Consider the following 70,836-nt stretch of genomic DNA (forward strand, 5'->3'; position numbering starts at 1 on the left):
CACCACAGTCTGGACAGCGAAGAAGCGCTGCAACTCATGCCCAAACATTTGCAGTCCAAAGTGGTTTCAACACTCAAGGCTAGCCGAATTAAACAAGTGTGTTTTCTGACGAAGGAGAGCGTTGAGTTCACTAACATGCTTGCTCTCGCTCTTGCTCGTCGAATATACTCACCAGAAGACCACATCATTGAGCCCAAAACCAATGCAGAAATGTTCTTTGTAATCCGCGGCAAAGTGGTGATATCAGCTTTCGATGGTTCGAGACCAAACGAATGTCAAGAAGGCGACTTCTTTGCAGATATATGCCTCCTGTTTCCAGAGCAATATGATCAAAAAGCCGTCGCTAAAACATTCTGCGAGCTTTACGTACTTGCCAAAGCAAAATTTGACGAAGCCATCACGGAATGTTATTGCGGAAGCGAAGTAGATGTGCGTTCACGAATGGCAGAGACTCTCGAAAAATATTCAATGCAACTCCACAAAATGAAGAAATTACTGGGCCTACGCGGGGCACATGAGAACGGGAGTAGGAAAAATTCAATGGGTGGAAGCTCGCACAGTCTGATGGCGGAAAAAGTGCTTTCCCATGATCGACGACGGGGGGCAAGCTGGCGCCTGCCTGGTTCCTCATTTAGCATGTACTGGAACGCAGCTCGTCTGTTAGCTATTATCTACGTTGCATTTGAGGTACCGTATTTTGGCGTGTTTATCTCTATGAGCAGCGAGAACCACATTTTCATGGTGCACCCTGAGCTTGGATTTCGTTTCATCCTTACGCTTTTGGTTGAGGGACTGTTCGCTGTCGACCTTGTACTGCGCTCTGCGTTCTTCGCTTATATGGATCCAGATGTGATGTTTATTGTTATGCAGCCGAACCTGATCTTCGCGGTGTACAAAAAGAAAGGGTTTTACATGGATTTGTTGGCCTCTATTCCTGTTGGCCTTGTCCTTGACACAGTATCCGTTGAGGCAATGGAAGGATACTCAGCGTTTTTTCGACTGCTTAGATTATTGCGCATTCGCTGGATTCCAAGTCTTCTCCAGGATCTAAGCGACTTCTATGGCTTAAGCTCCAAACTGCATCTTGTTGTGTCTCTGGTTCTGGGTGTCTCGCTAATGCTGCATTTCGTTGGTTGCATTTGGTTTGAGATGACGTTTCTATCCCACAATGACTTAAGCGTCCCTATCAGTTCCGTCATGACGTCGGACTTTACCCGTTCGGAGTGCCTACGTGAAGCAACTCGGTTTCAGAATTGTTCCTGGGTCAAATTTGATTGCTACGCGCACATTGGGACGGTGTTTCCGCGAGAAAACACCGAGTCAATGTACCAGGAATTGTTTGCCTATTTGCGGTCCGTGTATTGGGCTATCGTAACATTGACAGCAGTTGGATACGGTGACATCGTGGCATACTCGACAGCAGAGAGCTATTTCGCAGCCTGGTGGATTTTTGTTGGTGGTATCATAAACTTTGGCGTTGTTGGCGCCATGTCGAGTACTATTTCGAATATGCTAGCAACGCATCATCATCACATGGAGAAACTAAATACGCTAAATACCATTTTGGAACGCATGGCGATATCTGAGAAGTTAAGTAGCGACATTCGCCGCTTCTACCACCACCAGTTTACTGGTCGTAAAAAGCAATATGAATCTGAATTGCTTTCACATTTGCCAGACCAGCTCTGCTACCAGATATCATCCCTGTTACACTCGGACTCCGTGAAAAGTGTGACACTTTTTGATTCAGCAAGTATTGAATTTCTCAAGGAGATAACTGGAAAATTCCGCCATCGGAGCTACCAAAACGGCGAAACCATTTGTTTTGAAGGGGACATTTGCCGCGAATTCTTTGTGCTCCTACAAGGGAGCAAGATTAACGTATTTTTTCGTTCGCGCAAAGTTCCGGTTCGCGCTCTCCACGGTGGTGATAGTTATGGGGTGGCCGAGTTTTTACTGAGACGGACTTATTGCGCTACTCTCATTGCTGCATCTCGCGTCCACGCATCTGTGATGACCCGAGAGCAGTTTGAGGTTATCCAGCGGAAATTTTCTGACGATATGAATGATATGAAAGGTGAAGCAGAAGCGCTATGCGCGCTAGAACAAAAGCGTATTCAGTGTATTGCTGGGAATTTAGAAAAGCTTAAGTTGCAGCCTCACTCTATGCAAACCCCAAACCTCTTCTACCAGCGTGAAAGTGCCATTATTCAGAACAGGGGCCACCAAACGTTTCGCAACACCGCTACCCTCCAACGTGGTTTCAAAGCGATTTGGACCGCTCTCGTTTCATTTTGGAATGTGTATAACGCCGTTTTCGTTATCTTCCGCGTATGTTTCCACTCGCACCTACATTTTTCTAGCGAGACGGGCACTGCGATTCTGATTGCAGACCTCAGCTGCGACGTTTGCTTCGCTGTGGACATCTACCTGCAGCTTTACTACTTTGTCAACGCTGAAGTTGGCATTGAAAATCTTTTGGAGCGGAAAGAAATCAATAACCACTATTTCCACAGTTCAGCTTTCAAATGGGATCTTGTTGCATCCTTGCCGATTTATACTCCGTTTCAAAGTGGATCCTTGGTCGCGAGCCTCTGTCGACTACCTAGACTTGTTCGCTGCATTGATTTATGGGAATACTTGGACGAAATTATCGTGCAAATACAACAGCACTTCGCGACTCACAATGTATCGGCGTATCTTAGCCCCGTCAAGTTGATGATAATCCTCGGGTTGGTGGCACACTATGTTGGTTGCATATTTTTCATGATCTCAGAGCACGAATGTGACCATGTTGAGAAGTGCTGGATGGCGGATGACCATCTTTTGCACGAATACCATCACTCGGTACCGATGCTTTACGCAAAGACTTTCTACTGGGCCATTACAACGCTACTACTGGTGGGATCACGTGAAAGCGTCCCTCGTGACACAATAGGAACGCTGTGGACAAGCTTCACGTGCTTATGCTGCACATTCATCATAGGCCACATTGTGGGCGAGATTTCGGAACTCATCCTCGAACTCGGCAAGGAAACAAAGCAGTACAAAAGCCGTATCGCCAACTTCGGAAATTTCGCCAAGGTGCATGACCTCCCGACAAGCCTACGGGAGCGGGTCGGCTTCTTTTTTCGTGGGCACTTCGAGCATACTAAAGGTAGTGATCTGCAAAAGACATTCAAGGATCTGTCGGCTAATCTTCGGTTGAAACTCCTGTTGGAGATTTACGGCCGCGCGATTGCGAAGCTACCTATCTGTCGATTTCTAACCTCATCACAGGTAAACAACCTTGTGTTGCGATTAAGGCCCGAGTATTTCATCCCAGGCGACAATATTCTGGAAGAAGGGACCTATGGCAACCGACTGTACACCCTACGCAAAGGCTTGGCCGCCGCATACTGGACAAAGTCGGTATCCAGCATCGCTGTTCTTATGGAAGGCGCGTTCTTTGGAGAAATTGCCTTCTTTCTCCCGAACCAACGCCGACTCGCGACTGTGCGATCGACTACATTCTGTGAAGTATTGTTTGTGTCGAAACATGACTGGCAAGAGTTGTGGACGACTACCAGCAACGCTTCCGACAACCAGATCCAGAAGCACGCGCTGCATGCGATTCTTGGATGGGTTAGCAGCCGGCTACAGCGGTACCAACATGCAAGTTTACGTATCGCGGAGCGTGCAAGGCGGTTGCTTGCTTTAAGTGCTGATCCGATCGTTGCTGCATCGAAAACGGACACTGTATCCTCGATAGCTATGAGAAACAAAATCATTAGCGGGATAATTCGAACGAGGACACTACCACGCAAACCGTCGAAAACAGATCTACGGCGATTGTACGCATCCCCTGAAGCACAGCTTCTCGAGAAGAAGACCGAGTATCTTCTTCTGAAGACAGACAAGTGCGTGAAAAACTTCAGCCCAGACATTTCCAAGATGAATTACCGCAATTCGTCAATTCTCGACACCGTGCGCAGCTCGATGATGATGTCGATTCGCACCTCTGCCCGTATCTCTTCACGGAATCGAGATGGCATCACCTCTGGTGGGATGTGGCACAGCTCAAATGCGGATGCATCGCTATTGAATGGCGACAACAAGAAACTTGCAGACATCCGACTTCTCCAATTCATGGTGGACCTCAATCCTCTTAATAAGCACATACGCGAAAACCTGGGTGACACTGGCATACGTGCCGTTGAGGAAGAGTGCTGGGCTCGTTGCAGACAATTAGCAGAGGCGCAGCATGTAGTTAGCAAGCTACTTGAATTGCTGCTTCCATCAGAATCTGGCGGGGTTACTCGTCGATGCCGGGTTAAAACCCCTTCTGGAAGGCGTCGAGTAAGACGATCGTGGCTAGGTAAGAATTCTCCTCAGAGCGCTGGTGTCGAGGCTCTCGATATGGCGTCACCCACTACTTTGCATCCATCCGTAGGGCGTGATGCCAAACATCGAACAGAAGTAACGAATCTCGCGGTGCTTTCTGAGAGCGCTAGCGCTCGCCGACGGAGATTATCTGTCGCTGCGTCTCCAGAACAGCGCCACGCCGTAGCGTCATCAAAAACAGAGCTAGTAGCTGTTCTTATGCGGATGACACGGTGCCACTCACTGCCAGTGATTGAAACAGGGTTTTTCGGGGACAACCATTCTCGACTGGCCACGAGGAATATCGGTCCAACCATTGATTTCGATATTATCCAGCGCTGTCAAAGACCGCAGTACGTCACGCAACTCATCTGGTACCATCGATATCGAAAATGGAGACAAGGCTACCGCTCTGCAATCGTTGTGCCCCAGATGAAGGGACCAACGTTAGCCATTTCGCCTCGGACTCAGTCCAATAAAAACAAGGGGGGACATGCATTGTCACTGGAAGGTGATATGCAGATCCCCGGGTTCCGTCGCCTCGGCCCTCCACGAATTGCTGCCATGGGGTCGAGCTTGCAGCTGCCAAGTCAGAGCGCGCTTCTATCTGCAACGACAGATCTTGACTCCAAGCAATTCATTCGACGAGTCAAGGAAGTGGGGAAAGCCTGGGATTTAGTCATGCTCATGGTGTCCATCTACCACCTTATCGTCACCCCATTCAAATTGACCTTCGCCATCGCTCTCGTGGAGATGCCTCTAGACGCCCTTCGTAGATGGTCGGTCCTGGAAATCTTTATGGATATATTCTGCGTTGGCGATCTGGTCTATGAACTGCGTCATGCTTTCGTGATGGAGCAAGGAGTGATCTCTGCGGCTACAAATGTGTCGAAAAATCACCTTCGCCGGATTTTTGCTACGAACCCGGAGCTCCGAGCGTACATCCTGGCGATGCTTCCCCTGGAACTACTTCTTATCTCGGGAAAAATTCGCATGCCATTTTCTTACTCTCTTGAGCTGTCAATTGACGCTTCGTGGTGGGCCACGCGCTGGTTGCTACGCATGAATCGCATGCTGCTTATTCGACGAATGGACCACCTTTCCGAGCAAGTTTTACAATACGTGATCCTCGACTTGAAATTTTCAGTAAGCGAATCCATTCTTTACTTTGCGCGAGGCTTGTCGTCGTATCTGGCGACGGGGCATATCCTCGCATGCATTTGGTTTAGCATCAGCGAGATTGGATTCCACTACTATGGCACATCGTGGTTGTCCACCTCCGGTATGCTAACATACATCGCCGAAGGGGAGGCAGTTCTTGAGCAAACTGGTCGCATGCTTAGTGCCGGCTCGTCTACGTTTTATCTAGCGAGCATCTCTCTTGCGCGCAAGTATCTTCGGTCTCTACTCTTTTCGATGGAGTGCATTTCAACGCTTTTCTACGGCGACATCCTGTCGATGAACCCCCTCGAGCTGATCGCGGAGATTGCAATCACCCTCTGGAGTATCTACATTTACGGGGCGCTGGTCGGTGCGCAAGCGGAATTGTTAGATTCTCGAGCTCGTCGGGAAGCCGCATTTGAACAAAATTTGGGGGAATTACAGCACTATGCGGTCCACAACGGGGTTCCGAAGGCGCTAAAGCGGCAAATCAAAACATACTACGCGCGTCTGTGGCGTCGTTGTCGGGGTGAACATGAGTTTGCCGCGGTGTCGGGTGTCTCTCGCGCGCTCTACGAAGACATTATTTTGACTACACTTCGCAACTTCGTCGCGCAGGTCCGGTCCTTTCGAGCGCTCGACGAACACTTTTTGCGCGCGCTGCTCGTGTGCTTGCAGTACGTCGTGTGCTCTGAGAATGAAGAGGTGTTTGTCATCGGTGATGTGGACCGGAGCATGTACTTCATTGCCCATGGCCGCATCTTAATCAAGACTGGTTCTAGCGAGATTGCACGCGAACGAGGAGACCACTTTGGCGAGTTAGCGCTTCTCTATGGGATATCACGGTTGGAAACGGCTGTGGCTCTCACAGTAAGTGAGCTATATAGACTGGATCACGAGCCATACGAACAATTACTCCTCGAATTTCCCGAGTACCGCACTCGCAACAAACTCGCGTGGACTACAGTAGCTGAAGCGGACCCGCTAGGGTCTCTCACACCGCAAGTTTCTCAAACGACTCTCGCGTTGCGACCAAGTATCGCGAAAGTGACCACTACAACTGCGGCAAATGTGGACGCTCGGTTGCAATACTCGTTCGTTTACAGGGCGACCATGGAAATGCTTGCGAATCTGCTTACTCTGCATCCACTAGAAGCCAAGGATCTTATCCTAAAGTGTCGAGACGGGGCCCGGAAGCATTTATTGCGGTCTGCGGCGCAACATAACGAGGGAATGGCGTCGGGCCGTTCAGGACAAGTGGCGAGGGTCACCTTGCCAAACGGAAAACCTCGGCCCATCTTCGAAAGGCGTCGAGCTCTAAGAGCTCAGCAGCAATAAGTCTCGAAGTCCGTGTCCAGGACTTTAACACCATATCGAAACAATAAATAACACACGATTCGGTACTGATTGATCTGTTTTTGATGGGCTAGGTCACGCTACTTAGCGCAACCCCACGCCTGCTTCACAGCCACAACGTCCGCGAAGTCTATCTAACTAGATTGCGTTGTAGTGTGGTCGGCCACCACATGCCCTCATTACTTCTGATACATTTGACTTTTCGCCACGCCGAGACACTAGTTGGCTGCTGGTGTGATTGAGGGCAGTCATTGCCTGGCTAGTGTTTTTTTTTCATGAATACGAGTTTCATTGTATTTTTCGTTCTTTCCTCGAGGTGCATTGTTACGCCTAGATAAGACTTGGGCACTGCTAATCTACGTAAACTACAGGTCAACCCGAAAGTTTTTTTTTTTCTCGACAAATCTGCCACTGCCATCTCGATATGATACAGCTGAACTTGGCGCATTTGGGTTACCTCGACCTCCGGTCGTTCGACTACAAGGTTCAGGACGAGTAGACGGAGGGTGGCCTCCCTTCGGATGCCATGGAAGACTCTTGTCGCCGACTAGGAAAATAACGGAGTGAAAGCGGTGGCTTTGCAAAAGCAAAAGTGAGAAAAAATGTGGATCGACCAAACAACGTGTGCTTGAGAAGAATAGCCGTCGCCGTGAGATTGCGCGTAGAGGTTTTATCGTAAAAAGCAGTTTCATGGTGAAGTTGGAATTGCTGGTAACGACTACTCTTATCGGGATCTATTACCCGTTTAACCGTCACAGGACTGGCAGCTCATTGCCATATATTTTCGCTTGCTATTAGCTTTGACCGCGCATAGTGATCGCCAAGGCGCCAGCGCAAGCAAGGCAAGCTCGTCGTTCGCCATGCCGAATTGTTGGGCAGGAATGACATGCCGTCCACATTATTTGACGGGAACTCTCGAGTTCTGTAAATTACAATAGCAAATATACTTTGGCCGCTGTTTGGTAATTCGTGCTTGAGTACAATTTACTGACAAATGAAATGCGTGTTAAATCGTATGTACGCCAAAGCACAATAAAATGTAACAGCGCTGTTCTATGAATTGTACTCCATGTCTATTAGCACTTTTCGTGGGAATCTGCTGGATGCCCGTTTCGCGGTGGGACTACGTGCGACCAGGCTTTCAACAAGAACCGCGAAGATCGAGTAACGTATCCACGAAATGCACGAGATGCTCCATCATGAGACTGTGCTTCCGGCAAATAGTCCGCATAAGTATTCGCGCACATGAAGAGGTATGATAGTTGGTTTTTGTTATTGTGAATACCTGATTAGCGATCGTATTAGCTGAGTGCCACAGAGACCCTCGATTCAAACACAAAATATGGAAACCCACTGCAACGACAACAGCAATATCTAGAGCAGTCAGGCCAATAATGGAGCGATTCCCGTAGGAGTCTGTGCCGGTATAAGTCCCAGATCCAGCAATAGGCATTCACAGAAACAGCGCTTTAGCCAATCAGAAGCCCGTCTCCCCTAATGCCAATATTTCTCGATCAAAATGTGAGACTTAGGTCTCGAAAGTGCAACGAATTGGGTGGAGAATAAAATTATCTGACCGATAACCTGGACAATTTTGGTTCATCGTACGGTACGCGCGAGCTAACACGTCCGTATTACTGACATAGTTCCTTGTGCAGACCATACGCATGTCCAGTCTTATTTACTAATAGAGTATCAGTTTCCAGCAGTGCTCTCTCGAAGTGTGGTTGGTAAAAAGTGAAGGCGAATTTCCCACTTAGTATTGAAATGCAGTTCTGTTTTAGGTCCGATTACTGTATAATATCCGTTTGGGGCAGTAGTGCGGTGGGAGAAACAACTAAACCACCTATTTCCTGTTGTTATTAAAGAAAAGATGAGAACAGTACTATACTACAGCAAGAATCTATCGTTATGCTGTGCCGTCTACAAATGAAAATCCAGGGCAAAGCACGGCTTTGTTAGAGTTTGCCTGTGATCGCTACCACGCCGCGTAGGCAACGAGAAATAAACAAATCGAGACAGGGCGTAACTTTGCTTCATCTGTTCATATTTAGGCCACGAAATTTCAGAGCTTCTCTTCGTGCGGCGCACGACTTTGTCTTCATGAACGGAGGCGACCACACCTCATCTTCACGAGGGCCTGAACGCGGAAAAAATCCGCGGATGCCGCTCGAGTGATCAGATAAATTACCTGTCACAGGTATTATGCTGGAGTACAAGTTATTTGAAATAATAGGTTTTTTAACTTAATAAAAACTGGATGGGTCAAACACACCAGCATAATTTGATTAGAGCACAGGTAATTCGACATCACAGTCCCCTCAAGCCCGAATCGACTTCAGCAGGTATTTTGATAGGAGAATAATGGCACCTGAGTGGCATCCGCCTAAGGACTCTGGATAAAATCCAGAGAATTATGTCAAGTTAATATAATACCGTCCAAATTGGTAATTACCATATAATTTTGAAAAATACGTAATAATAAAAATGTCAATAAAATATATGTATCGATTAAGAAAAATGCAAAACAAAAGCATATTATTATACAGTAAACATAGTTCAAAATTGTTACGAGCAGTATACAGTTAATAGCGGATTTAATTTGTTTGTTAACAAGTAATTTAGAATAAGAAAATAAAAATATAAAAATATACGCACGATGTTTAAAAACGTTTTCAAAAACGATATTATAGTATTCATTAGTAGAATTTTTTTCCATTTTGATAATCCCGGCTTTCATCTCGTACGCCAATGCGTGGTGTGGCACGAACCACCACATCATTTTGCTGTTTGCGTTGGAGTTCTAACTGATGCTTGCCTCCTCACTTCAGATTCTGTTGGGAGATTCCCATCTTTCAGTAGGAATTCCCGAAAATAGGGCTCAGGAGCTCTCTTTGAATGTATAACTTAATAACAAACGTAACCCTCTTAAGGGCAATTTTTTTTAAAAATGATTTTGGTTTTGCCTTCTTGTAAAAACACATTTAATGTATTACCTGTGACTTGTTAGTACTATTAGAATTGAAAAATTTGGTATGCTAAAATACTCTTTTAATTTATGATATCGCAATAGTATTTGCTTGTATTGTATTTTTGTGTTTTATCCATACATTTTAATTATAATTTATATACGAAGATTTTCTACTATTATGGTTGCGTTTCATTCATGTCACTAACGTAAATACTGTACATGTGTATAGTGATAGTTTTAAAACATAAAAGTAACAATGTATTTTACGAGAGAGTCTAGTATTAGTTCTGTCGATACAATAAATTTTACCGGCGATTATAGTATTAGTACTGTTGTGTTCTTGTAATATAAATTGATAATTGTAATACTACTACGGTATGATTAGAACATGTCCGATGGAGAAGGTCGAGTGCGAGGGGCCGTTTTGAATGGACCCAAGTTGGGGGTACTATCAAGCCCTGCGAACTGCTGTGCTTGTTTTGAAGCCGATCGGCCTTAGCATTGAGTGATAGTACTGACGATCCTAATAATGAGAAGGATTATAAAGAGCCCAGTTTTCGGAAACAAGATGGGTCGGTGATGCGATTTGGGCGGGTGGGTGGGTTGAACCCACAGGGTTTTATTACGCTTCATTTTAAGCTTGAGTTTTGTATACACGTTAATTGGAAGGCACAGCTACCAATTAACGTCTATGTTCCTGTACACAAGTAGCACACGGAAGTGGTCCCTTTTCAAATACTGACTGTGAGGAGCAGCAGGAAGACAAGTCGTCGTTGTATTCGGTTTCGTGTAGAAGTGAGAAGCTGTCGGAGCGTTATCGGACTGATTTGAGTGGGACTATTGGCCGGGTGCCCAAGCTCTGTGAAAGTATCCTTCGTGAGTGTAACACGTGGCCAGAGGAGCAAGTGGCGAGTTGTCGCGCCTTGCGCGAAAAGGAACAGGCGGAGAAGAACGAACGATCTCGTAGTGTCCCCCAAGGAAGCGGTTGAGAAGTGCAAAGCTTTTCGTACCTCGGTATAAAGGGGATCTGGAAGCTCGACCGTGAGTCCAAATTGGTGCTGGAAATCCCTACTCGCCTGCGAGAAATTGAGGCAACAGTTTTTGATGTTTACACGCACAACCAAGATGCCAATGTTACCAAGTTGCTCAGTATGTGCGCAACATCCATCAAAGCGAATTCCTTGCTAGCTGTTGGCCAGCAAGCCGACAGGCGTCTAACTCCACCAACCTGGTCGGAGTTGCCACGCGAGTGTGGACGTCATTCCTGGCGCAAACGCTAGATTCACTATCCAAGCAACTGCTGTTCAGAATAGCCTTGGAGCAGCACGGTTGGTTGGCTTCATACGCAGAAACCAACCGCTGCTGATCTTGATAGCAGCACCAAACCAATGGTACAACAGTGATTTGATGATCTACGCGAGACGCTCCTGGCGAAAAGCGGGCTGCTTTTGAAAGTCAACACAAGAATTCGCAGAGGGACAATTTTAAGTAACGGAGCGAAGAAGATTGAGGCTCCAACCACTACGTACCACGATGTTATCAAGGTGCAATTGAACGATCGAGTAGCCTTCGGACGGAGCGCTTGGGCGGCCATTTACTAAATAGCTACGATGCACGCGTTGCGATTTTTACGATCAAGACGCGGTCGGCCATACAGATATGCACTGGAGAGGAGCAAATATTGGTGCACTTTCCAGCTGATAAACATCACGCGCAAGTGAACCGGTTACTTCCACTTTTGGAAAGATTTCCTCGCTTGTGATTTCAACTAACGGGGTCGAAGCATGGTCATGGTTCGGTTGGAGTTTACAAATTTGACGAAACATTCAAACGGATGGATTGCGTCAGAGTTATTGACTTGGGTGTGCGCTCAACGTTAACTGCTCCATTCCAGGATGCGTTCTTACTGGACAAGCAAGTGTACGTTTCAGATTCGAGGAGCAGTGCACAAGGTATCGACATCCAATGTGACCAAACTTCGATTGCCGCAGACATCTACAGCAATACTGGTACAATCGCCTTTCGCATCCGTCTTATGGGATTCTCAGACAATCTTGCGATTGGGACAGTTTTATTCAGTGCGACCTCTGACGGAACTTACGAGACAAACTGTCTTTCTCTCAACGATTGCCGCAATCTACCCTTTGTCCAACTAGAAGAGGACATTCCTCCAGGCGCTCATTACCTTTCTACATGTTCAAGCAAACGCGCTGACAGTGCTGCGGGATGGAGTGGACCAATCTTTCGGTGTACCAGAAGTGGAGCAAGTCGCGGTCGAAATTTGCTAAAGCGATTCGATTTGGGGTTTTATCGCCGCTTTTGTCAGCATGGGAAGGCCACGTCGTCGTCATCACGTCCATGGGGAAGCAGTCTACTGGTAAAAGCTACTTTCTCAACCATTTAATCCTCGTTGGCTACCGCAGGAAACCGTTGCACAGATGGTGCGTGGATGACGCTTCGAATAATGAGCGATGTTTTGCTTGTTCTCGGCTTCAAGGTCTGGGGTCATTCGAACGAACAGACCCAGAAGAAGTTTTTCTGGCTGTGCTGAATGCTTCGCTATCCATGTTCCTAATATTCCGAATGGAAATGCGGATCGACAAAGAGATTAATAAGCTTTTCACCAAGTTTCATAAGAGTATGACTTTTGAAGAAAGACAAACGTCTTATTCGAGGAGTATTTTACACGTGTGTGAAGGATGTTAGCCCGTGCGATGGTCATAATGTCCTCTCAGAGTTCACCGGAAAACTAGAAATCTGCTGAAGACCACTTCCGAGCGAAACTTCCTCGCCAACATGTACTCGGGCAAAGTGAGTATCAATTGTTCGCCTCCGCTCGGAACTTATGGTTATCATGAGTGTGCGAGATGGCAAACTGTAAGGAGCCGTGCCGTAACGCAAACCATTTTCAGGTTTGTGAGCTTTTGAGGTTGGGTATGGTCGTGTCAGTGACCTGGGTGTGGCGGATCTCGCGGAGCACCTTGGTGGAACAGTCAAAGAAGCCAATTCGATTGATGACCTTGGGGACACGTTCCGATCAATCTCCATGTCGTTGGGAGCTCGAGCAGGTTGATTTGCAGTAACAGCGTTTGAAGTGAAGCGCAGCAAGAGAGGGTCATGTCAGGATGAGGATTGGTGTCGATGAAGTGCGTGAAAACATGAAAGTTATCCGAGAAGATACAGCGAAGGGGCAGAGGGCTGGAGTAAGAACAATGCAGCTTTTATTATTTGATCCCCCACGAAAACGTTCTGATTTCATTTCGTCCCTACCGCTGATGGTACTCCACTTAGCGAAACTACATGTTCGTTATGGACTACGACGATGCTAAGCAGGCGTAGTAAACTTGATTCTCAGTCTATTCGTTAAGTAAGAACTTCGTAGAAATGGAGTGTATTCGACGAACGATTTCGGGGTGCATAGCCGGTATAGCAAGTGGGGAGCTCGAACGCCTTTCGAGTGTTCTCAGGTATTCGCTTTTGTGCTCTTCAGACGGTGTTGACAGTTCCGCCACTGCCGCTTCCAGTTGCTCTATGCTGTCGCTAAGTTTCTCATGAGCTTCCTCGCGAGGTGTCGGTGACCCACTACGCGAATGGAAACTGCGCACCACATCATCGACAGGTTCCGCACGCGCGGTAATGAGGCCCAACGCTGCTTTGAGCTGTCGACGAGCCCCATCCCGGCTTTTGAGATACAGGTCTCTGGCTTCCAGCGTGTCAACCTTGCTCAATTTCGATAACAATTCCATCGCCGAGCGGTAGATGTACGAGTGTGGCAACTGAGCGTCAATGCGCTCGGCATTGACTGCGATTTCCTCCAAATTCATCAGCGTTGGAACTCCGTTCAAGCTCAACGACGGACCTTTCAGGTTAGATAAACGATCCGTCCCAGCCTTTCCGTATTGCCGGAAGCACCGCAGAGCTTCTTCGACAATCGAGCGGTCTCGGACAGAACCAGACGAGAACGTTGTCCAAGCTAGCTTGTTACGAGCACGGTATTCTGGATATTCGAGAAGTAGGCGCTCGTAGGGTTCATGGTCAAGACGGTACAGCTCCGTCACGCAGAGCGCGACACATGTCTCTAGCCGTGAGATGCCGTAGAGCAATGCTAGCTCGCCAAAGAACTCCCCGCGTTCACGAGTAGACTCGCTCGACCCCATCTTCACGACCACTCGGCCGTGTGCAATGAAGTACATGCTACGGTCCATGTCGCCGATCACAAACACCTCCTCGTTCTCAGAGCACACCACATACTGCAAACAGACAAGTAGCGCTCGCATGAATTGGTCATCGAGCACCCGGAAGGCTCTAACCTGCACGGCAAAGCTACGCAACGTCGTCAAAACTACGTCTTCATACAGTGCCCGCGAAACCTTTTCCACCGCAGCAAACTCAGCCTCGCCTTTGCGGCGACGCCACAGGCGCGCGTAGTACGCCTTAAGCTGTCGCTTGATCCCCTTGGGTACCTCATTCTGGACCAGGTAGTTCTGCAACTCGCCTAACGTCTGCTCAAACGCAGCCTCGCGGCGAGCTCGGGTATCTAGCAGTTCACCTTGAGCCCCCACGAGTGCACCGTAAATGTAGATACTCCATAGGGTGATTGCAATTTCAGCGATCAGCTCGAGCGGATTCATGGATAAAATGTCACCATAAAACAGCGTCGATATGCACTCCATCGAGAAGAGTAGTGACCGGAGATACTTGCGTCCAAGTGAAATGTCATCCAAATTGAAACTTGTGGACACCTCGCTAAGCCTTCGCTCTGCTTCCCCTTCCTCGGAAGTTCCAGAACCTATATACGTCAGCATGCCCGATGTTGAGAGCCACGAGGTGCCATAGTGATCGTAACCCAGATCACTTGTTACAAACCAAATGCAAGCCAGCAAATGACCCATGGTGAGGTAAGACGACAGTCCCCTCAAGAAATAGAGGAAACCCTCGTTTAGCGGTATTTTTCGTTCGTATATAACGAACTGGAGAAGTTGTTCTGTTAGCGAGTCAATCCTACTGACAAGCAGAACACGATTCATTCGCAACAACCAACGAGTTGACCACCACGAAGCTTCAGTTGATTCGACCGACGAAACGAACAGCGGAGGGACTCGCACATCTGCTGCAAATAACAATATCTCTAACGGAATCATTGCCAGTATGTCGCTACGCAAGGCTGGGTCTGAGAGAAAGGCTCGACGAAAACCTGTTTGTCGAGTCTTTGTCAAATTGGTGATGTCGCCTTGTTGTGCAGTAGAACTCGACCGGACTTTATAAACCACGTCGGCGACGCACAAAACATCCAGAAAGATCTCGAACGCTGACCATCTACGGAGAATACCGCCGGGTAGCTCTGCAAGTCCATGCGAAAAGCACACCTTAAATGGTGTGATCATCAAGTGATACATTGCAATCAGAAACATGATGAGATCCCAGGCATTTCCCACCTGCTTGACCGTCTTGATGAACTTCTTTGCTTTAAGCTCTCGAGTGGCAGCACGGAGAGCTTGTTGACTGGAGAGCTGAAGCCGCGACCCCACCGCAGCAGATCGAGGATTTCTACTTCCAATCACGGTCTCGCGCGTGGAAGGTGTCCGCGGAATGGCATCATTTAGATGACGACGACTGATGGCCAAAAGGGTTGTACTCGGCTGTTGTTCCGGTAGAACAGAAGACCGGCTGCGGTCTCTCCACAGCCGATACCGGTTGAACAGCATGAGCTGTGTAGAGTACTCTGGGCGTTGGCAACGCTGTAGGATTTCAAAATCAATACCTGCCTGGGTGCTGCTCATCGCCAAGTGACCGTCATCCTCGCGCCGCATTTTTTCAAAAAAGGCGCGACCAAAGTTGGGCAGTGAACGGCAGCGAATCATGCGGCCCAGTCTTTTTGCCTGCTCCGATGGGACTGAAGTTGGCTGTTGCTGTTGCTGTTGCTGTTGCTGTCCCTGTTGGACGTTTACTTGCTGCAAAACTGAAAACCGACGACCGCGCGTCGCACCTCCACTCTCCCTCGATATCCGAGCGCCAAGCGCTGGCGCAGCTGCAATAGCTAGAGCCTTCCACTTTCTTACGGCTTCTGGTGCAGCCGAGCGCTTATTAATCAGCGTAACCATCACTTGATGGTGCACTTCTCGCTTCCGGCTGGCATGCTCATCGTAGCGAAATGATCGAGCTCGAAGTAGTTTATTTCGAGCTGGATTAATCTTGACCTGTCGATCCAAACCAGAACCGCCCCCTACCACTGCCGACGTGTGCATGAATGCCGTTTCCGTTGGAGCAAGCTCCGTCAGTAGTTTGCTGACACCGTACTGCGCTGATGCAAGAAGCTTGAACCGCGCCCAGCACTCGGTCTCCATGCTGCGAAGGTGGTCGTCGGATAGACAGTCACGCAGGTGCTTGTTTACTGGGCTGGTGTCGACCATGAACTGGAGGATACGAATGTCAAGAAAGGAGCTGCTGCTACTATGAACCAATGGGGCTACGGTATCACCAATCATGCTGCGGTACATTCCGCTCGAGTTACCTCTTCCTTTGCTCGAATGCGTGACATTGTTACGAAGACTTCGACTAGAGATCACTGAAGATGATCGTCGGGAAACTTGCAGGGCAGCAATAGCGGGGTGAAACTTCTTGGCGCACTTTTCGGTTTTCGCTTGGATATACTTGGTTTTTTTCTCCAGAAGCTGTATTTCGGACGCGATGGAAGCTCGCCTTGTTTCTGAAGGGACAACCAGACCTGGCGCAACTGGTTTTGCAGGGTGCGGTGCGGCAAGAACCCCACCACTATCATGACCATGGGTTAGTAGCACCGCCGAAAGCCGTGTTTTTGCTTTCACTGCTCCAGTAGCTGCTGCAGCCGTCGTGTGAAATCGAGGAGGCGATCGTCGAGCCGCAAGCAGCACCTTGGATTTATTGGCAGCACGCAGACTAGCTCGTTGATAGCGAAAGAGTCTAGCGTGAACCCAGTCGAGTATCGCGTGCAACGAGTGCCTTTGAACCTGGGTGTCTGACTGGTCTCCACTGGTCGTCCACAATTCTTGCCAATCGTGCTTAATAATGTAAAGGACTTCGCAAGAAGTTGTCGCCCTAACTGTTGCTAATCTTCTTTGAGCTGCGAGGAAGAAAGCGACTTCGCCAAATACCGCGCCTTCCATAAGTACGGCCACACTTGTTACAGAGCTTGTCCAAAACACAGCAGCCAATCCCTTCCGCAGGATGCAAAGTCGACTCCCAAAGGTGCCTTCGACCAAGATATTATCCCCGGGAATGAAAAGCTCGGACTGCAGTCGGAGCGCCAGATTATTAACCTGGGACGGTGTCAGAAAGCGGCTAAATGGAAGGAGCGCAATAGCGTGGCCATAAATTTCAAGCATAAACTTCAGTTGAAGATTTGCTGAGAGGTCCTGCATCGTACCATGAACATCGAGACCCTCAGTGTGCTGAAATTGTAAACGGAAGAAAAAGCCAACTCTTTTGCGTAATCCTTCTGGTAGCTCGTGCTCCTTCGCGAAACCATCAAAACTGGTGATGCGGCTCTTGTATTGTTTTGTTTCCTTGCCGAGTTCGAGAATGAGTTCTGAAATCTCGCCCACAATGTGACCTATGATAAATGTGCAGCATAAGCACGTGAAACTAGTCCAAAGTGTTCCAGCCGCGTCGCGCGGAACGCTTTCTCGTGACCCGACCAACAATAGCGTTGTAATGGCCCAGTAGAATGACTTCGCGTAAAGCATTGGGACGGAACGGTGATATTCCTGCAGTAAGTGATCGTGCGCCATCCAGCACTTCTCAACATGGCCGCATTCGTGCTCCGACACCAAGAAGAAGATGCAGCCAACGTAGTGCGCCACTAGCACAAGAATAATCATCAATTTGGCGGGGCTCAGATACGCCGACACATTGTGAGTCGCAAAGTGCTGTTGAATTTGCACGATAACGTCGTCCAAGTACTCCCAGAGGTCCACGCAGCGAATTAGTCTTGGCAGTCGACACAGACTAGGGGTCAGTGCCAAGCTTTGAAACGGAGTGTAAAGTGGTAAGGACGCGAGAACATCCCATTTAAAAGTCGAGCTCCGAAGGTATTGACTATCCACTTCGCTTCGCGTGACCAGGTTCTCCAGGTTGGCTTCGGAGCAACCGAAGTAAAAGAGCCGCATGTATATATCAATCACGAAGCATACATCACAGCTAAGATCAGCAATCCAAACAGCAGCATTTGTGCTACTGGAAAAATGGAAGTGCGAGTGAAAGCAGATACGAAGGATTACAAATACCGTATTGTACACATTCCAGAAGGTAATGGTCGCATTCCACACACTTTTGATCAAATTGCGCGTTTCATAGGCATCTCGTGTCACCTTCTTGTGGTTTCCAACTCCAACACTGGTATTCGCTATTACCGTGTCGCCCTGGTAAAATAATGTACTCGTTGACATCAAATGTGGCTGAAGCTTTAGCTTTTCAAGGTTGCGGATGGTACGTCGCATACTAGCCTGTTGCTCAGCCCAGAGTACTTGCGCTTCTTCCCTCATATCACGCAAGTCGTCTTCGAACTTGCGTTGAATGACATCAAACTGTTCCCGAGTCATGACGGATGCATGTACGAGGGAGGCTGCTATGAGGGTGGCAGGATGGGCACACCTCAGTAGGAATGCGTTTACTCCGTAGCTGTCACCCTCGTGAAGAGCGCGGATAGGTACCTTACGTGAACGAAAGAACAAATTAACTTTGCTTCCATGTAGTAGCACCATAAATTCGCGACAGATGTCTCCTTCAAGGCAAATAGTATCTCCATTTTGATAACTGCGATGGCGAAATTTTCCCGTCACCTCTTTTAGAAACTCGATGCTGGCCGAGTCAAACAGAGCGACACTTTTGACAGCCTCGGAGTGTAGCAGCGACGAGATTTCGTAGCAAAGCTGATCCGGAAGGTTTGACAATAATTGCGACTCGTATGCTTTCTTGCGTTCGGTGAATTCGTGGTGATAAAAACGCCGAATTTCGGCACTAAGTTTTTCAGATATATCCATGCGTTCGAGAATACCATTCACAGTATTCAGCTTTTCGATGTGGTGATGCTGGGGAGCCATTGCATTTGAAATCGTGCTGGACATTGCACCCACGACGCCAAAGTTGATAATTCCGCTAATAAAAATCCAAAACGCAGCGAAAAAACTCTCTGGTGTCGAGTATGCAACGATGTCGCCGTAGCCGACAGCTGTTAAAGTTACAATAGCCCAGTACACGGAGCGCATGTAAGCAAAAGATGCCTGGTACGTCGATTTGGGATCTTGTGCTGGGAAAACGTCGCCAATGTGAGCATAGCAATCAAACGTTACCCATGAGCAATTCTCGAAAAGAGTAGCCTCTTGCAGACAATCAAACCGCGTCAGATTTGTCATTCCACTTTCCCCTGCCTCTTCTAAAATGGTTACATTTGGGAGCCAAGCCATTTCAAACCATACGCAGCCCACGACGTGAAGCATGAACGTGACCCCAAGCAGTAAGGAAATGACAAGATGAGCCTTGGAACTTAAGCCATAGTAGTCGCACACGTTCCAGAGTAAGCGCGGAGCTTCCCGTAAGCGTAGCAAACGAAACAAACGAAAGAACCAAGAGTAGCTACGTCCTGAAGCCGCCGCTAGAGACTCCAACACAAGGCCAACCGGGAGCCAAGCAAGCAAGTCGGGATAAAACCCATCAGCTTTGTAGGCAGCGAAGATAAGGTAAGGATCATCCACGGAAAGCATCACAACGGGGTCCAAGTGCGCTAGGTATCGTGAGCGCAAAATCAGGTGCACGCCGAAAAACACCTCAGCCATCAGCGTTAGCGCATACCTCAGCCTAAATGTAGGCTTTTCTCCAAACATATCGTGGTCTTCCTTCATTGAGATAAATACAGAGAAGTAGGGCACTTCGAAGGCGACGTAAACGATAGCGATTAAGCGAGCTGCATCCCAATGAATACGGAAAACCGACCCGGGAAGTTTCCAGCTGACTTTTTGTCTTAACCCAAGATTGTGACGAGCATCGTCTGCAGCCATAATGCTATGCGTACTTCCTGCAAACGAGCTCCTGCCGCCACTGCCCCCTCGGTTACGCATTCCTAGCAGCTTCTTGGTTTTGCGTAACTGTGTAGAATATTTTTCCAGTGTTTCAGCCATTCGAGCACGAACTTCAATTTTGGTCTCCCTGTAGAAGTCGTCTATGGCATCATCGAACTTAACCTTTGCGAGTACGTACAACTCGCAAAAAGTCTTGGCGACAGCTTTTTCCTCGAAGTTTTCTGGAAAGAGTAAGCAGGTGTCTGCAAAAAAATCTCCAGTTTGGCACTCTTTGGAGTTGGATCCATCGAATGCAGAGAGAACCACGCGACCTCGAATGACAAAAAACATTTGAGCGTTAAACTTCGGCTCAATAATCTGATCCGCTGGCGAATAGACTCGTCGGACCAGCGCCGCCGCGAGCAAGTTAATGAATTCGACGCTTTCCTTAACAAGAAAGCGCACCTGTTTTATTCGGCTCGCCTTCAGCGTGGACACCACCTTTGCCCGTAAATGCTTGGGCATGAGATGCAGCGCTTCCTCACTGTCGAGACTGTGGTGCGTGTTCCAGGAGTATGTGAAATAGGCGATAACTTGACGCCTCAACGCTCGCGGTATGTTTTGTGAGCGCATGTACTCCCGAGCATTGTCCACGTGAGTAGTAAATGCGGCGTAGCGTGCATTTCGGAACCGAAAGATAAATAAAAATGTTGCTAGCAGCGACGACCCAAAGAGCGCACCCATGAGCGTCACAGCTACTGCGTACAACGTCTCGGCGTCCGAAACTGGGGTGACATCGCCATAGCCCAGCAAAACCATTGTCCGCGATGCCCAATACAGCGTTCGCGAATACTTCCGCGCCACAGACGCACCAAAAAGACGGTCCCGGACGACCCAACTTGTCTCCACGCTCTCATCACAATCCTCGAGAGTAACGCCACACTGGGCATGAGCGATCATCATGTAGCCGCAAGCCACGTAGTGACACAGCCCCGCACACAGCGCGATATTGCGTACGAGACTGTCAATGCCCGTCGACGAAAGCTGCTGCACCCACGTGCGATCGGAGTAAATGCCGGCGAACCTCGCCAGACATTGTCGCAACCGGTACAGTCGACATACCTTGGTGATGCGCACCACGTGCAGCGCGTTGTACGCCCCCCAGGCGTAGGGTATTACCTCCAGCGGCAGCAACGCCACAATCTCCAGCAGCAGCTCAATCTTGCGCGCCCGGACGAAATTCTGCCGAGACAGCGAGTCGTCCGCAGCGCTGCCGCGCGCCGCCGCAGACTGCGCAATCGACGCCAGCGTCCACTTGGTCTTCCCGCGATGCATCATGTTGAACGACGGCGTGCGCGTCATGACTTTCATGGACCGGAACATGCTCTCGTTCCGCGAGCCTGTTCGGACGTCCGAGCCCCCGAGTCGCGCGAAAAGACCCCTCTGCAGCTGGTAGAAGCGCACGAACTCCACGACTCCGATCACATCGGCGACGGCGTCCAGCGCCGCGTAGTAGCTCAGCGCCTGGGTCCAGCGGTGCAAGTCCGGTCGCCCGTACGGGTCGTAGTAGAAGGCTATCCGGAAGGGCACGGTGAGGAACACGTAGAGCGCGGCGTAGAGGCTGATGGCGGCCCGGACGGTCTGCCGCGTCGTCCAGGACAGGCGCTTGTACGCGCGCTGCAGCGGTTCTACCGCCCGAAGGCACGCGAGGCGCCACGGCCGGCGGTGGGGTCTCGACAGCTTGGGCTTCGGCCGGTAGTCCGCGGTGGGGCACTCTCCCAGGGGCGGCCCCGTCGCCGCGGTCGCGGCCACGGACGAGGGTCTCGGGCCGCCGCCCGCCGCGTAAACCTTTTGCGTCATCCTGCCAGGACCATCAACTGCTGCAATTGCTGCAATTGCTGCTGCTGCGCGGGAGGGCGGGGGTTTCACGCCGTGGCCGCCCCAAGTTTAGCCGCAAGGGTGCGATGGAGCGCTGGCGAGGACGTTGGTTTCGCCCAGTGCCACTCGCGACGAGGCCGCGACCGAGCCAGGCAAGAAGCCTGGCGCATGGCAGGCAGTTGGGCTTTGATGGGCTTTGATGGGGCCCGGAGGAGTCTGTCTATGCTAGTGTCTCGCCTTGTCCGCCGAGGGTCCATCTGTGCTGCAGCAGTTTCGGCGTCGCGGTGGTCTCGCTCTCTCTCTCTCTGCCTGGACGCTCGACAGCATTCGGATTATAGAATGCAGTAGAGTAGACATCAGAATAGCAAATCAGACAGGGAATGTATTTCTACAGGTCCACAAGGCTGGTTGTAGAAAGCGACAAAATGCACAAGCGTCGAGTTCAAATCGTGACGGGGGATACAGTTCTAGTTGGTCCAGTCTCCCAATCCACTTCCGCCAAAAAGCTAAAATTAAAACAGACGAACATGCGCTGCTATTATAGCTAGCCAACGTATTACTATATCATCGCCTGCTCGCCTCGCTCGCAGTCCTCGCCGGCCATGGCGGAGATGGCGGAGCCGGCCGCCACGACGCCGCCCGTGAGCCGCAGCAAGGCCAGCGACAAGCGCTCGTGGCTGACGTCCGTGAGCCGGCGCTCCGTCAGCCGCGTGCACAGCTCCTTCAGCCTGCACACGCGCGTGGCCCACGTGCCGGCCGAGGACCCCTGGACCCGAACTCTGGGGTCTGGAGGGCCTGGAGCCAGCTGCTGCTGCTCTTGGTCCTGCAGCTGTGATTGCGACTCATATCGACTACATGCTGCGCAAATTAAACAACAGTAAGGATGACAATGCCAGCGAAGACTCGTCCTCCGCTTCCAGTATCCCTGCAGGAAATCCAAGAAACCGCCGATCCTCCAGTGCTGCTCGAATTATAACCGGAACATCGAGTCTGGTGAAAGCGCTATCGAGAAGGAAAAGTAGCGTGGTACCGTGGCTGGTGAGAAAAGGTTCCATAAACCGGACAGAACAAGATGTTCATCGGCGGAAAAGGGCGCACATGTATACTGGATCATATTTGCGCGGAATTACAGCGGATGTGATGCCATCGTCGATAAAGGATAATGATCATTTCTCGCCAACACCGTTTGTAAGGACAAACACCCCGACTCGACTTCAGCATCAACAGGGTCCTACCGCGTCTCATGTTTACAAGCATCATGGAATATGGCGACTGCTGTTGCTACGAAGATGCATCGATCATCAATCTCGAACGCGAATGTGGTGGCTCTTGTTACTCTTGTCCAACCTATTTTATTGCTGGCTTATGGTTCCCGTTCAAATTACATTCCCGCTGTGGCAGCGACCAACGTTGGTGATTCAGACAATAGACTTCATCTCGAATGCTGGACTCTTCCTAGATCTCGTTCTGAATTTGAATTTGTCTTTTTCGGCTGATTCCGATAAGATTATAGACCCAAAACTTTGCGCGAAGCGATACCTCAAGGGCGAAATATTCTTCGATTTGATGTGCGCGTTCCCTTATGAATATTTATACGTGCAGAGATACGGATTAATGCGGCTCCCACGTCTTCTACGCGTGCTGCTTCTGAAGCGGCATTTGAAAGAAGTTTCACATTTCATCCATTCAAGCAGCAAACGGCAATTGCTACTACTGGGAGTGCTGTTTTTTTATGATATGCCACATAGTTACGTGTATTCACTTCGGAATATCGTATGTTGAAGGGTTTAGTCCGAACGATAAACGAGCATGGATATCTCCAGTCAGTCTATGTCTTCGCCGGCTTAATGCAACGCACCTGGAAAACTGCAACGGCACAATATTCGACGAAAATGCGAACAGAAGTGAACTAGAAGTCATCGGCGCGTTGGAGTATTTCCGATCCCAATATTTCGCTGTAGGAGTTTTCGCATCTCCAGGGAATAGCGTTGAGCCGACCAGTAGTCTTCAGTTGACTGTGGCTCTGATTTTTATGCTGGGTGGGTTCTTAATAGCAGCTATCATCGTGGACAACGTGCAGAAACGCTTTACAGCCTCCGCGTTCGAGCAAAAAGAATTTTTCGAGACAAGCACGCGCATTCGGCTTTTTTTACGCCTCCAAAACTTCCCATTATTTATTCACCACCGCGTCAAGTCTTTCCTCGATTATTGGTGGTCGTCCCATCGTGGTGCAGTTATCAGCGAGCTGCTTGCGGATCTACCTCGATCAATTCGTTTAGAACTGCTGCGGAGTATCTGTACACCCATAAGTTTAACACTAAGACAACTGCACGGAGTACACTCAGCTGGTCAAAACCTTGATGAAATTTTGGTTGAAAACGCCAAAATTGTATTGTATGGTCAAAGCGAGACCGTCTATCGCCACGGTGACTACGCTATGGGGGTATTCTTTCTATTGGAAGGGGAGGTGAGTATAGTAAAAATGGGAGGTTCACCATGTGCAGTACCCCGAGGAGGCGTTTTCGGCGAAGCAGCACTGACACAGCAAGAGGGTGGGGATAGCTACACAGAGCATGTAAGTGCTGCCAGTGGCTGCATCCTGTTGTTTGTTTCTCGAGACCAGCTGCAAGCTATGGAAACGATGTTTCCTGGACTAAGCGCAGAGCTGCTTTCGCTTGGTCAGCGACAAGTCAGTAAAAAATTCTCAGATAAGTCTGTTGACAGAATCCAAGGTGAAAACCCTGAAAGTCAAGCAACAATGTCCGCCTTGAACGAGTTACCACGACAGGGAAGGCCTATCACTCGTGTTCACGATCCCGACTCTACGTTTGCTTTATTGTGGGAGACGTGGGGATTCATGACGATGACGATACAATTAGTACTGGTCACCTTTCAAGCGTGTTTTCCGCTGGAAGACGGGCATAAGAATGCCGATGCTCTAATGATTTTTCTGGAGCTAACATTTCTGTTGGATATTATAGTCCGAACACGACTTGGATTTTATGAGTACGGGAACAAAATAATGGACCTGCAACGCATCAAGCGAAATTACCTGAAGTCGGTGATCTTCGTTTTGGATATCATTGCCTTACTTCCGTTGTATGCCATCAACTGGGAAATGCCTGCCCGTGGTCGACTGAATCTACTCAACACTAACAAGCTGCGGCGGCTCGTCAAAATCCCCAGGCAGTTGCAAACCCTCGAAATTCGATACCTGAAGCTGACAACGGAGCTACATTTGTTTAAGCTCCTTTACTATACGTTCATGTTGTCGCATTTTCTGGCTTGTGTGTGGTTTAACTTCGCATCCAAGACTGCAATTCCTAGCTTTAGTTCACCCGTCAAGTTGACAACATTTGGGAACGACGCATGGCTACCGGCTAAAAGCTTGGAGAATGCAACAGTGGTGCTACAATATATGGCGTCTCTCTACTGGTCCTTCGGGCTAATGTCATCTTCGGGCAACTCCGCGTTTCCGCAAACCACAGCTCAAAGTATTTTCAGCGTGGTCACCATGGCCTCTGGTTTTTTCCTATTCGCTTATGTGGTGGGCAACTTTTCCGATATAATTGATCTGACAAGTTCTCAGGTGAAGGACTTCAACGCCAAGATGGGTGCTGTGCGCCAAATGCTAGACCACTTTGCTATGACAGATGCTCTCCAGGAGCGCGTGAAGACATTCCTACTCTTCAAACACCATCATACTATTACAGAGGAGCACATCCTTGTGCGCTGCCTACCACCTTCGCTGCTTACTGATATCCGCCTAGTTTATCTAAAACCTATGATTGATAAAGTAGAGTTCCTGAGGGGTATGGAGTCCTCAATCACCCGAATGCTCGTCTCCCAGTTCACACAAGTTCTCGTTTCTCGCGGTGAATTCGTGATTAAACACGGTGAAAGCGGAAGTGACATGTTCTTTGTTTTCACCGGGGTGCTTCATGTGTTGTTACCCTCCCGGGTGGGACATCCTGCGAAGACGACGTTCAAGGCTGTTGCAGAAATTTTAGCCGGCCGAAAGGATATTCGAGACCGCATATCAATACATGCTGGCCCACTACAGGATGACATTATCGGTGGTATGAAGCGTAAACAAGGCAAACACGACTTGAAGAAAATTAATGAGATATCGGATGGCAGTTATTTCGGCGAAAATGGGCTTTTCATCAACAGAAAGCGCGATGCTTATATTCAGGCGCATACATCGTGCATCGTGTATAGATTATCGCGCGAATCGCTGGAACTTGTGTTCGCGAGATACCCAAAGTGGATGCAAAAAGTGATGCGTATTGCTAATATTCACCGGGAGCAAGCGCGACTTGTTCATCTCTCGCGCAAAGAGCAGCGGCACGGACTGGCCACGGTCGCTAACATGCTGTCGCGCTCAGATATCATGAATTGGCACGCGGAGAGTTTGAAGGAGAAGCGGTGCCACACGGGTTTGCAACGAATCCACAGTCCAGAGACTAATGATAACGGCCCGCCTTGGACGTATCGAAGGATGCTCAAGCCTCTCATCAGCTTTGGTCAGATCGTTATTCATGGTGCGGAGGTGCAGAGTAAGTTTCACCTCTTATGGCTCCGATTTATCGTGTTCTGCACCGCTTACGTTTCCATGCTGATACCATACGAGCTCACAATGGACGCAATGGACCGAACAACCACAACGACAACAATTGTGAAAGTTTCCGAGTTGTCGTGTGAGGTCGTTTTCGCTCTAGACATATGGGTCAGCTGGCATATTCGCGAGTCATCAGATGCCATGGAGCTTTACGACGAAAATCTGAGGAGTTCGTACCGGAAGGAGCGACTGCGTTGGGATTTCGTTGCCGCAATTCCTTTCTACGACATGCTGTCTTTGTTCAAGTGCAACCCGTGGTTCAAAATATTGCGCTGCCTCAAAATCTTCAACATTAAGATATATCTGAATGAGTTGAATCGCCGCAGCGTTGCCAGCGAGATTACACGCTTCTGGCATGTGTGGTTATTGTACTTACTAGTAATTTATTGGGCGGCTTGTGCCTACTTAGCAGTAGCTACAAAAGCAGGCTTCGCCTCGGATTGGGAAGACTGGCTACCATTGCAGCAGTTGCAGATCGCAGACCCCGAAAACCCGTCAGCCAAGCAGTTAGCGCTCCGCCTTTTGCGTGGACTCTCCTTCGCAGTCACTACACTCGTAAAAAAAACCTACATTCCTACGCCTACAACGGCATTGCTTCTCGGATTCCACATTGTGATGGCATTCATTGGACTCCTAGTTATGTCCTACGTGATTGGCGAACTCGCAAGTCTTTTCATATCATACATTAACCTCGAAGTGGGGTTTCGCAAGAATTGCATCGCTGTCGAGTTATACCTGAGACGATTACATGTCAGTGATCAACTTAAATTGCGTACGAATGCCTTTATGACGTCGCTGTGGTCCTCTCACGCTGGTGTCAATTACGAGGAGCTTTTGGCGGAAATGCCGCGTGATATCCGCGCTTCGTGTGTTCTTCACGCGTCTAAAAAACCTTTGGACTGGTTCATTATGAAAGTTGCTACTCCGTTGTGCTGGGAGGGAGATGAAAGCATCGACGCACTTACTCTATCGCTGGCCAACCGACTGCGATTCGAGAGCTACCCCCGCGATGAGAACGTTGTGACAGAAGACAATGTTGTTCGCGCGATGTACTTTGTGATCAAAGGGCACCTGAAAATGGATAGCCGCTCCCTCATCCATCGCCCCCTTGGCCTTCGGGACGGTAGCTACTTCGGCGAGCGTGGATTACTCGCCTGCAGTATTAGCCCTTACAATTTCCGTACTGTGCGAGCGTGCGATCTGCTATCACTTAGCTCTGAAGCCTTTGCTCAAGTGCTGCACAAATACCCTTTTACACATCTGGCGCTGAACGTTTGCAACGCAGCACACAGATTATTGAAGTCGCAACAGATTGAGTCGTGCTTAAAATCGGACATGGAAGAGCGCTGGGGTACGGCACTGCTACGTACTCTTCAGGAAATCCAAGACCTGTGTCCGACTACTTTAGCTGGTAGTGAGCACGCAGACGCTGACACTGACGCAGATGCTTCGTTTCCTGCGTCTGCTGTTGTCTTGAACGCTGAGTTAACAGCCATGTCCACGATGTGGAGCGCTGAAGGGTCTGCTTCGTTCGACGCATCGGGCATCATCGCTAACATGGACGGGTCAGGAAAGCAACTTTTGCAACATAGCAATGGTAAGTCAGCGGGTGCGACAAAAACCGAATCCACCTCCAAGAAATTCTCCACTGTCAATGCAGAATGGGGAGAGCTACCTGCACACATTGGTGAAATGCTTGAGGGTCTGGATACACCCCAGTGCTACTTTGAGGTGTTTGCCCCCCTGCTCCATATAATCCTGGCGACCGACCCGCTCGACTGGAAAGCAAGCTTCGGTGCGCCAAGCAGCGCTATTCTCTCAGCAGCTAAGATCACAGCGGAGCCGTTAACTCCAAAATCCTAGAGACCAGCCCGAAAAACTACCCGAACCGGTAGAACAACCATCAAGGGCGGCAATAGCAAAGTTTTGTTGAGCAACGTTCTTCCTGAGGACACGTTCGACGACGGCAAGGACGACGCAGGTGTGTGAGTTTGTGCGCCGGTATTGAGGTGCTATTTTCGACGTAAGTCCACCTGCTTGGTGCCTGACGAACTCAACACTTCTGTAACCGCCCCATCGATACTGGAGAAATGTGCAGTTGGTTGGGTCACAACACATATAATGCCGGTTAGGTTACTACAGACCCCAGTCTGTGGTTGAATTTGCTTGAGAAGGGTCGGCTGGTGACCTGGTAGACAAGTAAATTATTGAGGCTAGAGTGGCCAGCGGTCAGTGATGGTTTTATTAATTGCCTTGTTTCGTGGCAGCCTACGAAACTGACTTCGCGCACCCCTTTCCATCCATGCGAGCGAGAATAGATGTCCTGAGGTGGTGGCTTTTATTTTTTGCGCTGGAGTTTGCCAACCGGGTGCGCTGAGTGGGGGACTGAGCTCAGACATACTTCGCTAACGAACTATTTTTTGTTTGGTCACCAAGACCTCGCATTGCTTTGAATGCAGCAAGATGATGAGGGGTGGCGTGAACAGCAAGGCGAGCGCGAAGAGCAGAATGAGCGCCAAGAGCAAGATGAGTGCCAGGAGCAGGGTCAGTACAAGGAGCAGTGTGGCGAGTCGGAGTAGTGATCTGCAATCTTGGATAATGTCCCGAGGTCGCCGATCCGTAGGTCGCGCACGCGGCTCCTTCAGTCTGCACACGAGAGTGGGGAAAGTTTTGGCAGAAGACCGCCAAAATGCTTTCGATCCGAATGCGAGAGCCGTTAAACTCTGGGACCAGGCGCTTCTGCTCTGCCTTCTCCTAGAGGCATTTGCGCTGCCATACTTTTTATGCTTCCAGCCCGAGGTCGTGAGCGTTATCTCGACTTTTTTCGTGGTGGTGGTCGTGTGCGATTTTGTATTCGCAGCAGACTTATTAGTTCAAGCGCACATGGGCTACTACTTGGATGGAAACCTCATTCGCGACAAGAAACGCACCGCCAGAAGATATCTGCGCTCGCGCCAATTTGCAATGGATTTTATCGCTACTGTGCCAACTCAAGTTCTGGTAATAGGTTATCCTGAGTTGGTGAACAAGTTGCTTTTCTTGAAGCTTCTGCGGTGGTCGCGGCTTCCGCATCTTGTATCAGGTGTTGATGAATTCTACGCAAAACACTTCGCGGTGCTGAAGCTTCTCAAGGTTCTGGTATCTACCATGTATCTGGCGCACGTCCTAGCTTGTATACGCTACATTTTCGGGAAAGATGACAGCCGTACTGATCACTGGCTGCCGAGTGACTTGTCGCACGATGATTCGTTGCATCGAGATTATTTGGTGTCATTATACTGGAGCGTCGGGATCATGACGGGTCTTTTTGAAGGGGAACTGCCGCGCCACAGCTCCGAATTCCTGTTCACGATTTTGGTTTCACTCTGCGGCTTTTCAATGTTCACGACGCTATGCGCCACAATTTTCGTGATTTCGAAATGCGAAAGTGGAAACGCTGAAGCGATGAGTTCACGCATCAATCAACTCGTCCATGTGCTCTCATTCCACCACGTGCCGGAAAGTCTACAAACCCAAGCAATCGAGTATTTAAAGGTATGTGGCGCATTGCATAGGCATTTCAATTCTATAAGCTAATAGGACTTTTGCTGTGCCGTCAGCGCTACTACACAGATGCCGAATCGGCAGACAGAGAAACCGCGAAGATTTTGTGTCCGTCCATTGCTAACGACATCCAGGTGGAGCTTCTTAAGTCGACACTTGCCCAAATCTCACTTTTTGTCGGCTGCAATGACCAGTTTATCATAGCTATGACGAGTCTGCTTGAATTAGATGCTGTGCCAGCCCAGACTACGCTGTTTTCAGAAGGCGACCACGGGAGCGCTATGTACGTCGTCCGATCAGGTGTTCTGGCCGTTATGGCCAGATCCGTGACCGTGCTGGAAATGAGGAAGGGCACATGTTTCGGCGAACTTTTTGTATTCTCGTCAATGCCCTGCACCGCCACGGTGATCTCAACTACATACTCGATTTTGTACAAGCTTTCTCGCTTCCATTGCGAGCGCGTGCTCGAGGGGTATCCAGATTGCGCGTCTGTAATCGCAGTCCACGTAAAAGACATTCTTAGACAGCTGAATTTCAGTGAAGAAGAATCGGGGAGTAATACCTCGAGTACTTCCGTCTCGTCTCGAAGCAATTCCAGAAGGATAGCTCTCCGCCGAGCTTCCGTTACCACAGGAGGTATAGCGGGGGCGTTGGCAAGAGCTCGAGGGTCGTCGAGAGGAAGCATCTTCCTGTCTTCCCAACGAATCAGCATCTCGCGAAAGCAGTCGAAGAAAAACTCAATTGGTCCGCTAGTGCAGGATCTCCCTCCACCAGGGAATAAACCCACTAGCAACGAGCATCCGTCACGAGAGACCAAAACTGAGACGATGCTGTCAATGGACGATCTCCTCTCGCACACACTGACACTGAAACAAGATCAAGAGCCTCCACTGTTTGAGCAACGTCAAGGATCAAAAATGAAACAGGTATACAAGCGTCACGGGTTGTGGCGTCTGGTCCTTCTCCAGAGGTGCATCGATTTTGAATCACCTGTACGCATGTGGTGGCTATTGCTGCATTTCTCAAATCTTTGCTATTGCTGGATCATGATCCCCGTTCAAGTGATTTTTCCATTGTGGCAGCGACCTTCATGGGCGACTCAATCCATCGACTCCATCTCAAACATTGGACTGCTTCTTGACCTCGTGTTGAATTTGAATCTCTCCTACATGATTGAGTCTGATAAAGTTATGGACCCAAAGCTGAGTGCCCATCGATACCTAAGGACGGGCTTCCTTTTCGACCTGCTTTGTGCGATGCCTTATGAATATTTGTGCACGAACAAATATGGGGTTATGAGGTTGCCGCGCCTCCTACGCGTCTTTCATTTGAAGCGACACATAAAAGAAGTCGACCGCTTCATCCAATTGAATAGCAGGCGGCAGCTTGTGTTGCTTATCATCCTATTCTTCATGATGTTCCACGTTGTAGCCTGCGTATACTTTGGCATTTCGTACGTCGAGGGATTTGACCCGAACGAAAACGAAGCGTGGGTGTGCCCCACCAGCCTTTGCCTACGCCGACTGAACGCGACGCACTTGGAAAACTGCAACGGCGTAATATTCGATGAAAGCACGAGCCGAGCTGAGTTAGAGGAAATCACTGCTATGGAATACTTTCGTTCGCTGTATTACTCCGTCGGGGTACTTGCGTCGCCTGGTAAAACAGTAGAACCAACAAGCGACTTTCAACTCGTAGCAGCTTTGGTTCTCATGCTTGGAGGTTTCCTGGTATCGGGCGTTGTGGTGGACAACGTGCAGAAACGCTTCACTGCCTCTGCCTTCGAACAGAAGCAATTTTTCGAGACCAGCACTCGGATACAACTCTTTCTTCGACGTCAGAAGGCCCCGTTAGTGATTCACCACCGTGTCAAGTCTTTTCTGGATTATTGGTGGTCCTCACACCGTGGCGCAGTAATCCGGGATTTACTGGCAGATCTGCCACGGTCGATGCGTCTGGAATTGTTGCGAAGCATTTGTGCGCCAGTTTTGCAGACACTAGCACTACTACAGGGTGTGCATCCTGTACGAGACAAGCTAGAAGAAGTCATGGTGGAAAATGCCAGTTTTGTCTTATACGGCCAAGGGGAGACCGTGTACCGCCATGGTGACTACGTCACTGGGATGTTTTTTGTTCTCGAGGGAGAGGTTTGCGCCGTGAAAATGGGGGGGCCTCCGACTAAAATACGTCGAGGTGGATACTTTGGCACTGCAACACTTACGCAGCAAGAGCGTGGGGAAGGGTACATGGAGCATGTGAGCGCTAACAGCGGTTGTATCCTGCTCTTTGTTTCTCGTGACCAACTACGAGCAATGGAAGCGATTTTTCAACCACTGAAAGCTGAACTTCTAATAGTGGATCGAAGACTGATGAGCAGCGAACTCGCTAGCTTACATGTTCATGCTGACAAAGAGGATCACAACCAAGTCAAGAGCATGTTACACAAGGCGAACCTTAGTCTAAGAAGCATATTCACAACAGTGTACGACCCGGACTCGCTGTTCACCTTGGCGTGGGAAACGTGGCTGTTCATGGTAATGACGACACAATGGGTGGTAGTGATGTTTCAAGCATGCTTTCCTCTTCAAGGTGGGCACAAAAAGGTGGACTCGCTCATGCTCTTCTTAGAGTGTTCCTTCTTTTTAGATGTCTTCATTCGATCACGTCTTGGGTTTTACGAGTATGGGAATAAAGTAATGGATATTCACCGCATCAAGCACCAATACTTCCGATCGAGGGCTTTTGCCTTGGATATTGTTGCTCTAATGCCGCTCTACGCTGTCAACTGGGGCGTGGTGCAATACAAGCGATGGGATCTACTGAATATCAACAAACTGTTGAGGTTGTTCAAAGTCCCTAAGCAACTTCATGCGCTCGAGACGCGTTATCTAAAGCGCACGACGGAGCTTCACTTATTCAAACTGCTCTACTACACGTTCATGCTCTCTCACATCCTGGGGTGCATCTGGTTCAACTTTGCCTCTGGGGTGGCGATCCCCAAGGCCAAGGACAGCTCGGATCCAAGCATCAATCAGACTGCATTCGGTGAGAATCCTTGGCTACCGTCTAAGAAGTTGGAGAACGGACCTCTTATGCTTCAGTACATGGCATCTCTCTACTGGTCGTTTGGCCTCATGTCGTCTTCGGGCGAGTCTGAATATCCACAAACCACTGCTCAATGCATTTTCAGCGTGGTGACAATGACCGCAGGTGTCTTCGTGTTTGCATATGTGATTGGAAATCTTACAGATATTATCGAACTTACCAGCTCCGAAAGCAAGTAGTTTAACGTCAAGATGGGTGCGGCGCGACACATGCTAGAGCATTTCAAGATCCCGAGTACCCTACAAGAGAGGGTCAAAACGTTTTTACTGTTTAAACGGTACCACACGATCACCCAGGAGCATCTACTTGGAGAATGTTTGCCTCCATCCCTGCTCACAGATATCCGACTCGTGTACTTAAAACCGATGATTGAAAAAGTGGACTTTCTTGCTGGAATGGAGATATCGATCACGCGAATGCTCGTCTCGCAGTTCACGCAGGTGCTGGTTTCGCGCGGCGAGTATGTATTCCGATTCGGTGACTGCGGCAGTGACATGTTCTTCGTGTTTACGGGCATCCTTGACGTTCTTCTACCCATACAGCTAGCGAAGCGCTCCAGACCTACCTTCCGAGTAGTTGCAGATGCAGTGGCAAGCAAAGCAAGCGGAGGAGACAATGCCCCCTCTCAGGCTGGGCCGACACCGGAGGACATCGATAATAGTTGGCAACAGATCAACATTCCAGGCCAACTGAAGAAGATGAACGAGATATTCCCCGGAAGGTACTTCGGTGAAAATGGACTCTTCACGAACGGTGAGCGCGATGCCTACATCCAGGCACAGACGTCGTGTATACTGTACAGACTGTCGCGTGAATCGCTGGAGCTAGTCTTTGAAAGGTACCCCAAGTGGAAGGAAAAGGTCATTCATATCGCTAATATCCATCGCGAGCAAGCACGACTGGAGCAGCTTTCACGCGAAGAGCAGCGACGTGGGATGCTTGTTACGGGTGGAAGATCGCTATCTCGCTCAGACATTGTCAACGAGCGCGCCGAGGGGTTAAAGGGTGCTCGATTCCACGTGCGCATGCAGCGTAGTGATAGTGGACGCAACAGTCGGATCCTCCCAATGCCGGTGGGGTTAATAGACCAGCATGTTCAGAAACCCCTCTTTCAGGTTCTCGATGGGTTTATTCACGGTGTTCCAGTGCAAAGCAAGTCCCACCACTTTTGGCTGCGGTTTATCATCTGTTGCACCATGTTTGTCGCTGTCATGGTGCCCTACCAGCTCACAATGGATGCTATGAATCGCAGAGCAGTAGTCCCCATTCTCGTGATTGTTCTTGGGATACTTTGCGAAGTCGCTTTCGTAGTGGATTTGTGGTTCAGTTGGCACGTTCGCGAGGCGCAAGATTCGATGGAACTATACGATCAAAAGCTGCAAAGTGTATACAAGAAGGAGCGAATGTTGTGGGATATCCTCGCAGCCATTCCCTTTTATGACGTTTTGGCAGTACTGAGTTGTAGTCCATGGTTCAAACTACTGCGCTGCATCAAGATTCTCAATCTCGGCAGCTATTTCAACGAGCTAAACCGACGCAGCACAGACAACGAGAGGACTAGCTTTTGGCACGTGTGGATGGGGTATCTGCTGGGTATCTACTGGGTGGCTTGCGCATATTTGGCAGTGTCGATGGATACAGGCTTTGGGGTGGAATGGGATGCGTGGCTGCCATCTCAAGAACTAGTCATCTGTGACCCACAGAACCCATCGTCTTCGCAGCTTGCTCTCCGCCTTCTGCGCGGGTTATTCTTCGCAATGGTGACATTCGTCAAGAAAGCTTACTGCCCGGAGCCCGAGACTGCACCACTTTATGCCTTCCACATCGGTATGTCTTTCGTAGGTCTCATCGTCATGAGTTACGTCATTGGTGAGCTTGCCAGCCTTTTCATTTCGTACATTGGACTGGAGGTAGGCTTTCGCAAGAACTACATCGCTGTCGAGCTCTATATGGCACGTCTTCGTCTTAGTGATCGACTGAAAGCACGAACGTACGCCTTCATGACATCTCTCTGGTCCTCTCATGCTGGCGTTAACTACGAAGAGCTTTTAGCAGAAATGCCTCGTGCTATTCGAACTTCATGCGTGCTTCAGGTGTCCACGAAGCCCCTTTCATGGTTTGTGATGAAGGTCATTGCTCCTGTCTGCTGGGAAGAAAGCCAAAAGATGGACGACTTTACGCGCTCCCTAGCCGAACGACTGCGCTTCGAGTGCTACCCGCGCGACGAAAGCGTAGTGACGGAGGGGAGTATCGTGAGAGCCATGTACTTTGTGGTCAAAGGCCACCTGAGCATGCAAAGCCGTTCACTTCTGGATCGACCGGTCGGTCTTCGTAGTGGAAGCTACTTCGGAGAGCGGGGGCTCTTGGGGTGCACGATCAGCGCTTACACTGTTCGGACAGTTCGGGCTTGTGATTTGCTATCTCTGAGCTCTGAGGCATTTGTTCAACTGTTACAAGGACAAATTTTTACTCGTCTCGCTCTCAAGTTATGTGAGCGTGCCTACAAACATCTAAAGGGGCAGCACATTGCGTCGTGCTCTAGGAACGATATGGAGGAGCACTGGGGGGCAGCTCTACTGCAAGCTGTTCAAGCAATTCAACATCAGAGACAACCAGCTGTGCACCCAAACCCCCCTGTCGTGAAGGAAGCTGCTGAAAAGGAGGCTGATAGCGATCGCCCTCCTAACTCGGATCGTATTCCGTTGTCTTCCCTTCGACGTAAAGTTGTCACCCGTCAAAACAGTAAGTCCCCGGAAAAGCAAGACTATCTACTACGGAATAACGCCAAGAACACATCAAACGTTGGCGAAGCTAAAAACGCCCACAGTGCGGATGCACAACACGAAGAACTGCCTGCGAATATCGAAGTAATGTTCAAGTCTCTGAAAACGGCCCACAGCTGCTTTGAAGCGTTTGCTCCGCTACTTCACATTATGCTGGCGACCGATCCGTTGGAATGGCATGCGACTTTCAATACGCACAAAAGCGCAACAATGCCAAACAAAGGCCTCGAAGCAGTAGATAATTCTGGAAGTTGGCGGCGCAACTCGCCCCCAGTAATCGAACATGCTATCGCGTCTCCGCTCGTCAGTCGCAACGAAGAAGTTGAGCACTAGAAACACTTAGAGCTGGACCAAAGGTGTATTCAAGTTCGAAATCCTTCATCGTCAAGAAATGCCGCAGTTCAAGCCAGTAGCCGAATGCTTACTGCCACGACACGGTAAATTCTTGCACAACGCTGAAATTGGCGCTACTGGCGTCGATCACCAACGCTTCCGACGTCGCATTGTACGTGAACTCGAGTTCGCCACCACTCGGACTCAACGTGACGCGAGACGGACTACTCGAGACGCCCAGCACCACCACACTCGCGATGGCGTCAGTGAAGTCCTGTCCGCTGTAGTTGTTCCGAGCCACCTTGCTACTAAACACACCACTGGAGACGCTGAACTGGACAATCGTTGACTGCTCGTCCCCGTTCACAGCCTCGATGTCATCCTGGTACAGCTCGCCGCTGGCCGTTCCGTTGGCGGACAGAGCGACCAACAAGTCGTAGGGCGCCTTGCGAGCTGCCGTGCTGGTGAGCGCGGCCTGGTGCATCGGCAGCACGGATCCGCCGCGAACGAGCACAGGCATGTCGTAGAGACTGACGTTCCACGTCACCGCGGTGCCGGTCGAGTCGGTCTTGGCGTAGTCGAAGAGGTCGTACCAGACTCCCGACGGGACATACCCCGTGACGTTGGTGGCCCCCTCAGCGAGCACCGGCACCACCAGCAGCGAGCTGCCGAGCATAAATTGGTTGTCGACGTACGGCGAGGCGCGAGCGTTGATATCGGCTGGGAACTCGAAAAACAAGGCGCGGGCGATCGGCGCTCCGGTTGCGTGGGCCTCGTAGCCCAGTGTGTACAGGTATGGCAGCAGTCGGTAGCGCATGCCGATGAACTTGCGGCCGATTTCAGCGACCGAGGCCCAGACGTACGTCTCCTGCGAATTGGCGCCCTTCACGTTGTGGTTGCGCGCAAAGGGGTAGAAGGCTCCCAGCGCCGTCCAGCGCGCACACAGCTCCTCAGTCGTGTTGTCCGCGAAGCCGCAGATGTCGGCGCCCACCATGGAAACGCCATACATGCCGAAGTTGAGAACGGTGGGGATCGACCACTGCAAGTCGTTCCAGGTGGCCGCGTTGTCCCCCGTCCAGTGCGCCGTGTGGCCTCCCGAGCCCGCGAAAGTCGAGCGAGAGAGCACGAAAGCTCGTTTGTTCAGCACGGTCTCCAGCGCCGAGTTGGTGGCGATGGCCTCGGTGAAGCCGTACAGGTTGTGCGCGTCGTACTGCAGCACGCCGCCGTACTGCTGTGCGCTGGCCGACACGGTCTTGTAGTTGATGACCGTGCGGTCTCCGTCGTTGTTAATGGCGAACGGAGGGCTGTTCCACTCGCTCTCATCGTCCGCGCACACGAGGCAGCACGTGGTCTGTGAGCTCGCGTTCGGACACGTGACGTTGGCGGAGCGCGAGCAGTTGAGCCCGTTGCAGAAGTTGGAGAGCTCGTTCATGTCGATCCAGATACCGTCGAACGCCATGAGTGCGTGCATCTGCGTGAACTGCTCGGCCCAGTAGCTCTGTGCGTCCGGGTGGAAGAAGTCCGGGAAGTAAGTCGGGCCCGGCCACACCTGGCCCAGGTACGGCTTGCCGTCGCTGTTCTTCACGAAGATGTCCATCTCGAGGCCGCGCGTGTACGCGTACAGGTTGTCGTCGTCGGGGATGCCCGGGTCAACGATCGGCACGAACTTCTGGTCGGCGTCGTGGATCTCCGCCAACAGCTCGGTCATGTCCGCCTCGGGGAAGTTGACCGGGTCCAACGTGAAGTCCTCGTAGTCGTTCATGTAGTCGATGTCGGCCCACATCACGTCGAGCGGAATCTCGTGCGCCTTGTACTGCCGCACCACCTCGCGCAGTGAAGCGCTCGAATTGTATCCGTAGCGGCACTGGTGGAACCCGTACGACCAGTACGGCATCAGCTTGGGGCGGCCGATGAGAGCAGTGTACTGTGCGACAACCTCCGCCGGCGAGGGCCCCGCCACAATGTGGAAGTCTAGGACGCCGCCGATGGTCTGGTACACGATCTTGTCTTCCTCAAGCGTCATGTCCATGCCGTTGCTGTTGAGCAGCAGCACGCCGTGCGCCTGGCCGTCTCCGTTGACCCCCATGAAGAACGGGTGCGAGCCGTACAAGTTGACATTGGCGTTGGCGGAGCCTTCGTCACGAGCCCACAGCGTGCGTTTGTCGCCAGCTTGGACTCGCAGGTTGGTTTGCGTAGACTCGCCAAAGCCGAACACGCTGACATCGCGACTCACAGTGGTTGCGATCTGCAAGTACTTGTCCTTGACGACCAGCGACATCGCGGACGAGTCGAAGAGCACGTATCCGTCCGTCTTGCGGGTCACTTGAAAGGTGAAAGGGCTTGAGGTGTACGTGAAGGTCGTGGCCGAGCCACTGGCTGACCACCACACGCCGTCGGTGGAGGCATTGCTCCCGAGAGCGCTTTTCGAGTACAGGCTGGGCGGGACCTGCCAACGCTTGCCAGCGTCGTCGGCTATCTTGATGCGCACCGCATCGTTCGAGCTCTTGGTCACCTCGACCATGAGATCGTCGATGTCATCGCCGTACGTGGCGTTTGTGATGGTCGAGTTGCGGGTGAGCTGGAGCTTGAGCGCCGCGCCGCTATCGGTGACGTTGGCGACGAAGTAGCCCGACGTCGTGAGATAGGCGGTCTCGTTGGTCGCAGCCTGAACGTCACTGCCATAGTGACAGGCAGCGGCCAGTGCGAGTAGCAGGAAGCGCACCGGTCGGAACTGGCGCATGGTTGGTGACTGACGATGCGTGCGTTGCTGAAGTCGAAAACGCGGAGGAGCCGGGAGCTTGTGATACGCGGAGCAAATTCCGGAATGAGCGAATCGAGTCGAGTCGAGTTGAGTAGGTGGGGCGATCGATGGCAACGAGGTGGGCAGTGGTCGACCTTGAGACCTACAAAGTAGATTCTACATGTGTTCCGCGTGGACATTTTAGGAGGGCTGACCGCTAAAAGCTGATACTTTTGGAGGGAGCGACTGGAGTTTACAATTAACGCAAGGCCCCGCACTTGATTTATGGAGATGGATCGTCGACATTATTGAGATCCGATCAGATACATTGACGGAAGAAGCGGTTTATGCATCAGCAAATGTGTTACAGAATATGTTACAGATCACGCACTGGTCCAGGAGATCGTAGGCAGGCTAAAACTTGAAGTCTTACACAATGGGTAAGACGCTCTCTGTTTTGAGCAATTTTGCCGGCTTCGTTGCATTCGACTGGTCCTACATAAGCTACAAGCCTTATGCTTGTAGAATGTGTTGTAGCAGAAACGGCGAGTGTTCACCTTCGTGGTAACGCCTACCAGACGGAAAAAAGAGGGGCCAACTTCAACCGGATCCCTTGGACCCAAGCAGATCGTCAGCAGACCCGTCGCTTTGGTGCTTGTGTACGTGCATTGTACATGTTTGGGCGCAGCTCTGAGCATGGGCAAAGGAGACACTTGATGAGCGAAAGCTGCGTAGAATATAGCTTTTTAATGCGGGGATATGGATGTACTCTCATAATAACGTTAGTAGCACCTGCGTGTGAGGATGAACTTGGAGCTGGCTTTGGAGACGACAAATCCCCAACTTGAGGTAATCGGGGCCCACAGGTCTCGGCACTTGATTTATCGAGCGATAGGCGACAAACAACAGAGTACAACGCCCCGCTTCCTCCTATACTTGATCCGTTTGTGCTCGATAGCCCATGGTTTGGGCAAACGCTGATACACCCCGAACGAGAACCCCTCGCCGAATAATAATATATATTGATTGTAAAACCTGTAATTGTGCTCCCCCCCTTTAACTTGCTATAGTGCCCCCTCCCTGTTTTAGTACCCCACCTCTGACAGAGTGATCAGATGACCGGGGCAAGCAAGATTCAACTTTGGCGCTTAACAAGGTCTCGTCGGTTTGGTTCGATCTCTCTCATTGTCAAACTTGAGTCGTGACAATGAAGCGCAGGTTCACCGTGGAAGAGAAGTTGCAGACTACGCGTGGTTCAAGCCTCTCAAGGACAACACTATGACAAGCATTGACGAGTGGAAAATGAGCAGCAACTTTCAGTACACTCGATGTGGTAACGTGAAAGTACCGGGAAACGATGTAGTTCGGAGCTGACTGAGCCGTGCTTGGAAGGATATGTCTAGCGAGACCATCATCACAAGCTTCCGTCGATGTTCCTCGGAGCGGATGGTCAGCTCTCTATCGACGGATAGGCTTTTGTGTTTTTGCTGGCTGAACATCGCGCGGCTGCATCTACCAACGACGATGTACTTGTGGAAGCTGAAAACAGCAGCGAGTCTGAAGATGGCGACGCGTTCATCGGCATCATCGGAGAGGCTGATCTCTAAGCAAGCACACGCGGCTTGTAGGACTCTTCCTGAATCTACATGACTCACTTTGCTATAGTACCCCATACCTTTAATAGTACCCCACCTTTAATAGTATCCCACCCTAGCAGGGGGGTACTAACGGTTTGCCCCATGGGGCATAATTACAGGTTTTACAGTAACGGAAAATGCCAATTAGTGCACTGTATACAATCGAATTGAACACACTTCATTCTTAGCAAGGTACACAATTAGGAGGAGGTAAACTATTGCCTAGACGGAATCCTCGGAGTCCCAAATCGTGAACTCATCCAGATTTTCGAGAAGATCCTCTTCAACATCGTTGTCATCGGAATCATCGTCGCGAGAGAGCCACTTGCGGCAAAATAGTTTTCCATAGACGTCATGGCGACTGATGTGCCAATCTTGGTAACAGGGAGCGAATCCTGCCGCTGCCACAGACCGAGTAACAACGTCGTCAGGCACATCTTTCCAGACTGCTTCCACCCACTGAGCAACGTCTGTAACTGGAGGCTGCTTCGGGTTTCCACCTTTCGTGTACTGCACGCGGTCCGACGATTTCCATTCGTTGATGAAACAGTCGAGAGTTTGTCCTGGCAGCCCTTGCTGGGACCTCTCGGTGCTCCTCGATCCACGTGACGACCGCTTTCTCCGACATGGTCTTGGCGAGGCGGGATCCAGGCATGGTGGCATTGGTTGGTTGGTGCAGGTGCTTGTTGTTGACAGCGAATTGAAAACTGACAATATTTCCGCAGCGCAAGTGCCGGATGTCGTGCTCTAGGATGCCAACGCGAGGTATACTAATTGGCGTAGGTACAATAGGAATTGTATAGTCAACGAGATGATCGGATTCTACAGGGGGTATTCTATTTGGCACCGCAATACTAATTGGCATTTTCCGTTATATATAATACCGGCTGTCCTATACTTATTAAGCAACCGCATGTTCTTGGTGTGTGTTGTTAAAAGCGCGTTACCGTACTGTGGATCACGTTTGTGGAAGTGCATTGTATGCGTGCACTGTTCCAAACAGAAGCAGCAACCATACTCACGAGCCATACGGAAAAAAGGAAGGACCAACTTCAACCAGATCCCGTGGATCTTCACTTTTGAGCATGGTACGCACGATTCGGTACCTGTAGCTGGTCAGCAAAAAATACACTCGATGGACGAAGGCGTTAGCAGCACAGACAACGATACATGTACCAACAGCTCCTGTAATATACCACACACTTTTAATTTGGATAAATCATTGCAGGTGCGGTAATACATGCTGCAAATTCGGATGGACAGTTCAATGCTCTAGTCTTCACACATTTTTTAAATGTAAAAATGTACGTACATCCTGGAGCCCGCGTTTGAAGTCTTCAATGAAGATGGTGCCGGAGTTGACAGATTACCCACTTGATTTATCGATCGGGGATTATTCGCACGAGTGTAACATCCCGCTCGCACGTACCATGGTTTCATCGATGAACCAAATCATAGTAGTATGTGGTCCAGTTCTAATACGTGTAGGTCCCCGTATACTGAAAAAGACCTGTCTTTGGAATGAATGAGCTGACTCATGCCCGTGCTGTCGACGATCCAATAAATCAAGTGGGGGGCCCTGTGTTAATTGTAAACTCAGTAACTACAAGCTCAGAATCACCCATTTTCTACGTCTACCCGCCAAATGTCTATCAGCAATGGGGAAAGTTACCACCGAGGAGTCCCCGGTGAGGACATGAGTCGTGTTGGAGCACCCCAGCCCGTTACCCCTCCAAGATACTGGTCCTACGCCTTTTACCAGTGAATGCTTCTCGGAGAAAGGTGGTGCGGCAATACCATGTTGCCACCAACGTCACGGACTACGTTCCATCGGACGTCCGGTTCGACCTTTTCGACTACGCCAAGACCGACTCGACCGGCACCGCGGTGACGTGGAACGTCAGTCTCTACGACATGCCTGTGCTCGTTTGCGGTGGATCCGTGCTGCCGATGCACCAGGCCGCGCTCACCAGCACGGCAGCTCGCAAGGCGCCCTACGACTTGTTGGTCGCTCTGTCCGCCAACAGAACGGCCAGCGGCGAGCTGTACCAGGACGACATCGAGGCTGTGAACGGGGACGAGCAGTCAACGATTGTCCAGTTCAGCGTCACCAGTGGTGTGTTTAGTAGCAAGGTGACTTGGAGCAACTACAGCGGACAGGACTTCACTGACGCCATCGAGAGTGTGGTGGTGCTGGGCGTCTCGAGTAGTCCGTCTCGCGTCACGTTGAGTCCGAGTGGTGGCGAACTCGAGTTCACGTACAATGCGACGTCGGAAGCGTTGGTGATCGACGCCAGTAGCGCCAATCTCAGCGTTGTACAAGAATTTACGGTGTTGTAGCAGTAAGCATTCGGCTTGAACTGCGGCACTACTTGATCACGCAGGTCTTTGACTTGGAGTAGCGTCAATTTTGCTAGAAGAATTGACCATCCCGACAACAAACTTGGGCCATCACTATCTCCAAGATAGAGTTCCATTAAAAACTACGAAAAGCTTAAATGCACCGAGTGACTGCGCCAATGGATCAACAGCAGCCATCTCTGTACCACCCGATTTCTCTCCAGACTCTTGATCTTGTGCGATTCTTCTTGACGCTGGAGACGACGCTCCTTCTGCATCGAAAAGAGTGCTACACCATCGTCGAACACATCCAGGAGCTCAGTCTCTCTCTCTTCCGAAGGCCCTCCGAGTTGCGCACGAGTTGGAGTGCGCGCTGACGGAGGAGAGGAACGTCGTCCTGGCGTTCCATCGATATCACCAGGATAAATTACCTACGTCATGCTTTGGGCCGCTTCGTCAGTTTTTCTTTTTTCCCGTAATTTCCGGATCATAACCAAAATTCACAAAATATTAATTCTACTCCAAATAATGTGGCAAACACATCAAGTACATCGTCACAAAGCCCAGAGCTGACAACGCTCGCGTGTGTCATCTCCGTGGGCCATCTTTCGGCGTTGATGACGCACTGGAAAGCGTGCGAACCAAAACTGCTTCATGCTCGGCGTAGCGAGGTGGTGACAGACTTCCAAGCGAGCAACTCGACGAGGACATCGGATCGACTAGTATCACATACATGCGGCATGTGCGGAACATAGATTACAAACGTTGTCACAGACGCGAAGTGTACGTAAAAATGAAAAATATGCATACTGAATTAGAAAGAATGATAGCACACTGATTTAGCACTGTGTTGCGCTCACAGCTTGAATTCTTCTTCGTGGATGTCGAAGTCGAGGGCCCCAATGTCGGCAATGGCGTTTACCGTGCAGTCTTTGAGTGCCTTTGGCCCTGAAATGAAGACTCCAATGGTTGAATTGCCGTTGGTTACGGTTTCCGGGCGGGAAGTGATGAATTGTTTGTGTTCATGGTGAACTTTTCGCATGAGCTCGTTTATCTTGGGGCGGTGGCCCGCTTCCACGCGGTATTCTGTAATGAGGTCGCAGACAGTGTGAACGTCGCTTGCGTATGTTTTCACTGCTCCAGGTGTGGCTGCTTGTCCAGAAGTACTCGCAGATTTCTGCTTCTTTTTGTCTTCGATAAATGAAAACACGAGGAATCCGAGCAGAGCCACGAGGATCACGAGGGTAATCTCCACAAAGTTTTGGAGCGACCACAAATTGTCGTCGTGTACCTGGATCTTATTGCCGTACTTGACGATGATCCATATGAGCAATGCCAAGATAAACGATGTCGTGTACACAATCACGCGGCTGATAGGAGAGCGGAGTGGCTCTGCAAACGGCACCGGGACTTTCTTCGTGACTGTAGTGTCATAGTTAATAACTGACACATGAAGCTTCCCGGACAGGCTAGGCGACTGTGGTCGATTTGATAGTCGAGCTGATCGTCGGATGGAGGTCAAGCGAGGCTGAGGTGTAGGCTAAAATATTGTTCCTGCGGGTCGAGCTCCTTGACCTGCATTAAAGCGGGTGGATCTCCTCAAGAAGTGACAACTCTCGGAACGTGAAGACGAAGAACACCTTCTGACTCAAACTTGTGCTCTTGTGCAGCTTCGCCACCTGGTCCTCTAGGATAGCGAGCACCGGGGTGACACCAATTCCTCCACCGATGAGGCACACGGTCGCATATTCGTCATAGAACTCCAACGATGCGCCGTAGAAGCCGTCCATGTAGACGGTAGGTAGAATGCTGTTCTTCTTGTACTCGACTGGGTATTTGACAAGCTCTTGTGTCCAGTCACCAAGCGATTTGAGTAGAATGGTGAATGTATTTGGGCTAGTTTGAGGTGACGAGCTGATCGTGAAATGGTGCCATTGCAGTTTGGAGATAGCAGGCACATTCAAGTAGACGAAGTTCCCGACTTTAAATTCGCCAGCGTGCATCGTAGAGCGTTCCAGTACTACTTTGACAACATCGCTCGAGAGTGTAGTAAATTCGCGAACTGGGACCGGAGTAAATGCGTTCGAACTGGAGAGGGGGCGACATGCTGTGTACATCATGACGGAAGGGAATAGCCACGCGAGCGTCGAGTTCCAATGAAGAACCACGAAGATGGTGGCGATGATGAAGAGGTGGTGGACGCAGTAGAATACGTCGTACATCTTGCGCCGGATCCTTCCCGTGGATGTGACTCCGATAGCCAGGAAACAAAGCAATGCAATCGTACCAAACGTGTTTGTCCAGCGATACTGACCGTCTTCGCCGACTTTGCAGTTCTTGAAGCACGGCAGGGCATCCTCCACCCACGTCCCTTCTCGGATCCAAGACCAATAGAAGCCAGTACAATGTAACAACGCCGTCAGGATGGTGAGCCTCCCAAACCAGGCATGGTACCGAACTCCATTCGCGTAGGAAATGTTCAGAAACTCCATCCAACCACAGTTTCGAGTGGCTGGAAGGAAGAGGAACGCCATGTTGTAGACAGCCGAATGTAAGCGCGATGGTCTGCAAGTACGTGGTCATGTCTACACTCGCGTTGAACTCCTTCAGTGGGGCTATATTAGCTCGGTAGAAATACTGGAACTCATAAATATTGCCGCCAATAATAAAGGCGAGGAAGAGAAATTCTCCGTAGCTTTTGTGAAGCACACGCCCCATGATACGTGGCTTGAGCAGAAGAATTCTAGTCAAACGCAGGATATGGCTGGACGTGATGCGGCGCACGCTGAAATGACGCAGGAATTCGAACAGGAGAATTGCCACAACCATTGGGATGAAGCAGAACAGGAAGAAAAATGTAGGCAGCACCATCTCTTCGTGATCCGCTGCTTTAGTGGGATATCCGTACCAGTTGCCGATTGTCACGCTGACGTCTGTCGCATACCCGTCCGAAAAAAAGAAGAGCTGACCGAAGGCATACATTAGCATCGACGCGAAGATAACAAACTGAACGAGGTTTCCGAGGGGAGCTAGACGTTCTGCCCATTGAATAGGCACCTGCTTGGGAACTTTAACGGAGCTCCGATCGCTTTTCTGGAGTTGATCAGCCGAAATGTTGATGTTGGCAACGCCAACGATCGAACTCGTTGCCCTGCCGTCCACGATGACCGGGTTGAGATGCCAATAAACAATTTTATATGGTCCTTAGAGTTGGTCAGTCGAAATCGAATCGAAGAGTGGGCTGATGTTGGCAGGCTGCTAGTAACAACTGTAGTGGCACCTCGGTTGAGCGATGACGGAGTTGTATCACATCAGTCCTAAGCCAAATATAGGCCATCGAATGCAAACACAGAAACGGATACCGCTTTTGAGCCACAAAAACAAAACCTACATGCGGAGTGATAGTGCGACTGTTCCTTGATAAACCAATGTATTAAGTCGTCAGTTATGATAAAAAGATGCATGAGGTAACTCAAGCATACGGCATGACAAAAAAACTATAGGGCAGCACTGATCGTCATTTTCTGTAAACCAGTGGTCCTAAATAATATTTGCGATTCAGTGAATAATTGGTTTTTGCAATACTAATTTATTATTGGTAATCACCGACTCCAATACATGTACAATAACGCGATAACGCACCAACCGAGCCCGCTCCTTAAGAAGATGTGGAGGTTGCACCAAATTTTAGTATCCTTGGCTTATCCCGGAACTGAAGCAGAGTCACGGCCAACTGACCAAAACGCTATGGTCAACTGCTCTATTATCGTGGCCAGCCACACGAATTGACGCCCCAGAGAAAAGAACGCCGGGGCACTACCATCAAGCTTGCTCACATCTATTATTCAAACTGTTGGGAAGCCTAGCTATCCGCTAAGTGCATTGGTATTAGCGAGAGAGAAATACTTTGAAGCAGTTTACCGATAACAAAAACGATCTCCAATATATTTAAATTGAGGGAATTGAGGGAATTTTTATTATTGCACTTTGCCAAATTGTAATTTTTATTAATGCTCTAGTTCATACCCAATCCAATATATTATTGAATTTTCGGACCTCTGCTATTAACTATTCTATACAAATCTAAGGGCGTGTTCGACTTCAAAACGTCAAATGCAGCAATTACCGGTTGTGTTGAACGGACTGGTTGAATGGAAATACAGAACCAGCAACCGCAAATCCGGTCGCCTCATAATAAATAGTAACCTGTTTTATTAAAGAGAGGTATAAATCCTCCAGGGAGTACCATTTTGCATAACCGCAATAGACGGTGGTGACGACGACGCCTTGAGGCTGGTACAGGCTATCGCTGCCTTGATGCAGACAAGTCAGGGTGGCGCTGTCGGTTCTTAACGACGCGTTGTTGCGCGAGCTAATAACTTAGTACTGAAGAAATTGGTGCTCCTCAGGGTCCAAGAGCGCCTCTTCTTCATTTCTGATACCGCCATGCTTGTTTCCCACTGTGCAAGATGAGATGTGGACCACATCTCATCATGTGGTCGCTACTGACAGGACATTGAAATGACTGCTTTGAAAAACAGCCCTACCCTGTTTTTCGGAACCAGTCATTTAGGGATAAAGCAGCTCTTTGCGCATATCCACGTTTATGGTAAGATTGCTACTGGTATTTTGCAGCTGAAGCAGCTGGTTACGCCCCAATCCTGTTATTATCTGCACAAGTCGAACACGGCCGAAGTCATTCAGGTCGCAAAAGTCCAGCTACAACTTTAATTGAGTTGTTTTCTTTTTGTGTTTTGATGATGCATTGCATCCAAGCCACGCTTCCACTTCCAGATCGCAAGCATCTCCAACTCCTCGCTCGATCTGGAGTTTTCTCATCGCGACGTAGCCGGACGTAGTCTCGCAGTTTATAACCATCATGCGGGTGTTGTAGCAAATGCCTTGTTTCCCGTTAAGAGTGCAGTTCTTGTATAAAACACCATCACATAGCTCATCCGTCGTGTACTTACTTGGAGCAGTAGCTTCCCGGTCGACGGCAGCAATGTTGGGGCAAACGGAAGTTCCAAAAGAATCGACGACGACTTTGTCCTCGTCCAAAATACGTTTATCTGTGCAGCTCAGCGTGAATTTATCGCTTGCTACTGGTAAACACTGGGCTAGTGTCAGATCGCATGTGCCCGATATGAACCCATTGCAGCAAACAGCGGTTTTGGGGCGAATTCCCAATGACGACAGACTTACTAGCGGGGCTAACGGCGGCAATGTCGTAACGAGTGGCGCGTTGACAATATTCAGGTCACTGACCGCCGACAACCCGTCAAAGCTTGGCAGTTCTGGAAGCGAATCCAACACGGCTAACGTCAGGTAGCGCAAACTCGAGAGAGAAGAAAGTGACGGAAGGCTGGTCACGTTCGGAATGCCACCCAGGTGCAAGAACGTCAAATGCGGCATATTGTCGAATATGCCGTCTGGAACAGTTGAAAGTCTTCTGCTCGTGAAATCACCTTCAACATGGCTGTCCAATTCATATAGCAAGGCAAATCATATTCATGTGAGAAGCCATCAAAACCTATCTATTCTCAATGATACACGTACAAGTACTCGAGGTGGGAGAACTCAGACATCCATTCTGGTAGAACCTCGGTCTTGGTATAGGCCAGAATGAGCTGCTCAAGGTAGTGACATCTCCTTAACTCTTCCGGTAGGCTTGGAAGGGCATGGTTGATAATTTGAATGATACGTAGTTGTCCCGCTAGAGCAAGTTCAGCAAGATCAGATGTTGCATCTTCAGGATCCGTCCACTCAGCATAGGTGGCTGGTGCTGTCTGACGGTCTGCAAACACAAGACACGTGCAATGTTTCTCTCCAAAATTCCATTGGTAGCTCGTAATAACGCACTTTTTGTAATTGGTGCACAAATCCCTGGTTGATTCTACAGCTCCAATGGAGTAAATGAAGTTGCCGATTCCAGCGAGGCAAAAAAATAATGAGAGAAAGAACTTAAGCAAAAAGTGCTTCCCAAACGTGGGCTTTGATGCTGATAGTTTCTTCTTCAAGGAAGCTTTGAGACTTTTACGGCGTGATGTGCCGCTTGAGACCGGACCAACCAATGCTTTCCGCTTCCGCTCCAGCTGACGCTCGCGGTGGTTATGAATTAGCGTGAATATAATTTTTCTCCACTTGTAGAGTGACAGCAGATTTAGCGCCGACTTATAGAATAATGTCGTGCCAGATGAAAATTGTAGATAGTGGAAAGCATTACAGAAGCTGGAGATTTGGGAAGGGTCTCCAAATAGGCGAGCAACGGTATCGAATGTGCCAGCACTGAGAGTCTCCGTTTTCGTAAGAAACGCAGCTCGGTCGAACTTGAAAGAATTAATGAAGTAGATGAGCACCACTAACGGCGCGAACACAGCAAAAAATAAGTCAAAGCTGCACGAAACAGCGAATGTTAGCTAGCACGCATTTCAAATAGGGAAAACGGCCTTGATAGTCGGTACGTACGTATAGTAGAGCCGGGTAATGATCAAAGCTGGGTCCGCTACGTAGTGTTGGTTCCGATAGCCGACTGCAAGCCAGCTACAGAGCAAAAGGGCCGAGTAGACGTAAATGATCGGAACGGGAAAGCCTTTGTCCAGGTATGTGTAAAGCGTGATAGTCTGGAAAATGAGTTTTGGGAGATCTAGCGCGGCAGTCTAATAGAAGACATAGCGTACACAGGCAGTCGGTTAACAACGTCAATGCATAGGAAGGATTGGTACAACATCTAGACACTTACGTAGTAGTGCTGGCGAATTTCCACTGGCAAATTATCAGCCCAAGCGATCAATAGTTGCAAATGGTTCTTTCGCCCCGAGTCGTCTATAACAGGAGCTGGTGCATTTGTAGAGTTGGCGATATCCGAAAGGGAAGAAGTAGTCGAATGTTGCGCGTGCTTTGGTTTGTTGGTACTTCCACCTCGATAGAAAAATAGCATGACCACCGCGAGTCCAGTGTAGCCGGCGCCGAACAGTGCAAGCATCACCGTAGAAGAAACCACAAGTGCCGTCTTTGGTTTGGGAAGCAGCCAAAAATTACCGTTGTCGAATTCACTAGTATTCATGATCATGTTCGCCATGTCATCAGCAAGGACCTGAATCACTGCAAGCATAAACGTCCAGGCTGCCGAGAGCAGAAAAACAAGAATCATCGGTATCCCTAGCGGACCAAACACATCGAAGAAAGTAGCAACTTCTGTAGCAACAACATTGGCGACAGACGGTCGTGGTTCTTGCGAGGATTCCGGCCACGTGGCTCCTGACGACCCCAGCGTTGCGATCGAAACTCTTGCCGAATTCATTACCTCGCTTTTACGATTACGAGCAGGCGGGCGTTCTTCACTTATAGCCGTCGCTTCCCCAAACTCGGCTAAATCATCAGTTTGGAAAACTAGGGACGATAGCGCATCGACGTGTCCAGCCTCAGCCGGAACCTCGATATTGTGTAGCTGGTGCTCAAAGACCCCTTCCTTTTCATTCAGCGGCAGCGCCATCCCTAGCGATGCGTTGATGCTGTACGCGACAAGAGCAACGGAGTCTTGGGAGTGGTCTGTTTCAGTTTTTAGAGAGTCGTCGCCAGGAAACTATATCTGGTGTTATCAACGCTGAGATATATTTGTCTTCGGAACACCCGCGTTGTTCTTGCGATACATCTATGGAGGATTAAATGGCTGCCGTGTCCAAGTTAGGCTTTCTACTACAAGTCGTAGAAAAACAAATCTGACGGCAGCTTGGTCACCTTTCATCACATCAATGCTTAGTTATCCCTGGTGGTTGAAGCCTGCCAGGTACATACATTTAGTACTTCGATGTACACGCATCAGTAAAGTTGCGGGGCATCCTACGTTACTTGTGCACCAAAAAGATAGAAGACTAGTAAACGCGGTCTCGCGTTCATTACCCTAGCTAAGCGTCATCTGATTAAGCCTCCTGGTTAGTGTAGCGGTCGCATACGTTGGATCTCTCTTTTCTGAGAGTGTGTAGGCGAGGAGGAACTGAATAAGTGGCCTCCATTCCTTCGGGTCTTGTGCGTGGCAGCGTAATAGGTACAGATTAGCAGCTCGTCGAAGTCGGTAGTTGTCGGGAAGGGCATTGAGGACCACAGGAACCGCGGAACTTGGGGTTTTGGCTTGACGCGAAGTAGGTTTCCAGGCAAGACAGCCTCACCTTTCATGACTCGCAAAACCAAGGTGCAAATGACTGGTCCATGCAATTTTTAATTTAATACTACATTTTATAGCTATTTCAAGAAAGAACCCATTCTTCATGATTTGCAAAAACAACCAGAGGCAAGTTGCAAACCCGTGCTAAAGCATGTTGGAACTCCACTATGTAATAATGTACACATGCCCAAGGACAAAATGAAGCAGCAAAAAAAGCACACTTTTGGACGCCTATAAGGTATATCATATCATTACCAATGTGTTCATCAAATTTCAGCGACGAATAGATACTTGATGAACCCTCAGGTGGTCAACTTCTCGGTGTGTATTATTACATAGTGGAGTTCCAACATGCTGTAGCACGGGTTTGCAACTTGCTTGAAAGTAGGATGGGAAAAGGGGTACATGATTATATATATAAGAGGAGGAAGAGTGGTCGATAACCGATTAGTGGTCTTCTCAATTTGCTAAGTGGTAGTGCTATCTTCTTGTCGGTACATGATTATATATACATGATTACACCATTTCTCATCCTACTTGCAAGTTTTGCAAACCAAGGTGGTCCATGCAATTTTTAATTTAAGGCTACGTTTTCTGGCGATTTGAAGAAAGCACGACTTGCAAAAACATCCAGAGCACTTTTCAGGCAATTAGCAAACCCGTGCTACAGCATCTTGGAACTCCACTACTTGTAGTATGTAATAATGCAGACCAGCTCGAACCACTTCAAAAGTAAAATCATATGCTGAAATAAACCTTTTAAAAATCTGTAATGTGGTGCACATAATCCATTTGGTGGCTGGAATTGTTTTGCCTTTAACATTTCTAGTGCTAAAGCCTTACCTTGTGAGCGTGTCGTTGCTGACGTTGTAGGCTGTCTGGAGCGCCGCTCTGCATCTAGCACTGTGTCGATGTCGGCCTAAATACCTCGTCCACCTCCACAGACTTGTCGCTGCCTCGCTCGCTCTCGTACGAAGGCGTGGGCGATTCGTAGGCGTCCCTACATTCGGTTGGAGCCACGCCGTCGTTGTTCTCCATTGCTGGACTCGAGCGGGAAACCATCAGGATGAAAAAATCGGAGCAAAATGTTTAAAACGGATGCAGAATCGGAACCTACGTGTTAAAACACATCCGAATCACCATAAAAGAAAAAAATAACAATTTTTGAATTTTGAACGTGCCGGCTTCGCCCGAACGGCACCCTGTCCGACACACTAGTAGTATGGGTAGCTCAAAATGAAGCTGATACCCAGGACTTGGAGATTAAATAAAAACAGGAATCCGTAATTAGGAGTTAAGACCGATTTTGTTTTGCGTCACGTAGCGTCAGAGGTTATCATCTATACTGAATACAAACTTTTTTTAATAATACATTATTATACATTTACTCTCACCAGTGTTTTACCCGAGTTATAATATCTGGCGCCCGGTATAAAAACAGATGGCCACTAACTCGACCAAGTTATTTTCACCAGCCTCGATATCGATCTCGATTTACGCTATCTGTGGTCGAATTGCCGATCCAAAAACGCAATTCGGGCCGATTTATTTTAAATCGCGGTGGCTGTGTACGGATTATAATGCCGTGATTTATATATATAACATGTGCAATTGGACACTTACATCTGGACACTTGACGAGTGGTCGGCAGATCACGCTGCCGATCTGTCGAAGCACCGCAGTTTCCGAAAACCTTCATCGTGCACAAGTACAGCATGCACTCTCCCGACTACCGTTGACGAGCTGTTTTTCTTATGCATGTGTATGGAATCTGTATGCAGTATGTTAGCGATATATTTTGGCCTAACGTGCGAACACTGCAACGTTGGTACAAGTTGTTTTTGACCGATGGTGTGGTTGATGAAGGAGATCGAACCAACCGCTCGTCGCGTTGGCCGAGTGCCGTGGTTACCCGTGTTCGAAAGTACGTGAAAGCCCACCTTATATTTTATTTAGAAGAGCTACAGCGGTTCATACGAAACGCTTTTCCTAAAGTAAAATGGTAGCGTAGTATCAACATGTGGTCTTACATGGCGGGGAGCTGCTCGCGCCACAGAGAAGCGGAAAGCCCAGTGTTGCAGGAGCCGCTCGTGCACTCACAGACAAAGCTAACGAGCCGTTAATTAAACACGTCCAACAGAGCCGTACCGGAGTAGCAGTGGCCGGCGACGTTACCTCGGTGTGCTGAGAGCCAACGATGCGCCCGATATGTTAAGTAGGAAGAGGTGGTGCGACTTACCTACGCCTGGAGGTCGATTTACTACCGTCTCGCATTTTTATGTCTTCGAATTATTTTATCTCAGAGATCGATCTAAGCCCTAAATCCGAGCGACAAAATATCTGCAAATCACAATACATGTACGTACGTAACTTTGCACCCTACAAGATAGGGTGGATCCGTATGTTTGTGAATTGATGTAGAACGAAAAACGTGGGTAGGTCGAGAACCACGACCGACAGGCACTATGTACTGTTATCACATGTAATCATTTCTATATGAGACCGGGTTATTAATAGAAACGTCCGGCGCTAGCAGCAGCAGACGAAAAAAAACCGGTATCCATTTTTCCTCTAGGGGGCCATATTGGTTACCTGTTATTATGTGGACACGTGAAGTCGTGGTTGCATGTTGAATTGGTAAAATAACGCAATGTTCCAGAAGACAATTTCGAAGGTGGACCGTTTCGAAGCCATCGTCAAACACAAAGATCACGCATTTGATTTGGCGAGGCTTTTCCATATCACCAGTTCACTTGAAGTTCAAGTCTTGAGCAAGCCATTCCTTATCGTTTCCGTCGCAGCCAAAAAATATTAGAGGTATTTACATCAAAAGGATACAGCATGAAACTCAATTGTTAGATGGCCACCCAGGTACGGCAAACTTCCCTCCAATTTATCGACGCGATGCGTATTGATCTTCAAATGAGTTGATTGGGGTCGGAATAGCTGCAAAAGACTGTCGGTTTTCGGTTTGAAAAGGCAGACAATTTCTAGAACATAGCGTTTTGACAAAATTCTTCAATTGAACCGCTTACAAAATGCGGCATACGCTTATACAGTATATAGAGGATTTGTATTGCTTACCATCTTACTCTTACCATCATATTACTAAGAGAATTTTAAGCCATATGTCCTCTTTGGAGATTTGTTACGGGAGGCCCTTCCCAACCCCAGTTCATTTCTGAATCAGCCTCCAAGCGCCAACACTTGAATCGCTACGACCACCCCAACGTCTCCCAGCGAGAATGGGTCTGATCTATATTCTGTTTCTCGTGTTCGCCGTGTTCGCAGCATGTGTCAACGGTACTACAAACGACGATACCAGTATTTTGATCAGCAACCAAGAGCCCAACCATCGCTATCTCATGGCAAGCAACTCGGTAGACGCGACTTCCGAAGAGAGAACTCCAAGTTTCAGCAAACTGGTTAGTTTTGTCAAAGGGAGAATGGCCGGTCTCAATTTCTTGAAGCGGAATCCTTCATTTGCTACGACGCTGGATAGGAACCCCGCGGTTGCCAGTCAAGTCGAGACACTTTACCAGAAGCCGGGCCTTGTCAATAGCTTGAAGAACAGCGACGACTTGGGTAACCTCAGGAACGCGGTGCTACAGAAACAAAGCGGACTAACGAAAACGCAACTGGAGAAAATTGGGGCGGCTGCGAAGAAATCTACCGCCAACACTAGATGGATCGATGACGAGGAAGGCCTGCTTCTGGCGTATGGCATCTTGTTTGTAATGCTTATTATAATCAGCGGTGTCGGCCTCAAGAAGGCTTACAGCCCGTAATTCCAGTATATTTCCTTTCCAGAATAACTCACAACCCAAGTGTCGGCTCCCAATGCGAAACATTTTACGAATTTCTCTACTTTCAACGCTTGTCCGGCTGGTGATTTATCTACCAACTCATGCATCGCGCTGTAAAGCAAGGGGGTGATTAGCCGTCTGCTATGTTCAATGTTTGCCACAGGATGTCACCACGGGTGCTTACCTCTTTAACTCCAGTACAACTGAGCAGCACTACTGAACGACTGAAGATATTAGCCTTACACAAGATCGTGATTATTTCCAGCAGCACTTCTTTACCGAAGAACGGTGGGGTAAATTAAACCAGTGCCGAATTGGTTGAGCGCTGGCCATCTCTCAGCGAGTGTTGACTTCCAGCGGAGAATATAAGCTTGAGGGGGGATATGTCATTTAACGGAAGGGTTAACCTCTGCAGATAGACGACGCCAATACTTTCACTATCCGTTCATCGCTAACTATGCTCTCCACACCGCATCTTTCACAATTGCATCCGTGCTGACTCGTGTCACAACCCGACCAAGAAGTTATGCTGCAGAGCTCGAAAATGGCGATTTTCGGGTTACCCGCCCGGCCCGATCGCATCACCTGGTTCATCTCGGGTACCCGCACCCACCCGACAGCGAAGTTCGGGCGGCCCATTACATAAATACTACAAACAGAGCCATTCGAAGCAAAATGTTCAATATTTTGCGGGTTCATCTTTAATGAACCTACTCTCAGTCGATGAGATCGCTATTAGATCTCACTACGAGAATATCATCTAGCATCGATGGCTTGAGGGAACTTCGCAATTTACACATTACGGTTCCCGCAGTGGAGGAATTGCTTTCCGATACTGCGCTTGACGCCGGAATGTACAGTACCGCCCTTGCCACCATCGCAAGCTTCGGATATGTTGGTTTACCTGTTGCGTTCCTCCATTGCAATAGCTCGAGGCTATTTTTGTGGCCTTCCACATATATCGAAACTGTGTCCAGCACGGCGCCTTCATGTTGCTATCGTCTCGCAAAGTGAATGTCGAGCTTCAGCAACAAGCACTGTGGTTTCTGGGGATGAATAGGGCACAGAGAAGCGCGCTATATCTATAACAAAGGCAGGCAAGCGGTTATACACTACTGTATGCAACATTATAGATAGGGATGATGTCGGGTACCCGCATCCTACCCGAAGTCCAGGTATATTAGGTCGGGTAAGCATTTTACCCGGGTTCTGGTACCCGATTACGAGTCTGTTATGCTGGGCTCGTTGGACGAGTAGTAAATAATAATAAAAAAAATACGGAGGCCAAAGTGGCGAAGAATCTCACCGATACATGAGAGACGATGTTCGCATGAACGTGCAGCTACCAAACAGTACAGTTCAAACACCACAGACATGACATGGTCATCGACAGGATCCTGAAGCGAAATAGTTGTAAAAAAACTTATTTTCGCGAAAACAAGCTGATTATATTGCCAATACTATTTTCATAACCGATCGCCATCTCCCGATCCAGGAAAGGCACGCCACGTGCTTCATCATCTGTGGGAGTCACGTCCAGCAAAGGCGACGACTGTGTCCTCCGCTGGGTGTCCCGCTCCAGTAAAAAGCTCAACGCATCCGTGCAAGATACGCTTGCGTGCCTCGCCACTATATTGAACCACTCAGTTAGCCCAGCGATGGCAAAAAAAAAAAATGGAAGGATTTTTTCGAAATAAAAATATCAAAAAATATTTTATTCAATTTTTATGAAATTTTTACCATTTTTATACGTCAAACCCCGCTGAAACGGATCACTTGGAGCACGGTATAACACAGTAATCTCCTGAATACTGGCCTCATCGCCATACTGACCTCCGCCGCCTTTGAAGCTGAAGTAGCCCTGCGGCGGTGGCCCACTCCCGACCATGCCGGTCGAGATCAAGACTCCTGAGGACTTCAAGGCCGCCATAGGCGAGAAGCAGCTGACCACCGTGCAGCTCTCGGCGCCGCGCTGCGGTGGCTGCGATATGGTGGCCCCCAAGGTGACGCAGGTGACGGAGAACGAGTTCCTGGCCGTCAAGTTCCTAAAGGTGACCACCGAAGAGCCGGAGAACGTCTGCGAGGAGATTGATGTGGACTGTTTCCCCATTTTCCGCGTGTGCAAGGACGTCGAGATGGCCACTGAAAGTATTGGGTCCCACCTAATAGAGCGCGGTGGTCAGATTATGTCCGATACAAAACGGAAGTGCTTAAGTTTCGTACTTACACGAATAAACATAAATATTTTTAACAGATAAAAATATTTAAATATTTTTTTTGCCATGTGATAGCGCCAGCTTCACTGAGTCCCCAGCGATCCCGGACGCGGCTGCGCCGCACGTATCATTCGAATGACTTTCGATTGGCTGCTTTCGCACTTGACCCAAAAGGGTGCGTGCAGTGGCGACCTGGGTTTGGCAACGAAGCCGCCCATAATCTCCCTGCTAGAGTGGGGTGGCGGTGCACACAGCTGCTACTGCGGCGATGGCGATCTCAAGTTCGAGACGCTATGTGGACGGCGTCTGACTCGGTTCATGCACTCTGATGTCCAAGTCCATCCATTCGTGGACCTCCCATCACCCGGCCCATCATGATCTTCAAGTTTCTTGACCAAGTCGTTTCAGTGTTTCCCTGCCTGAAAACGTATGCAATCCATGTAGGTAGATTCCTGCTTACTCTTTGTAAGCACGGGGTAGGCAATAAATTGCAACACTGGAGCCAACCACGCCAAGTGCGATCTGTACGTCCGCATTGTCAACTTGTCCGAGGCGTGCCTTTTTGGTGCAAGAAATTCAACAAATATTGACTGAATACGTAGGAGAACAAATATTCGAATAAGGTATCTTCAAGAATACCATTTCAGCAATATATTCGCTTCGTACACGTATCTAGCATCTTATCCATGACGAGAATGGACACGACCAGTTACTAATTCTCGTCGAGGCGGCCAAGCCGAATAGTTTGGCCATGGCGCTCATCCAGAACCGATATTGCGTCGTGCGCGAGCTGGCCCAAACGACCTACGGGGCCATCTATCTGTGCACCGACGAGCTCCTTCGTCCTCGCCGCGTGGTGCTCAAGTCCGTGTCCCTGGTGCACGCAATGAACCTTCTGGACATGGGCCACCTGTGGATGCACTCGCTCGACGACCCACGACAGGAGAAAGCCTTCGCCAACATGCAGCGAGCAGAGACGGCTCCGCATCCGCACATCGTGCAGTACCTGGACGACTTCATTGAGGGCCACACGCTCTACTTCGTGCTCGAGTACTGTGCTGGCGGAGACCTGTACTACGCGGTGAGCCGCGGACAGAACCGCCGCCTCGCTTGTGCTGACGCTCTAGCAGTGGTCAAGCAGGTGGCTTCGGGCGTCGCCTACTTGCACAGCCGCAACATAGCCCACCGAGACTTGAGTCTCGAGAACGTCATGCTCAGTCGAGGGGTATGCAAGATTGGAGACTTCGGGCTGGCCGCGAGAGCGGATCGGCTGTGCGTAGACCGCGTGGGCAAGGCGTACTACATGGCGCCGGAGGTGGTGGCCCCATGGAGTGTCTACGATCCCAAGGCAGCCGACATGTGGTCACTCGGCATGATCTTCTTCATCCTCGTGACGGGATCTCCGCTGGTGCAACTAGCGACGCAGGAAGATTCGGCCTTCCGTGCGTTCGAGCAGGTCGGTGTGCGTGAGGTACTGAACATTTGGGGTGTCACCAACTTACTGGAGGGTAGCGCCATGGAGCTGCTGGACGGCATGTTGCAGTGCGATCCGGCGGAGCGGTTGACCATCGATCAAGTGCTGAACCACCATGGGTTAATGCAGAGGCCGGCTGCGACGGGAGCTTAGCTTAATAATTGCAACGCGTTTTAGTTTGAGGTATACATGTTTGCCGAACAATATTTCGTGTAGCTTGCCTAGTTGTACCACCGGCGACGCTGGGAGTTCGTACAGACCCGCTGCAATGAATGCTCGATACTTGCTGGCGGATTTCCCGTGGCTTTGGATCGGAATTGGCACAGACAAAGGTTTATGTGAAGTTGTCCTGTAAACACGTATTAATAATGTTTTCTACTTTGATGCCGCAGGATCAACTTGTGGCTCTGACTGCGAAAATACTACGTACGCTCCGGCGACTACGAGCGGGAGCTTCGGTAAGTTTAACATGAGACACAACTTCATGATGCCCCGGACTACGCGGCTACATGTGTACTGTCGGTTCTTCATCAGGTCATCGGGTTAGTTCTCACGACGTGTTTAATACAAAATAATACAAGTTGGTTGCGTGTCCGTGCAAAGGTGTTGGCTCAGTTACATGTACTGTATGTCGCAATCACTAGCACGCTGCATCACCTTGGTGCCAAGTCTGGCGCTTTTCACGTGACACCGCTCCCTTATTTGCCGGCGGAGTGAACACTCTTGAACTCGAACACTGGTATCGACCGAGCACATTTCATTCGCGAATTCGCTCCGCTCTAACCACTCTCCAAGTCCGCAACCACCATGACCCAGCCCAGCATCAAGCTCACATTTTCGACGGCGAGGGCCGCGCCGAACTGCCGAGACTCATCTTCAACTACGGCGGCGTGGCGTTCACGGACCAGCGCGTCCCGCACGCCGACTTCAGAGCGCTAAAACCCGCAGTCGCTCGGCCAGGTGCCCATCCTGGAGCTCGACGGTGCCAAGTATGTAGTGGGTCTAACTTGACTCACTACTTTGCTTACTCGTTGCGCTACGTGTATGAGGAAGCGTAAGTACTTCGTAATTACTTGAGTTAATTATATTTGAATACACAAATGTAATTTAAATCAGATAAGATACCAAGTGACTTAGATTAGGTAAAATGAGAACTGTATTGTTTGTAAATTGACCCTCCTCCTAAATCTGCTAAAACTGTTTATCATCTATGAAAGGGGCTGACAGCGGCTGGCTGTCAGAGCCCCGCTAATATGCACGTCTCTAATTGGTAGAAAGATGCTGCTTTCTTCCAATAGGATCTTTGGGTAGGTGTGGACCACTCCTTGTGGTGGCCCACGTCAATGTATCCATTGGTGTGACTTACACCAAGGTGAGGAAGTATCTAAAACTTTTAACAGATATCCTATCTGTTAAATTCACAAGTGGCTTGTAGCCACTTGTACGTGTAACGGGGTTACACCATCCCCCCCTTAAGGTTAGACACGCGGGGTCTCCGCACGTCAATCTCTGAATTGACCATTCGTCAATTCTCCGCGTTTGGAGAAGAAATCCGCGTTCATTCAACGATGAGCGCGCCTCAAGAAAGAAGACTCCGAAGTCGGTGGAGAGTCATCTCTCCATCGATGACTACTTCGAACGCCAAGAGGCGAAGTATGGCGACGTCGTCGACCTCGACGACGACGATGAAGACATGGAGGACGAGGAGGACTCGTCCTCAAAGCGCAAGGACTCAGTGTCGAGGGAATCGCTCGACCCCCACGCTAAGAACATTCGCCCGCGTGAAGGGGACGAATCGGACGCTTCGAGTTCGAAGCGTTCGCGAACTGAGAGTGATACCCCACTCGCTTCCGCTGGGGCTCTTAGTTCTCCATGCACTGCAGACGCAGCGCGTGATCCGTGGACGCCGTCCGCGTCCGAGATCTCGGATGGTATGGGAACTCGGTACCTCCGAATGAGGTACCGCTGTACGTATGCAGCGCCATCAAAGATGACGCTGTGGCTGCTGAGCTGCACTTTGATGCGGAGACGCATCAAAGGCGCGATTATGACATCGGATTCTATCATGAGCTCCGATGGTTTCAAAGCAAGAAGACATCTTCTCGCAGCAAAGTGCCCGAGTGGCAGGCACTTTGTCAAAGTTGGAACGCTTTTGTTGAGAACTTCAACAAGAAGCCGAGTACTTACCGTGATCGGATTAAGCAAGCGCGTGATCACTTCGAGACGTACTCGAAGCGTGGAAAGCTGGAGCAACTCCACGTTGCTGCTGAGGAGGCTAATGTGCCGTGCGCTGTGCCCGAGGGCTTTCAGTGCGCGAAGTGCTTACCAGACGCGGTCCGCTTGAGCGACCGCGACCTGAACGGGTACACGTCGTTCCGTGTGCCCGAGAGTCTCAAAGAGCTCCATGCTAAGTTCTTAGCACGTGAGGGTTCGGGCGCTAGCGATGATCGCAGCGCTCGCACTACTTCTGCTGCACCAGCTCGTACTGCTCCTCGTACGCCCTCACCATTTCCGGAACGTCCTCCAGCAAGACGTTCCGCGGCCCCCATGTATCTTGATGGGGAGGAAATCCTCTCCAACGAATACGAAAACGAGCCCCTTGAGGGTTCGTTTTCGGGATACCGTGGTCAACAATCCGCTCAACAATCCAGCGGGTTGAGCCGCGGGCGTCACGGATCGGCGGTGGCGGGGGTGGGAACACGCCCCGGGTATGATCAGCCCCGGGCTGATCAGTACGCGCCTCTCCACGACCGGGTGACCGCCGTGGAGCGTCTGCAGGGTGCTGAATTCGCCGCCCTGAAGCAGGAGCTGGTGAACCAAAAGGTACAGGTCGCGGCGGTCTCGCAGACCGCGTCGAATATCCAGATCGAGTCGGGGACCCGGATGAAGGAGTTGCCCCAGCGCGTCCGCGTGCTAGAGGAGAGGCTGCTCGTCGCCGAGGCCAAGTCCTCCGCTTCTGCCTCGGCTACTGCCGAGGCTTCGGGTCAGCCGAGCTAGGTGGCTCGTGCTGCAGGTATGGCTTCAGCCACCCGACGTAAAAGGTCGGATGGAGGCGCATTCTAGACGGTATGTCTAGCGTGTAAGCGTTGCCGTGCCGTGCGAACACAGTGAACGGCCCGATGAAGCGCGGAGCAAGCTTACTTGCTCCGAAATCCGAAACTCCATCTTTAGACAGGTTTTGAGCAGCTGACAAAACCAATGAACTAACTTTGAATTCAGTTGTGTTGCCTCTGCCCGCATTGTCTGCTTTCACCTTCTGTTGATCAACAGAAGCTGCTATTGCATCCTGGACAAACCGAATTACGGCTTGTCGTTTGGTAATGAAGCTGGTTGCATCCGAGCTGAAGTCATTCAGCTCGCTCTCCGCTAGAGGTCCGGCCTCTGCGTGGTTCTTCGCGGTGTCTGCGCCCTGCGCAGACCCGTGGTCTTTGTCCTTGTTGTTGGAGGAGTCTGCGCCGTGCGCAGACTCATGCGTTTTGTTCGTTGTTGCAGCTGATCCTGTGCAAGTGTCAGCGGTTTTCTGCGGCTGCTGTATTGCAGTCGTAGATCCTCCCCCACTTAAAGTGGGAGCCATCACTCCGAGTACACTCGGTAGACGTGGATGCCATGCGGCATCCAAGTAGAATGGTGTATGCCCGGTTGAGGCATGCACTCAGTTGTTGATGGCAAACTCTACCATCGATAAGCACTCGCTCCAGTATTGGAACGAGTGAGCGTAGCTCTTCAAAATGTCGACGAGCACGCGATTCACGCGCTCGGTTTGACCGTCCGTCTGCAGATGATCCGCAGTCGACATTGAAAGCTGGCTCCCAAGAGGTGTATACACTTCTTGCCACAGGTGCGCTGTGAAGCACGGGCCTCCGTCCGACACGATGTCGGTCGGCATGCCATGGTGTTTGAACACCATGTCGACGAACAGACGGGCCGTCTGCTTCGCGGTCACTTCTGCCGGCACCACAGCAAGATGTACCATCTTGCTGAAGCGGTCGACGAAGACCACAACACCGGTATTCCCTCCGCTGTCCGGGGGAAGACCAAAGATGAAGTCCAAAGACATGGACTTTCAACACTCCGACGGAGCCGGGTAGTGATTGCAGTGGAGCCTGCGCGAATGGCGCAGGCTTTACGCGTTGGCATACCTCGCAAGCACGGATGTACTTGCGCACCCACTTATACTGGTGCTGCCAGTAGAAGTCGCGCGTGAGAAGGACGTATGTCTACTCACGTCCGAGATGTCCCGCACTCGGGGCATCATGATATTCGAACATGATCCTGAGTCGCAGGCCATGATCATTCGGCACGACAACGCGATCCGCGTTGTCGTCGACTGCATTATAAAGCAGTATTCCGTCGTGCACTCGAAAGCGGTGTGCACGCGCACGAAGATGCTTGGGCAGCATCTGACGAGCCTTGTCAGAAGGCGCTGTGCCATAGGCCAGCAAAGTGTTTCGTGTCCGCGTCGTGCGCGTACGCGGCCTTCACATCGTCCAACAGAGACGATGTGGGTTTGCTCGATCGCATGACGTCAATGGCATTGGCGTCGGCAGCGTCTGCGTAGTCCGGCCGACGTGATAACGCGTCGGCCACCACATTCAATCTTCCGGGTTTGTATTCGATCCGGAAGTTATACTCCGCAAAGAATGAGAGCCATCTCGCCATTCTTTGTGAAATGTGTGGCGACTTCACTGCGGTACGCAGTGATGCATGGTCGGTGTAGACCACAAATGGTCTACTTCCAAGCAAATACACTCGGAATTTTGCGAGTGCATATTTCATGGCAAGCAGTTCCTTGTCATGTACAGGATAATTACGCTCAGCTGGCTTCAGCTGATGCGACTGGTAGTAGACGACACGATCACGGCTCTCGTGATCGTGCTGCATCAACGCACATCCGATCGCGAAGTCGGATGCGTCACAAACGACGTGGAATGGACGATCTTGGTCAGCCACTGCCAAGATCGGTGCCTCAGTCAAGCCCCGCTTGACTGTATCGAATGCCTTTTGGCAATCGGTTGTCCAATTCCACACAGCTTCCTTCTTAAGAAGCTGTGACAGCGGGCGGATCTTGCCCGCGTAATCCTCCACGTACTTGCACAAGTACGTGTCCAAGTCAAGGAACTGCCTGTTCCTTGACACTAGAAGGCGTTGGCCATTCATTAATCACTCTGACCTTTTCCGGGTCAGGGCGAACACCATGTTTCCCTACGAGACACCCGAGGACGGGTATCTCGCTCGCCCCGAAGATACACTTCTTCAGGTTCGCATAGAGCTTATGCTTTCGCATAAGCTCAAGTAGCTTCCGGAGATGCACCCTGTGCATCTCTACGTCGGTCTTCCCGTCCACAGCCCGGCTGTGGATGAATACATCATCGAAGTAGCTCGGTGCGAAGTCGCGCACCGAGTTCAACAAGTGCGTCACGCACCTGTTGAAGGTCGCAGTGGCGTTCGTAAGCCCCTGCGGCATTACTAGCCATTCCCAGAGCATGCCGCTTGGCGTGCTCACTGCCGTGAGAGGGATATCGCTCTCACACATTAGGATTTGATAAAATCCATCTCGCAAGTCGAGAGCACTGTAAACGGTGCTCCCGGCCATCGAATCGATGATAACATCTTTTCGCGGTATCGGCGTCTGCGCCGGTACTGTCGCATCGTTCAGCTTGTTGTAGTCATGAACGATGCGCCATCCGCCCTGTGGCTTCTTGACACAGAACGTCGGAGCACTGTGCGGGGACTTTGATTCCCGCACTTGTCCTGCTTTACGACGACTTTCAAAGAAGTCGTCGATCGCTTTCACTTGCTCTCGCGGCAGTGGCCACTGCCGCGTGACACAGTACTTCGTGCCCGGCACGAGATCAATCTCGTGCTGAATGCCCTTATCCTGCGGAAGCTCCGCAGGAATGTCTTCCGGGAGTACGTCTTTGTACTCCCTCAACAATTCGTAATAGGGACTCGACTTCAGCGAGTCCCAACCTTGTTCCTCGAAGCGCTCTCGCTTCGTCTTCGCACTGAGAGTGTCTTCACTCTCAGTGGTACTTCCCATGAAGAGCTGCCTCAGCTCTTCGCTCTCGCTCGCCGTTCTTTCGCTGTTCGAAAGAACGCAGACCTGCTCGATGCGTCCATCGTGCAAGTCGCGTGTGAAGCGCTTCCAGCTCATGGCTGGAAGCGAAGTCAACTCCGACGCCGTCGTCGGAGGATTAGCGAGTTCGATCTCACGATACTGGAATCCAGTATCGGTGTGCGTCAAGACGCTTAGCGTCTCGACGTCCGGCATCACCGCCTCAGTCTGCTCTGCAGACTGTTCTCGTGGCGTCTCGGTCCCGGATCGAGACTTGCGCAGCGTTCTCCGCATGCGCCGTCTTCTTGTTGTGCGGAGCCCGGCTCCACACAGTTGTTTTTCTGGTACAGGCCCGGCCGTGGACAGTTGTTCGCCGGCGGACCCTGTCTGCGGGCGCGCGATATCAAGCCCGGCTTGATCGCAAGGCGCTTCGTCGTGCAGCCGGGCTGCACGACAGCATGCAAATTGCGTCAGTGCGGTCGGTTTGCAACCGTCCGCACTGTTTGCAGCGTCAACTCCCGGAGTTGACACGCCTTCGTCACCTCGACTCCGTTCATTGGCGGAGCCCCTCATGACCGAGGGTGCGTCGGCTCCGGGAGCCGACGCGTCGCTGTCGACCTGACCTCTTCGGGTCAGGGACTGTCCCTTACACGCTTGAACGTGGGTACTGGTTCCCGGAACCAGTACAGCTTTTTCTTCCGACGTCGGCAGCATTGCCGACGTTGGTTTCACTTGTGCGCGCCCTCGCGCACTTCCTGGGCACTCCGGGACAGCAGCATAAAGCGCTGGCTCGACTGGTGAGCCACGCGCACCTGCTGGTGCGTGCGCTGCGGTAACAGGGCCATCGCTCTCTGGTCCGTTGTCGTGGCCGAAGCGCACGAGCGTGCGCTTCTTCCAGTCTATCACCGGATCATGCCGTGCAAGCCACGGCATGCCCATTACCACGTCGAACTTATCGTCCAGGTCCAGGACGATAAAGTGTTCGGCAAACACTCGTTGTTTGTACGAGAAGCGCACGTTCACGACGCGCTTCTCGGTCTTCACGATGGCACCTGTTGCCAGTCGCACTTCCAGAAGACTTCGAGGTGCGTTTACCTCCTCGAAGTCAAGTCTCGGCAGGCTTCGTAGTCGAACAAAGTTGTTCGACGCGCCTGAATCTACCAAAGCTCGAAGAGAGTCACTCGCTCTCTTCGAGTAAACGTTCAAGATGACTAGGTTCGGCCTGTCATCTTGTTTCTTGCAGTGAGAGCTGGTATCACTGGGGGCTGCAGTCCTCAGTGTCGCGTGCCCGATGTCGGCACGCGCGACTGCATTACCAGTAGGGCGCCCCGCGCCTACTGGATGTTCGCGTTTTTTGTTGGTCCGCGGCGATGCCTAGCATCGCCACGACGGCCACCTCCAGGGGATGTTCGCGTTTTCTTGTTGGCCCGCGGCGATGCCTAGCATCGCCACGATGGCCACCTCCACGGGGCATGGGAGCTGTGCACTCCCGTGCAAAGTGACCAATCCTTCCGCAACGGAAGCATCGCACATTACTTCCGTGCTGCTGGTGACCAGCAGCCCTTGCGGTCGAGAGGTCCATTGGTTCTGGGCCTCCCGTGCTCGCTACCGGGCGCGGTTGCGTCCTCGGCACGTTTACATGGAGTTTAGCCTGCCACAGGCTAAATTCTTCTTGCATGGCAAGGGTGATTGCAGCTTCGAGAGTAATCGGGTAATCTTGGAAGAGATAGGTCTTCACGGGCCCATCTCTAAGTCCCTTCATGAACGTGACGACCTTAGTCGCCTCGTCAATTGGATTAGTCACGATATTTGAGACCAAGTATCGTGCCCGCTGCGCGTAAGCATGAACGTCATGCTTACTCTGCTGAAGGTCGAGGAACTCCGCCCTCGATCGGAACTCGTTTTGCGGGGGCTCAAACGCTTGTCTGAGCTCCTCTTTGAACACTTCGTACGTGCTGAAGCACGTAGGATCGGAGAGTCGGCGTCCATACGCCCAACTCCTTGCGCGTCCGCCAAGGCAGGACATGGCAAATGCGACCTTCGACACCGGGTCGACAATGCGTCGAGCCGCTATGGCTGTGTCAAGCTCGACAAGCCATCGGAGGAGAGGCTCGCCCTCTCTTCCCACGTAATTGCTTACGCTCAATTTCAATGACTGAGCACGCGGACACATCCCCGACGACGCCATCACTGAGGAAGCTGCATCACGCTGCCCCTTCATGATGAACCCCAGAGCAACACCATGTTGCTCCGTCGGCGATAGCGTACGCAGCATCGTAGCTATCGCCGCTTCTCCAGTGACTGTTGACAGTCATTGGAGGGCTTCCCACTCTGGGTCAGACAGGTGGGGGCAGTCAGCGCGTGCAACATGCGTAGCAGGCGTGTTGGAGCTCTCCATGGGCACCTCCGTGCTCATGTGGTTCTCGGCTCCGAGTTCGTACGCCTCGTACGAACGTCAAGCAGTCGGTCGTTGGACGGACTACAAAGTGCTACCAGGTGTAGTGGTTCTAACTTGACTCACTACTTTTGCTTACACGTTGCGCTACGTGTATGAGGAAGCGTAAGTACTTCGTAATTACTTGAGTTAATTATATTTGAATACACAAATGTAATTTAAATCAGATAAGATACCAAGTGACTTAGATTAGGTAAAATGAGAACTGTATTGTTTGTAAATTGATCCTCCTCCTAAATCTGCTAAAACTGTTTATCATCTATGAAAGGGGCTGACAGCGGCTGGCTGTCAGAGCCCCGCTAATATGCACGTCTCTAATTGGTAGAAAGATGCTGCTTTCTACCAATAGGATCTTTGAGTATGTGTGGACCACTCATTGTGGTAGCCCACTTCGATGTATCCATTGATGTGACTTACACCAAGGTGAGGAAGTATCTAAAACTTTTAACAGATATTATATCTGTTAAAAGCACAAGTGGCTTGTAGCCATTTGTACGTGTAACCCCGTTACACACGCCAAGGGGGTCGAAAGGGTGCTGGATTAAATGAGTTATATATTTGAAGATGTTTTACGGCCCGCCCAGTGGAGCCCCTGCCACCAGAACTGGTTCACTACCCAACGCTAACGAAAGAGGAACTGGACAAACCCACCGAACTATTTCTGACGGACATTGCGGACGGGCGGGCAAACGCCAGAATGTGGAGAGCAAGGTTGCGCAACATTACCGGGGTGATCTATAAATCCCTTGAACCTCTACTTGAGACATTGGTAGTGTACGAACAATCGGCGCGGGCCAACCCTAAGCCGTCAAACGACCCATGGTCAGAGCGGCTAGCTGAAGCTAACGAAGCAACAGGAATTGATGTAGAAATGACTGAGAGTACTGCTTCATCAACGTTTCGATTTCTACGCAGTAGTTACACTGCAGCGGAAATAGGGGAGCTTCGTCGCCTTTGTGAAACCAGATTCGGCTTTCCCAGTCAGTTCGGTCAACCCACGGACCAAGAGTGTAAAGCCATTAAGGGCGTTCTGGAAGGGGCCATCTTGTGCATGGCAATTTTACCGGACTTTCCGAAACGAGTCGGCGCCAATGGAGCTCTTAGGGCTATCCAGAATACCATAAAGGTTCGAGTGGAAGGAAATTTTATGCTCATGCTGTCGCCGTAATTTGAGTTCTTCCCGGAATTCCAATCCCGTCAGACTTACAGGAGAGTTTTTTTCTTGGAATCAAAAACAGTTGAAATGACCCAGCCAAAGTTGCAGCGATGCTCCGGGAAGCAAATCAAATTTGCTACGATCAGGGGCATCACATAGTCCACATTATCGTATGGACGAGAGAAATGATAGCTAAATGGAGCCAAAATTTTAAGGTGCTTCCTTCCGCAACAAACATTTACCGCTCCGAAATGCACATCAGACAGAGACACCACTCCCAGAAGATAACACTCAGCGAGCCCCATTGGTTTAGGCTCGCCAGATTGGCGCTGATGGGATTTGCAATGAATAGCTTCATGGCCGTTACCACGTCCGTCTTCTCAACATCTCTCGCTTTTTGGACGAAGCCCCTATTGATGCGTTTGTCCAAAGTAACTTTCAGGGGATTTATACCACGTGGCGAAAACCTTCGGGTAACACTCAGGTCTTGCAAATCGACACGTGGGACATGTTCTTCCGTAGCCCACACTGCCCCTCCCCTCCATGCATGGCAGGCAAGGGATTTATTAATTGGGTTGGTACAAAACGTTTGGTGCATCATGTAAGTAAAACGCGGCTGCCGTCTTGCTTCTCATGCGGTGGGCATGGACATCTGCGCACAGAATGTACAGTCTCCGCTAGCTACTGGTACAGTCATTACAGCATTGAGGTCACAGCGACCGCGCTTGCGGAACTTCCGCGACAAATATCAACGGTAACCAGCATGGATGAACTCGCAAGCTTTTTGGCGGAAAACGCTAACGAAACCATGGCTTACAGACGACAGTACCGGAACCTCGGGTGACACTGCTCCAAAGGACGAACATAACCCCAAAAGAACTGGTTATCGAACTAACGGAGAAATGGCCCACGGTTGGGTTATCCAAGCGCGCTCACACAAGCACAGGCCAGATTCAGCAAGAGCGTAATGCATCGCTACAACCTACTACCAAACTACCGCATAGCACACCACAACCAGTTGTACGTAATCATCCGTCTACTGATTTGAACCACAACAAGTCCACATCTAATGAGATTGGGGCATCAATTTCAGAAGTAGTGAAGGGCAAGCTACGACAAAAGACGTCGGTGATGGAGAAACAACAACGGCTGTTCGAGCAACAGATTCATTTGAAGCCAGTTAGCCAAGCTGAATCAGCAACTAGATGTAGCCAAGAATTGACAGTACCGTCAGCAACAACAAGAAGCGGGGTTCAAGTGCTACGCGATTGTAGATTAGAAGAGATGTTCACACCGACAACCGGAAATTGTCAGTACTACGCCGTGGCGATGGTCAGGCTTCTTCGAGACTTCGAGTCCAAGGAAAGCAGTACGGCGCTGGAATATATGACGGCTAAACTCAAGAAAGGTATTCTCGCAGCTTCTAACCACTTCTTTGACCAAGCGTTTCCACATGGTACTCGGGATGCGATTCTAAGGACGATAGACGCCTCCAAAGTGGTGGTCACGGACAAACAATCCATGCAAGCATCTGAGGCTCACCTCTAAGCCGTGAGACAATCGTTCTCCAAGCACACTAAATTGACCGTCGTTACTGGGGCGATGAGGAGATCTTGAGAATGCTATCAAAATTCCTCCACAAAAAATATACGTCAACATCGAGAAAGAGGCTCGAGCGGGCAAGGTATCAGATATTTTATCCAGCTGAATGCACCGTAGAAGGCGAAACATTCACGTCGGTGAAGGAGGAAAACTACAATTGAGGAGAATCCGACGGATGGATCCAAGTCATCAAAGGCGAAGTCGCGGCAACAGCCAATTCACACCAGCATCCCATCATTACACTATACCAATCAGAAAATTACAGTTGGCTTCGGTTCTCCAGCGAAACACAAATCTGGTCGCGCAGAGGAAGATAGTCCGATGGATGTCGATGAAGTTATCCAATTGGTTAGTAGTAATGACAGCCCAAATCAGACGCAGTCAGAGAATCAACCCACCCCAGCCACTTCAACATTCAACACGGAGAGTAATCCTCTTAAGGCGGTCCCTTTGGTAAGCAAGATCCCACAACAAAAGGAGGATGCGGAAGTCACGAGGTACGGTGGTTCACGCGTGCAAGGACGGAAAACATTTCCGACGGTAGGTCTAGTGGGATTGGCGCCAGGAAGACGTCGTGAACTAAGAGAACTCAACGTGAAAGATACTGAGGCTGTACAATGGTGGGTGAAGCTGTACGAAATATCAATAGAGACACTCAAGCAATGGCTGCAAGAGCTTCAGGAAGTAGTAGGTTCTTCTACTTCTACAAAGTCCCCAACTTCGGACGGCGAGGAATTGGGGTCCACGAGGTCATCACCAGACGCCACAATGACGGGGTCGAGCGAACCCGAACTGAACCAATCTCGACGCGGCTAGAACGAAGTCTCGGGCGCTTTCAGAGTAGGCATGGGCCAACTGGACTTCAGACACGGGCACTCAAACAATCGTGGAATCAGCTTCAGGAGACATGGAATAGATCTACACCATTTCCTCGCCATCCCGCCACGGCAGCAACCAAGAAAGAAATTGTTCAAAACGAACCATAGGGATTTCTAGTTCTCCTTCAGGGCTTTCAGTCACCAGAGTACATTCTATCTGATATGACGGATG

At 50.1% G+C, this 70,836-nt stretch overlaps 9 protein-coding genes across 9 annotated transcripts; 4 read left to right on the forward strand and 5 right to left on the reverse strand.

The window, feature by feature from the left end:
- Positions 1-13,206: 13,206 nt before the first annotated feature.
- Positions 13,207-14,523, reverse strand: IUM83_02485 (Voltage-gated Ion Channel (VIC) Superfamily; the record flags this gene model as incomplete). The annotated part of the gene is made up of 1 exon (XM_067926410.1): positions 13,207-14,523. One exon carries the CDS (start codon positions 14,521-14,523, stop codon positions 13,207-13,209), a length of 1,317 nt encoding a protein of 438 aa, XP_067796474.1.
- A 2,633-nt stretch (positions 14,524-17,156) lies between these two features.
- Positions 17,157-21,741, reverse strand: IUM83_02486 (Voltage-gated Ion Channel; the record flags this gene model as incomplete). The annotated part of the gene is made up of 4 exons (XM_067926411.1): positions 17,157-17,167; positions 17,253-17,438; positions 20,622-20,666; positions 20,754-21,741. 4 exons carry the CDS (start codon positions 21,739-21,741, stop codon positions 17,157-17,159), a joined length of 1,230 nt encoding a protein of 409 aa, XP_067796475.1.
- A 577-nt stretch (positions 21,742-22,318) lies between these two features.
- Positions 22,319-22,588, reverse strand: IUM83_02487 (uncharacterized protein; the record flags this gene model as incomplete). The annotated part of the gene is made up of 1 exon (XM_067926412.1): positions 22,319-22,588. One exon carries the CDS (start codon positions 22,586-22,588, stop codon positions 22,319-22,321), a length of 270 nt encoding a protein of 89 aa, XP_067796476.1.
- Positions 22,589-36,232: 13,644 nt separating this feature from the next.
- Positions 36,233-38,884, reverse strand: IUM83_02488 (family 31 glycoside hydrolase; the record flags this gene model as incomplete). The annotated part of the gene is made up of 1 exon (XM_067926413.1): positions 36,233-38,884. The coding sequence occupies one exon, from the start codon at positions 38,882-38,884 to the stop codon at positions 36,233-36,235; it is 2,652 nt and encodes an 883-aa protein (XP_067796746.1).
- Positions 38,885-42,261: 3,377 nt separating this feature from the next.
- On the forward strand, positions 42,262-42,861 carry IUM83_02489 (uncharacterized protein; the record flags this gene model as incomplete). The annotated part of the gene is made up of 1 exon (XM_067926414.1): positions 42,262-42,861. One exon carries the CDS (start codon positions 42,262-42,264, stop codon positions 42,859-42,861), a length of 600 nt encoding a protein of 199 aa, XP_067796479.1.
- Positions 42,862-44,441: 1,580 nt separating this feature from the next.
- IUM83_02490 (Ferric reduction oxidase 8) lies at positions 44,442-50,011 on the reverse strand (the record flags this gene model as incomplete). Its single annotated transcript, XM_067926415.1, has 5 exons — positions 44,442-45,235; positions 45,321-45,825; positions 48,930-49,254; positions 49,327-49,517; positions 49,601-50,011. The coding sequence occupies 5 exons, from the start codon at positions 50,009-50,011 to the stop codon at positions 44,442-44,444; spliced, it is 2,226 nt and encodes a 741-aa protein (XP_067796670.1).
- Positions 50,012-54,267: 4,256 nt separating this feature from the next.
- IUM83_02491 (uncharacterized protein) lies at positions 54,268-54,584 on the forward strand (the record flags this gene model as incomplete). Its single annotated transcript, XM_067926416.1, has 2 exons — positions 54,268-54,447; positions 54,525-54,584. The coding sequence occupies 2 exons, from the start codon at positions 54,268-54,270 to the stop codon at positions 54,582-54,584; spliced, it is 240 nt and encodes a 79-aa protein (XP_067796704.1).
- Positions 54,585-56,714: 2,130 nt separating this feature from the next.
- On the forward strand, positions 56,715-57,183 carry IUM83_02492 (putative thioredoxin; the record flags this gene model as incomplete). The annotated part of the gene is made up of 2 exons (XM_067926417.1): positions 56,715-57,034; positions 57,120-57,183. 2 exons carry the CDS (start codon positions 56,715-56,717, stop codon positions 57,181-57,183), a joined length of 384 nt encoding a protein of 127 aa, XP_067796703.1.
- Positions 57,184-57,795: 612 nt separating this feature from the next.
- On the forward strand, positions 57,796-58,671 carry IUM83_02493 (Serine/threonine protein Kinase; the record flags this gene model as incomplete). The annotated part of the gene is made up of 1 exon (XM_067926418.1): positions 57,796-58,671. One exon carries the CDS (start codon positions 57,796-57,798, stop codon positions 58,669-58,671), a length of 876 nt encoding a protein of 291 aa, XP_067796669.1.
- Between the last annotated feature and the right edge of the window lie 12,165 nt (positions 58,672-70,836).

The sequence above is a fragment of the Phytophthora cinnamomi genome (genome assembly GCF_018691715.1).
Source record: "Phytophthora cinnamomi strain GKB4 chromosome Unknown Contig16, whole genome shotgun sequence".
Lineage (NCBI taxonomy): Eukaryota > Oomycota > Peronosporomycetes > Peronosporales > Peronosporaceae > Phytophthora > Phytophthora cinnamomi.